At 58.8% G+C, this 69,059-nt stretch overlaps 2 protein-coding genes across 2 annotated transcripts; both read right to left on the bottom strand.

Moving 5' to 3' along the window:
- Nucleotides 1-7,769: 7,769 nt before the first annotated feature.
- On the bottom strand, nucleotides 7,770-12,680 carry LOC123350002 (leukocyte immunoglobulin-like receptor subfamily B member 4). The gene is made up of 6 exons (XM_044988335.1): nucleotides 12,650-12,680; nucleotides 12,432-12,467; nucleotides 11,585-11,958; nucleotides 9,773-10,058; nucleotides 8,226-8,354; nucleotides 7,770-7,801 (listed from the first exon to the last, which is right to left on the bottom strand). Exons 1-6 carry the CDS (start codon nucleotides 12,678-12,680, stop codon nucleotides 7,770-7,772), a joined length of 888 nt encoding a protein of 295 aa, XP_044844270.1.
- A 27,775-nt stretch (nucleotides 12,681-40,455) lies between these two features.
- Nucleotides 40,456-52,374, bottom strand: LOC123350001 (leukocyte immunoglobulin-like receptor subfamily B member 3). The gene is made up of 8 exons (XM_044988334.1): nucleotides 52,344-52,374; nucleotides 50,832-51,122; nucleotides 47,353-47,643; nucleotides 45,700-45,765; nucleotides 43,587-43,877; nucleotides 41,382-41,504; nucleotides 40,935-40,962; nucleotides 40,456-40,681 (listed from the first exon to the last, which is right to left on the bottom strand). The coding sequence occupies exons 1-8, from the start codon at nucleotides 52,372-52,374 to the stop codon at nucleotides 40,456-40,458; spliced, it is 1,347 nt and encodes a 448-aa protein (XP_044844269.1).
- Nucleotides 52,375-69,059: the final 16,685 nt, after the last annotated feature.

Raw genomic sequence — 69,059 nt, 5'->3', positions numbered from 1 at the left:
GCTCTCCCCTCCCCCGCACAGACAGTCTGTGCTTCCTACTCCTTCACACCTTCCTCCTGGTGTCTGATAACGCTTGTACTCCTCAGTCCTCCAGTAGCCCAGCCCAGCCCAGCCCAGCCCAGCCTCTCAACTCCTTGCACCTCTTGCTCCCAGCTCCTCACAAGCCCCCTCCCCAAACTGAAGTGAGCTCCTTTTTAAACCCAGGTGCCCTGATTAGCCTGCCTTGATTGGCTGCAGGTGATCTAATCAGCCTGTCGGCCTGAATTGGTTCTAGCAGGTTCCTGATTACTCTAGTGCAGCCCCTGCTCTGGTCACTCGGGGAACAGAAAATGACTCATCCAGTGACCAGTATATTTGCTCTCTAGCAGACTCCTGTACCCCACCAGTCTGGGTCTGTCACAATGGGCAACAATTTACATTCATGGAGCCCCAGGAGCTGGAGTTGGAACGTCCCAGGCACTAGGCCAGAACCCATCGCTCTACGGTCCCGTCGCGGCTTCTCTGTTCCTAGGCTGGTTTGTTGTATCTTGAGCCATCCCCTTGTGCCGTCTCTGTTTGCTGCTCTGAGCTCCAGCTCAGATACCTGCAGCGATTTCTCCAGGCGATGGGTCGGCTTCTCAATGCAACAACTGTCCCTCCGCTGCTTTTTCTAGAGTCCCTTTGATCTCAGACAATTATTCTCTTCCTGTCACTGCACCTGAAGGTGCTGGGCGGACGTTGTGTCCGTACTATTTGCTTCACTTTCGCTGCAGCTCACGTCCTCCTCATTTCTTCAGCCCGTTTCTCTTTGCTCGCAGCCCATTTCTGTCACGTTTCATTCGTACTTCGCTTCCCTTGTGGTTTTCTAACAATGACTTAGGTACTTAGAGACTCTTTTTCCTTCATGTTTCACTGCCCGGTTCTTCCTTTAACTTTCCCCCTCCTGCCTCTGTCTTTCCTCTCTCTGCCTCCCCCTGTTCCTGCCATCTCTGCCCCTTCCCAACGGGACTTTCTCCCTGCCAGCTCTGTGCCTGGCCCCTTCGATGACACAGCTCGGCCACCGGGTCCCTTTCCACTGGCTCCCGCTCGCTGGGTCCCTGCGTTTCTGGTGCCGGTTGGTACCTCGCTGGCTGCTGGTGTCTCTCCCCGGCGCTGGGCAGCCTCCCTCCAAACTCTACCAGCCATTTCCGCCAGCAGCGCTGGGGGTGGGGGGAGGAGCTGCTGGCTGCTGTCCCCCGCTGGTTTCTTTCTCTCCCCACCACAAAAAATCCCGCCCCAGGCTCGAGCTCCCCGTCTGGGAATCCTGGGGGTTCTCCCCACAGTTGCGAGCAGTCACCTTGTGCAGCTCCCACTGCCCTTTAACCCAACAGCCTCCAGCCCAGGTGGGCATCACGCAGCCAGCCCTGGAACGCTGCGTATGGGGCCACTGATCCGGGCCCCTCACCTGCTACCGCCAGCTCCACAGGGTCGCTGGGATGCGACCAGACGGGCAGGTCGGATTTGGTGCTATATCAGCTGCTGTAGCTCCCTGCGTCTCCCCAGCTCAGTGGGAAACTCAGCCACGTCCCCGGCAGGCTCCACGTCCTGCAGCACATTCGGGTTCCCATCTTTGTACAGAAACTTACGTTGTGGTGCCGACCCCGACACTGGACGGTCACAGCTGCCCCCAGGGCGACCCCCCACTAGGCCACACGGCCACCAGGCAGGGTCAGCCTGGCTCAGGGCCTTAGAGGATTGGCCGGCTAGTGGCTCCAGCAAAGGACTGAGATCAGGGGGTCGGGAGGAGAGTGGGGTCTTGTGGGTTAGAACGAAGGGGGCTGAGAGCCAGGACTAGGGGAGGGGGGTCTGGTAGGTTACAGCAGGGGATGCTGGAAGGCAGAACTCCTGGGTTCTCTCCCTGGCTCCGGGAGGAGAGTGGGGCCTAGTGATTAGAGCTGGGGGTGGGGGTTGAGATCGGAGGTGCTGGGTGCTGCACAGACATGCAGTGAAAAACAGCCCCCGCCATAAAGCCCTGACTATAACTAGACTGTGCAGGCACCTCACTGCATCCACAGGGAACCTGTAGGCTGGGTTCTGATCTCAGCCCCCCGGGGTCAATCCGGAGTCACCCCTGACTGCACTGGGAGCGGGGCCGGGTTCTGATCTCAGCCCCCCAGGGTCAATCTGGAGTCACCCCTGACTGCACTGGGAGCGGGGCCGGGTTCTGATCTCAGCCCCCCGGGGTCAATCTGGAGTCACCCCTGACTGCACTGAGAGCAGGGCCAGGTTCTGATCTCAGCCCCCCGGGGTCAATCCGGAGTCATCCCTGACTTTACTGGGGGCAGAGCTGGGTTCTGATCTCAGCCCCCCTGGGTCAATTCAGAGTCACCCCTGACTGCACTGGGGGCAGGGCTGGGTTCTGATCTCAGCCTGCTGGGGTCAATCCAAGGAGGTTGAACTGAGTTTTGGGGTGAAGGTTCAGGGCTCAGCTCCTCTTTTCCTGTCCCCTGCCCCCTCTCCAACCCCCATCTTTAACACTAAATTTTCCCCTGCCCCACAGATACTCACGTCCCAACACCCCGCTCCACCCGGCCAGCCAGCAGCCTGGAAAGGAGATGGGTTGTTAGGGACCAGATCCCAGAGCAACTGGATCCTATACCCTGGTCTCTGATCCGCCGCATCCCCCCTCCCCCGTCATGAGCATATGCTCTGGTCTCAGATCCCCCCCATGGGCACACGCCCTGGTCGCAGATCCCCCATTATGGGCACATGCCCTGGCTGTCTCTGATACTCACCGAGGAGGAGGACGGTCAGAGCAGATGCCATGACGGGGAGTGGGGGGCCCCTCAGTGCTGCCACCAACACCCCAGTGCTGAGCTCCACCCAGTCTGAGGCCCGAGTGCGAGCGGAATGAGGCACTGCACCGGGGGCTGCAGCCCCAGGAAGCCCGTGATGCGCTCGGCCTCTTTCTTCTACATCAGATGGTTTCTCTGCAATCTCCAGCCAAAATCTACCATGGTCAGTGCAAAGCCAGCTCCCTGCAATGACCTGCAAACCACATCCCCTCTTGCAGCTGCCTGGTCTCCTCCACCCCCATCACCTCCCAGCCCCACATGTGAGCTGCCCAGTCTGGGGACCAGCTGGGAACGAGGCAATCTCAGGAGGTGTCAAGAGGTGCCCAGTCTGCCCTGACCTTTTCCAACAGGCCCATGTAGCCTCCCTGGAGCCGCAGCTCAGAGCAGAGGAGGGTTCCCCCCGCACACACACACAGAGTGCCCCCCCACAGAGCGACCCTCTCCCATGGAGCGAGGCAGAGATTCCCCGCCCTGGAGCATGAGGGTGGTTACCAGATTTGCCCGTTACTTTGGGGTTCACTCATTTATTAGGGTTACTTTTCTGGGGGGGGGGTGGTCTGCACATTTATCAATGTGCTGCTTGTGTCACTTGTGTTCTCACACGGAGACCCACTTCTCCCTCCCAGTGGAGCCACCCTGCAGGGCCTTGGTTCCCCTGGGCTGGGTTCTTCCAGCCCCAGAATCAGATGAACACACCCACCCACACAAACACGCACACACACACACACGCATGCATGAGTGCACACACACGCACACACACACACACAGAGTCTGAGCGGACCAGGTTAAGCAGCACTCCCAAGCTGACCCCCTTATATGCCCCTGGACTCAGCAGGCTCGGTCGAGCAGCATTTTCAAGCGGTCACCCTCCTATGCCATGGGCACGGCCCCAGAACAGAGCACGCCTGAGCAGACTGGGTGGAGCAGCGCTTCCAAGCTGCAACCCTCATATGTCCAGGTTCAGCACGTCCCTATCCCCACTTTCCCGTCCCAGTTGCTCTGGCAGGAACCCACGTGATGAGCAAACCCCCCAGGATTTTGGGATGCTGCCGGGCTCTTTAGCTTAGGTACGAGGAGCGTCGCTGCAGGGTGACTGGAGAAGCCAAAAACCACCCAAGACGGGGAGAGAGAGAATGAGAGAAGCAACCAGCTTAACCATGAAAGTTATTTATTGCCAGGTAATAACCACGGGGGAGCCAAACAAACAGAACAGTTATAATATTACATCGAACCTAAATGTGATTCTAAAAGGTTTAGGAAATTAGAACTGGTCACACCCGTCAGGGTCAGAAGGTGACACCTAGCGCGAGCGAGAGCTGGGTTCTCACCACTCCGGGAAGCTTGAATCCATCGGGGGTCCCAGGTGGTGGTGGGAGCTGAGGGTGCGGAGGGCTGGAGACGGGCAGAGCCCCCAGCACGATCGGTCAGGAGCAGATGACGTCCCGATGGAACTGATGCAGATTGTGGATCCGGGCATCAGAGCACTGACTTGAGCGTGGGAAGGGGCTTTTGCAGGGCAAGATCAATGGCTCGAGGGAGACACTAGTGTTTGTGGGTAACTTGGTGGCTCAAGGGAGATTCCCACAGATGTTTTGTTCAGGCTAGACAGCAGGAGCTGGTCATTCCTGGGCCTGGCTATGGGCGTGTTCCTTGGGGGGAGCTCACAGTGCAATTAGGGAGCTTCACCATTTTGGATCCCAATCAAGGATTCGTTACTAGAATTGGGCTGATCACCGCTGAGCTGGGGGTGTGCAGGCCTGGGCTCATTGACACCTGGAGCAGAGATCCCCCAGCATGCACTGCTTCCCGGCTTCGCTTTTCCCAGAGTGCCCTGCGGTTCTTGCTCTGGAAGCTCTGGTCTCCAGGCTGTGCTGCTGGAGATGCCTCCTTGTCCCATCTCCCATGCACGAGGCCAGGGGAGTTTCCTGAATCCTGTCTCCCTTGTCCCAGGGGTTTCGGTGGGTCGCCCACGGCCTTTCCATTGCTTCTGGTAAGTCTGTCGGGTGATTGGCTTTGGGGCAAGCAGAGGCTGGGGGAGGCGAATGTCTTTCGTGAGTCAGACAGGCTGAATACTGCGCCCTGGTTCCCCGAGAACACAGAGCTGATAGGGAAGAGGGTGGAGGGGCCTGGCCAATCTCCTTCTCAGGTAGCGTCGCTGCAGATGCCATTCTTAGCGCAGTGGTGTGAGACAGAGACGGGACAGAGGGGTGGGGAAGTTGTGGTTTCCAGCCCCCGTAATCGGATGGGGGAGGGATAAATTTAGATCCTAAGTTGCAAAAGAAGCAGCCAAATAATGCATGAAAAGGGGAAGTGTGTCCAGAGTTGCCGCTCGCTTGCTAATTCTGCTACTGCCTAGGAAACTCAGCGTAAACCTGATTCCCCGGCAGCGACCCTGTAATATACCCCGTGTCACGGAGTCTCCGGGCGATGCTCTGGACCTGCTCTCCACCAAGCCAGGCAGGACTTTGGGGAGTCTCCTCTCCCTCGGAGCAGACTGTCTCCAGGGTAAGAAGCTCACACGGCTTCACCTCCTGGGTCTCTCCTTGGAGCATTCAGAATCCTCTGCCCCTCCGTGCGCTTCCCACAGCAAGTCTGCCCTGGCGGGGTCCTGGGGAAGCCACAGGGTCCTGCACCCCCACTTCACAGTCAGACGTGACTCTCAGCCAGCCAGTAACACAGAGGTTTATTCGATGACAGGAACAGGGTCTAAAACAGAGCTTGTAGGTACAGCGAACGGGACCCCTCGGCCGGGTCCATTCTGGGGGGCAGTGAGCCAGACCCCCACGTCTGCCCTTCACTCCTCGTCCCCAGCCAGCTCCTGGCTGAAACCCCCTCCAGCCCCTCCTCTCTGCTCAGCTCCTTTCCCAGGCCAGGAGGTCACCTGATCTCTTTGTCTCCAACACCTTCAGTTGGCACCTTTGCAGGGGAGGGCCCAGGCCATCAGTTGCCAGGAGACAGTGTCAGGCATTTAGGTGCACTGGCCCTTTGCTCTGCAGCAATCCCACACCCTGATCCCACCACCTAGATACTTAAGAACTGCATATGGGACACTGAGGCACCAACACAGTATTCAGAGCAAACATTAAGAACATTCCCAGTTCGTCACACCCTGTCTCTGGGAGGGGACTGGGGTCTAGTGGTTAGAGCAGGAGGCCCCCCCCACCCCCCCACCCCTCCCCGAGCGATCCCATCTCCCCCGGGTGTGACACACACTTCTGGCGCAGAGACAGGGGGGCTGTGGGGTGCCTGGGGAGCTGGCTTTTGGTTGAGTTTATCACAAATTTGGAGACTAACAGGATGAAAAATAACATAAAACTGCCTTGATGCATCCCCTCCCCCCATGCTGAGCCCTCCCAGCCCCCCCATACATGGGTCTGGGTGGGGCAGGGGGACAGCAGCTTGATGGGATGGGGCTACAGTGGGGGAGGGCAGCGTCCTCCCTAAATCTTCCCTAGAAGCAGAGTTCTCTGGGGCTGGCGCTGCAGGTGGGTGAGTCTGTCACCCCCTGGGAGCCAGCGCCCCATGGCGGCGGGGGGCTCTCACTGCGGGACCCCTGGCTCACGTTGATCACAGCGTACACACTGGGCTGGGTGGGCTCGTGAGCAGGGGCTGGGACCCCCCACTTGGCATGCAGCACCTGGCGGTCCAGCTCAACGTAGGTGAGTCCATCGGTGCCGGGTTCGGGCTCCTGTGGCTGGGAGGGGAGAAAGTCAGTGGTGTGTGTGTGTGTGTGTGTGTGTGTGTGTGTGTGCACCTGCCCCACATACAGAGCGGGGCCCATCACCTCCAGCAGGAGGCACGGTACACATACGCACACCCTCCAATCCCAGCTGGCGATTCCATAAGCCCACCCCCCTCCCAATAGCCCGACCTCCACCCCAAACCACTTAGTGTGCCAGGAAAGGCCGGGGGGGGGGGGCTGTGAGGGGCCTTCCGGGATCCGTGCAGGTCAAGGTTGGGGTCAGGCCCCATGGGGGAACAGGGGACACTTACCAAGGTCTGCGGATCTTTCTGTTTGTGGATGGAGGAGTCTGTGGAACAGAGACACCCACTGAGCTGCACCTCCGGCCGGCCCAGAGCAGAACCCCACACCCAGCTCCGACAGCCACCCCCCCTTGCCCCACAGCATGGGCAGGGTCATTAGCCACATCTTAGAGAGAGGAAAACTGAGGCACAGAGACAGCGGCAGAGTCTAGGGGGTTATGGCAGGGCGGGAGGGGGGCTGGGAGTCAGAACATCTGGGTTCAATCCCCGGCTCTGGAAGGGGAGTGGGGTCTAGTGGTTAGAGCAGGGGGGCTGGGAGCCAGCAGTGGATGGGGATTCACTAGCTGGGAAGGTCCGATGGAGAAGTGAACGGGGAGACACACAAAGCCCCAGGCCTGGGTGGGAGCATGGGGGGGCCCACAGAGGGAGACACTGAACTAGAGGGGGAGAGGAGGGTGACCCCAGGGAGTTGGTGGGGCGGGAGGCAAGAAGATCCGCTGACACTGGCTACCTAGTCCCGTCCAGCAGCAGCTGTAAATCAGGCCCCGCCCCATGTGGGAGAAGCCCCCACAAGCCCCGCCCCTCCTCAAGGTACGTGCCCCACTCTGGTACCCCTTGGGTGTGTTACTCACAGACGGGGTCTTCCTGATCTGGGGTCTTCGACACCCACAAAGGGCTGGAAATAAAAGAGAGAAAATCCTGTTGTAAATGTCATATCCCCCCACCTGCAGGAAGATTCCCCAACACACCCAGAGAGCCCCGCATTCTGCCTCATACTGAACCCTGTTCCCTAATCCCCCCTTATCCCAACCACACTCCCCTCCCAGACCAGGGAGAAAAGCCAGGAGTCCTGGCTCCCAGCCCCTCCCCCCAGCTCTAACCACTAGACACCACTCCCCTTCCAAGGTGGGACAGAGCCCAGGAGGCCTGTGACCCAGGCAGGTCGAGCGGGAGGGGGGAGGAGCCAGGTTCCTACCTGCTCAGTCTCCGTGCGCCTCGTTTTCCTGCAGAGGGACACAAACCAGAATCCCTCATGAGCCAATCGGGATCCCCTGGTCCCAGTGCCCGGCCACTCACCCCACACAGGGCAGCAGGGATGGGGGGGGGGGTCTGAGGGAGGGGCAGATTAACTCGGGGGGCTTTTCCTATCCCCAGTCCTCCCTCGTTAGTGACTCATTATAACGAATCTGATCCACAGGCCAGTGGCTCTCCTGGCACCCAGGGACACCTCACTCAGTGCTGAGATGCGGCCACTTCTGGGGTGGGCGTGGGGCAGCTGTGTGTACAGGGATTACACATGCACAGCGCCCTCTGCTGAGCCCCCCTGCTCCTTGGATTTCCCGGAACAGTCCCGCATCCCAGCTGTGACCCCATCCGGCCCTGCCTCACAGCAGGTTTAACCCTTCCCTTGCTGGGCGGGGCACTCACTGGCTCGGGTTTTTCTGAAGCAGATGAAGGCCACGAGGAGGAGAAGCAGGAGGAGGCCGGCGGCTGCCGCGCTCGCCCCGGTGATGATGGGGCTGGTCAGACCCGGAGGTGACAGGAATTCTGAGCCACCTGGGAAACAGCAGCAGCCGTGAGTGCCGGGGGCGGCTGGTCTGTTCCCTCCCTACCCCTCCCACCCCCGGCAGCGCCCAAGGGGCTGGGACACCTCAGGGTGCAGGCAGCAGAAAATTGTATGGGGAGGATGTTGGGGCCCTGGAGAATCAAGTGGGGTGAGAGCCAGCAAGATTTGGGGGTTTTAGATGCTAGGGGGTGCTGGGCTGAAGGGGGCTCAGTAGGGGGCGCTCTCCCCTGGCAGTTAGGCCTGGCCCCAATGCCCCAGCGTGGCACTAGGGGGTGCTGTCTGAGTCATCATTTCCAGTCCCGCCCCCCGCCGCCCCTCATGGTGCCATGGCACCAGCCAGGCCTGGCCACAGCAGCTCAGACCAACGGGCCCATCTAGCCCGGCATCCTGCCTTCTCCTGGCGGCTTTGCAGGGAGCTCCAGTCTCCCTGTCCGTGGCTGCCCCCAGAGGAAGCCTCCGGCTGCCCCGTTAGCGGTGGCTTCGTGTCTAAGCAGGAGGCTTCGCTCCCCTCACAAATCCATCCGAGGGGGGAGGGAGGAGTCACTGCCCCTGAGAACAGTCTCTGTCCCTCCCCCTGGGTAACCACTGGAGAGAAGCTGCCCCATAATCTGTGACTCAGTAGATTCCCCCTAGTACCTGGCCCCAGGCTGCCCGGGAGGGTGGGAGCCGGTGCCGCTCCAGGCTGGGTCGGGTTGGTTCCCCCTGCGGGAATAGAACTAACGTCTGTAGGGGCAGGGGAGGAGCTGACGCAGCGACTCAGCCATTCCCATCCCCCATGACTGGGGGTAGGGGAGGGGGATTTTCGTGGCTGGGGGCCAGTGCTGGCTGGGCAGCCCCTGGGCCCCGACTCCTCTGTGCATCCCCAGAGCTGCAGCAGCCAGGGGGATCATCTCCCTGGGAAAGTCCCCTGCTCTGCAGCTCCCCCTGGGGGCAGGGCCATGTTCCCCCTCACTTCTTACATCCAGGTGCAGAATGAATTTTGTTATGTGCACAGAGAGGTGATGTGTGGCAGGGGTGGGGCTGAGGGATTCAGGGTGCAGGAGAGGTCTCAGGGCCGGGGCAGAAGGTTCGGGGTTCGGGAGGGAGGTTCGGGATCCGGCTGGGGATGGGGGCTCTGGGGTGGGGCTGGGGATGAGGGGTTTGGGGTGCAGGCTGCCCCAGGGCTGCGGCGGGGAGAGAGGACTCCCCCCAGCCCTCCCTCGGCACCAAATCTCAGGCAGCTACTGCTCCCCGCTAGCTAGGGACCCCAGCAGTGACTCTGTCCCAGCTTCCCGGCCAGGCGTCCTCTCTGCTGGGCCCAGGGCTCAGGGCAGAGCCTGGCTCTGAGCGTCCCATCGGTGTGGAGGCACCCCGAGGATTCCAGCTGGGGGTGGGGCAAGGAGCGGGGACGCCGAACTGGGCCCCTCACCTGCTACCACCAGCTGCACAGGGTCGCTGGGCTGCGAGGAGACGAAGGGCTCTGACCGGGGCCGGTAGCTGCAGCTGTAGCTCCCTCCGTGCTGCCGGCCCACGCTGGGGATGCGGAACTCGGCCCCGGCCCCAGCAGGGTCCATGTGTCGCTGCGAGTTCAGGTCTCCAGCCTTGTGCAGGAAGAACCTCACGTCCCGGTGCTGCCCCTGACACCGGATGGTGGCATCTGCCCCTGAGGCGTTGACCGAAGTGAGGATCAGGGAGATGGAGGGTCTGGGTAAGCTGGGATCTGTGCACAGGAGACAGGCTGTGAGAGCCAGACCCGGGCACCCACCCAGACCCGGCCTCCCCGGCCGGCCCCAGCCATGGGCAGATCCAGGGGCCCCCGGGCAGAGATTCTCTCCCAGATCCCAGAGTTCCCCCCACCCAGAATCCCGGCCCTGCAAGCTGGGCCCCCACCCCACAGACACTGAGCCGCGGCTCCCTAGTGTTGGGATCCTCATATGCCGTGCGTGGCCCCTGCCTCGTTCACTGCGTCCGGCCTACCCTGGACACAGAGCGACTGAGCTGTGCTCTGGGGCAGTGCACGGCCGGAGAGCAGCAGCTGAGCTGAGGCCGAGCAAGGCAGGGACAATGCTGGGGGCGGGGGGCAGCACCGGGAGGTGTCGGCAGGTGTAGCGCAGTCTCCGGTGGCTGCCGGCGCTTGCCCACAATTGGTGGGTTTAGGCTGCAGTCTGGGGTGCTCCTGGCTTCCCCGCGGGCGCTGAGCTCTCACGTAGCAGCGCCCATGAGCAGCGCTTTCCCCCAGCTGTGCTGGGCTAGGAGACGCCGTCCCATCCTGGCGGCAATGACCTGCCCTCGGGTCCCGCCACTGGCACCTCTTGGCCGGCCCGCGCTGATAGAGCTGGGCAGGAAGCCATCAGCCCTTCGCAGACTCCACCTGGCGCAGATGCTGCAGCGCGGCTCCTCCCCAGCACAGGCTGCTGCGAGGGCACCACGCCCAGCCCCCGCTCCCTGCATCGGCTTCCCACAGACGGAGTCAAGTCCAAGGTCTCTGCCCTGATCTCTGAGGTGCCCGAGGGCTGAGCCCAGCGTATTCCCGGCTCCGGCTGCAGGGGGCTGCGAGTGCCAGGTGTGTGGGGCCGGGCTGGGCGCTTGAGGACAAGCCGCCCAGGGCGCCGGGTGCACAGGCGAGCAGCTAGTCCTGCCCGCCCACGGCTCCATTGCTGTTTTCAGCTCCATCAGAGCTAACCCGGGTGCCGCCCGCCAGCCCCCAGCTGCAGGGCAGACACCCGACAACAGCCCACAGCTCTGGGGTGACCCCGGGGTGCCGGCTCCCTGCCTCCGGCCCGGCCACAATCAGGGTCCCGCTCGTCTGGGCAGGAAACAGAACTTCCTCCAGGGCCGGGCCCAGGCTGCAGAACGAGCTCCCCCAGCAGCCAAGGGCCCCCCAAACCTCCTCACCTCCTGCTCCAAGGCCAGGCGCCCTCCCCCGGCCGGCCTGCTCCGTTATCGACCCGGGGCAGCGCGGCCATTGACCCCTCAAACCGCCCCAGACCAGCCCCTCCGCTGTGGGCACAGACCTCCCGCAGGGAGAGGACGAGAGAGAACGACCCGCCCGGGACAGACGGGGCCACGGCGCTTAATGCTCGACTGGCAGGCGCCCGACACCGTGGTGACCAGGGCAGCGTCAGACCATGTGCAGGGTAGAAGGCTGCTCCCCCCTGGGTGGGACCCCCCCAGTGACTCCGTCCCCCTCCCCGGCCGGGCGTCCCCTCTGCTGGGCCCAGGGCTCAGGGCAGAGCCGGGCTCTGAGTGGCCCATCGGTGCGAGCCCCCGGGGATCTAGCTGGGGGTGGGGCTGGGAGCCGAGGTGCCGGGCTGGGCCCCTCACCTGCTACAATGATCTGCACAGGGTCGCTGGGCTCCGAGTAGGCAGGTGGGTCTGTTCTGTTGCTATAACGACAGGTGTAGCTGCCCCCGTGTTCCCGTCTGGCGCTGGTGATGGGAAATTCAGCCTCAGAGTCGGCAGGGTCTGTGTAAGTCAGATAGTTCCCAGCTCCAGCCTTGTAGAGTTGGATCCTCATGTCCAGGAGCTGATGCCGACACCAGATGGTGACGTTTCCCCCCAAGGGGATCACCCCACTGGGGCGGACGGAGATGGAGGGTTTGGGGTAGGACCCCTCTGGATTCACAAACAAACAGGCAGTAAGTGGGGGTGACACAAACCGCGTCCGTCTGACTCAATCCTGCTGTGGGGTGGCTGCTGCCTTCACTCTGTATTTCCCGGGGCGGGGGGGGGGGAGGGTTTTGAGTGCAGGCGAATTCACCCTGTGTGGTGCCCATCCCTGTAATGAGTGGGGCGAGGTCTCAGTCCCCATCTCTGGGTGTGGGAGGGAGCAGGGGTCTGACAGGATCATCCCTTGGGGGATCTTCGCCCCTCACTTCCAACTAGGGTGACGAGACAGCAAGTGTGAAAAATCGGGACAAGGGGTGGGGGGTAATAGAAGCCTATATAAGAAAAAGACACAAAAATCAGGACTCCAAAATCCCCAAAATTGTATAAAATCGGGACATCTGGTCACCCTACCTCCGACCCACGTCCCTCGTCCTTAATGCAGAAATTCCCCCAGCTGCCCCATTCCCACCGATACTCACCTCCGAACACCCCGCTCCGCCCGGCCAGCCAGAAACCTGGAAAAGAGTCGGGTCATTAGGGACCAGATCCCAGAGCAACTGGATCCTACACCCTGGTCTCAGATCCCCCATATGAGCAGATGCCCTGTTCACATCCCCCCTCCTCCCCTCCATGGACACACACCCTGGTCTCAGATTCCCTCTTACGGGCACACGCCCTGGCTGTCTCCGATACTCACCGAGGAGGAGGACGGTGAGAGCAGACGCCATGACGGGGCAGTGGGGGGACCCTCAGCGCTGCCACCAATACCCCAGTGCTGAGCTCCACCGAGCCTGAGGCCCGAGTGCGAGTGAAATGAGGAACTGCGCCGGGGGCTGCAGCCCCAGGAAGCCCGTGATGCGCTCGGCCCCTTTCTTCCCATCAGATGGTTTCTCTGCAACCTCCAGCCCAAATCTACCGTGGTCAGAACATAGCCAGCTCTCTGCAACGCCCAGCAACCCACATCTCCTCCTGCAGCTGCCCAGCCCTGGCTCCCACCATCACCTCCCAGCCCCACATGGGAGCTGCCCAGTCCAGGGACCAGCTGGGAAAGGGGGAATCTCAGGAGGCGTCAAGAGGTGCCCAGGCTGCCCTGACCTTTTCCAAAAGGCCCGTGTGGCCTCCCTGGAGCAGCAGCTCAGAGCAGAGGAGGGATCCCCCCCTACACAGACACTGTACCCCCCATGGAGTGACCCTCTCCCATGGAGCGGGGCAGAGGTTCCTTCCTGACCCATCTGGGCCCAGCACCCACCCTGGAGCATGAAGATGGAGGGACCTGCCCAACCTCCTCCTCAGGTAGCATCTCTGCAGATGCTATTCTAAGTGCAATGGTGTGAGACAGAGACGGGACAGAGGAGTGGGGGGGTTGCGGTTTCCAGCCCCTGTATTCGGACGGGGGAGGGATAAATTTAGATCCTAAGTTGCTAAAGCAGCAGCCGAAAAATGCAAGAAAAGGGGAAGTGTGTCCAGAGCCGGCGTTCGCTTGCTCATTCTGCTACTGACAGTGAAACTCTGTGTAAACCCAATTCCCCTGCAGATACCCGATAATATAATCCGGCTCTGGGACAGGAGGGGGGTCTAGTGGCTAGAGCAGGAGGGCTCCCCGCCCCTCCTCTGAGTGATCCTATCTCCCCCAGGTGTGACACACACTTCTGGCGCAGGGGCAGGGGGGCTGTGAGGTACCGGGGGAGCTAGTTTGTGACTTTGTGTTTATTACAAATCTGGAGGTGAACAGGATGCAAAATAACATAAAAGCTGCCTCTATGTGTCCCCTCCCTCTCCCCGTGCTGAGCCCTCCTGCCCCTCACATGTGGGTCTGGGCAGGGCAGGGGGACAGCAGCTCGATGGGATGGGGCTGGCATGGGGGGAGGGCAGCGTTCCCCTAAATCTTCCCTAGAAGCAGAGTTCTCTGGGGCTGGCGCTGCAGAGGGGTGAGTCTTTTGCCCCATGGCTGCGGGAGGCTCTCACTGCGGGCTCCCCTGGCTCAAGTTGATCGTGGCGTACAGGCTGGGAGTGGGCGGGCTCGGGGGGTAGGGGCTGGGCCCCCTCGCTTGGCCTAAAGCACCCGGCCATCCAGCTCGGCATAGGTGAGTCCGTCGGCACCGGGCTCCTGGGGCTGGGAGGGGAGAGAGTCACGGTGTGTGTGTGTGTGTGTGTGTGGTGCATACACCAAACACCACCAACCCCCCCCACACAGAGTAGGGCCCATCCCCTCCAGCAGGGGGCGCGGGGACACACACCCCCTGCAATCCCAGCTGGCAATCCCATAAGCCCACCCCCCTCCCAATAGCCCGACCCCCCCCACCCCAAACCACTGAGTGTGCCAGGAAAGGCTGGGGGGGGGCAGGCTGTGAGGGGGCTGCCAGGGTCCATGCAGGTCAGGGTTAGGGGTCAGGCCCCATGGGGGAACAGGGGACACTTACCAGGGTCTGCGGCTCTTTCTCTTCATCAATGGAGGTGTCTGCAGAGCAGAGACACCCGCTGAGCTGCACCCACAGCCGGCGCAGAGCAGAACCCCACACCCAGCTCCAAGTGGAATAAGCAAGTTCTAGGGGGATACGTAGTACCAGGGGGCGCTAGGCTGCAGGGCGGGGGGCTCAGTAGGGGGCGCTCTCCCCTGGCAGCCGGGCCTGGCCCCACTAGCCCAGCGCAGCACTAGGGGGCGCTGTCTGATCCAGCCTGGCCATTTCCAGTCCCCCCTACAGTGCCAGGGCACCAGTCAGGCCTGGCCGCACCATCTCCAGCCAACGGGCCCATCTAGCCCGGTATCCCGCCTCCCATGCTGGCTGCCCCTGGCTGCTTCGCGGGGGGGCCCAGGCCCAGTCCCCCACCTCCCCTGTGGCCACTGATGGGCCCAGCTGCCCCCAGAGGAAGCCTCCGACTGCCCCATTAGCGGCAGGTTCGTGTTTGAGCAGGAGGCTTCGCTCCCCTCCCAAATCCATCGGTGGGGTGGGGGTGGGGGACAGTCACTGCCCCTGAGAACAGCTTCTGTCCCTCCCCCTGGGCAAACACCAGGGGAGACTGTCCCATAATCTGTGACTCAAGAGATTCCCCCCTGGCCCCAGTACCTGGCCCCAGGCTGCCCGGGCGGGTGGGAGCCGGGGCCACTGCAGGCTGGGTCAGGTCGGTTCCCCCTGCAGGAAGAGAATTAGTCTCTGTCAGTGGTGGGGGGAGGGGCTGAAACAGTGACTCAGGGTCCCCCCTCCCCCTTGTGACTCAGCATCAGTCGTCAGGGTCTTTCCCAGGTGTGTGTGGGGGGGCGGTTATGGAGCTGGGATGGTGATGGCTGGGCAGCCCCTGGGCTTCGACTCCTCTGTGCTTCCCCTGCGGGAGCAGCCCCCTGGTCTGCAGCTCCCCCTGGCAGCAGGGTTCCCCCCTGATCGGTGACATCCTGCCCCAGGGTGGTCACCCCGCTGGGGCTCAGGGAGATGGTGGGTTTGGGGTTCATCTCTGCACTCAGAAGGAAACAGATTTGAAACACTGACCCCGGCCCAGTCCCTGGGGTCTCACCGCTTCCCACACCGGGATCCCACAGTTTGCCCTGAGTTCCTGTATCCCAGTCCCCTGGAACTGGGCTACCCAGATCAACCCACCCAGGAGGGGTACGGCTGCTCCCCTGACTGCCCCAGCCTGGGACTGCTCCTCACCTACCTCTCCCCCGCCCCGGGGAGTTGCGATCTCTCCCCACCCAATGCTCTAAGGGTGAGGTCTCACCACTGCTGGTCCAAACAGAACCACGACCCAAAGCAGAGATCTACCTGACCCGTAAGTACCAATCAGCTGATGTGCCCGACCCAGCGCTGGGGATGATGCCAACTCAGGATCCCCTCGACCCCGACTCCTTTGTGCATCCCCAGAGTGGGAACAGCTGGAGAAGCTTCCCCCTGGGAAAAGCCCCCTGCTCTGCAGCTCCCTCTGGGGGCTGGGATCCCCCCTCCCTCAGCCCTGAAACTCCAGTGCTTGCTGCTCTCCCCTGTCTGGAGAAAACCACCCCCAGTGGGCCCCAGGGCATCATCACAGAGGGTCTGGCTGTGTGGGGGGCTGCGAACAGGTCTGCTGAGCCAGGCCCCTCATCTGCTACCACCAGCTCCATGGGGTCCCTGGAATGCAACCAGATGGGCAGGTCTGATTTGGTGCTACATTGGCAGCTGTAGCGCCCTGTATTCCTGGAGATTTCATCACATGACATAATCTTTAATTAAAGATTAATCTATAATTCCTGAAAACGCCAGGCCAGCCGCAGAATTCAGCTGTCCCGCATAATTTTGTTTTTTCCCCGCAGAAAATACATTGTGCCCCAGAAGTGCTGCAGTTCCGCCTTTTGCCCACCAGGGGCCGCTGTGGCGCCAGACCCGCCAGCAGCATGAAGACAACCCGCTGTTCTGGCGCCACAGCGGCCCCTGGTGGGCAAAAGGCGGAACTGCAGCACTTCTGGGGCACAATGTATTTTCGGGGGGAGGGGGGGATTCTCTGCCTGCCCCGTGCTGCAGAATCCCCCGGGAGCAGAAGTTCATCACAGCACCTGCCCGCAGAGCCCGGTTAGGGCAGATTGGGGCACCCAGGGGTGCTGGGAGGGTCACAGCCTGGGGCTCAGGAGCTAGTGGGGTGACAGTGTTGAGTCTGGGGATGGGGGCTGCAGGGACACATGGGGACAGCGGAGGAGGATGTAGGGACACATGGGGATGGGGATTGCGGGGACAGGGGCTGATGTGCCTGACTGAATGGCAGAGGCTTGAGGTGACCCAGGGTCTGCATGGGGGAGGCTTCCCAGCTCCCTAACAATCCCCCCCGCCAAAAAAAAGCCTTCTCCCACCCACACCAACAATCTCTAGTTTTACTCCCAGGTTCCTTCCCTCTTCCTCAGCTCCTCCGTTACCCCTGAATCTCCCAAGTGTTTTTACTGCTTCTCAGAGGTGCAGGAAATGCAGGTCTGTCCTGTGATTTTAATGAACTACTCAAAGTTCCGTGTTAATACGCCAGGTAAGGAATCTATTTTTTTTTTAATTACAAGCATTTTTTTTTTGCTCTGTATTGTTACAGACACACTCGCTGACAGATATTTTGAAATAAATTATCAAAAGAATTGAAACTGGCACAATTATATTGTGTTATTTTGACAAATAAAATATGCAGAATTTTCAAATATTGTGTGCAGGATTTTTAATGTTTTGGCACAAAATTCCCCCAGGAGTAGGAATTGACAGGAAACCTGTGGGCTGGGTTCTGATCTCAGCTCCCTGGGGTCAGTCCGGAGTCACCCCTGAGCGCTGTGGGTCAGGTCTGGGCTCTGATCTCAGTTCCCCTGCGGGGTCAATCTAGAGTCGCTCTTGACTGCAATGGGTTCAGCACCGAGCTCTGGTCTCAGTCCGCCATGGTCAATACTAGGAGATTGAACTGAGTTTTGAGGGGAAAGTTCTGGGCCAGATCCCAGAGCAACTCAATCCTACACCCTGGTGTTATACACACGCTCTGGTCTCATATCCTCCCCACGCCCCATGGACACACACCCTGGTCTCAGATTCCCCCTCCCCCCATAGGCACATGGCTGGATCTCAGATCCCCCCCATGGGCACATATCCTGGCTGTCTCCAATACTAACTGAGAAGGAGTGAGAACAGACAACATGATGGGGCAGTGAGGGGCCCCTCAGCGCGGCCACCAATGCCCCAGAGCCCAGCTGCACAGAGCCTCAAATAAGGACCTTGCGACCCCCAGTTTGAGAACCTCTGCGCTAGCAACTGTCCTGGGGAGGGCGGGCAGAGGAGCCAGCGTCGCCCCAGCTGCTGTTAAAATCTGGTCCCATTTCCTCCCTGGCTGGGGGTTCAGCTGGGGGAGGGGTGATGGCGTCGGGGTCCCTCTCTCCAGCCGCTCGGCTCAGGACGTCTCTGCAGAGCAGGGTCCAGACGGCCCAGCGGGCCCCGGAAACAGGGAGGTGGCAGCCGCGACAGTGAAGCGAGTCTCTTTCTTTAAGGCCCCCATAGGGTGATGGGCGGCACAGCCCATCACTGCAATATTTTATGCACAAATGAGGCCTCGTTTCCAACACCTCAACTGGTTCTCGGATTTCTGTTCCCGTGTCCCAGGCAGGCCCCAGCCCGGCCCGTGGGGTCTGTCCGGCGGCCGCTCGGGCTGGACTAATCCCGTCTTTCTGTCTCGCCAACTTTCGCCCTATGACGATGCGGTTCTGGCGGGACCCAGCTGAGAGTGCCAATTCAGGGCAAATCGCTCAAACAGGGCAGTCACAGCCCAAGGCTGGGGTTTTTCCACCTCTAAGGCAAACCAAACCAGCCAGACACAGAGGACTTCGGTTTCACCCCACTGGCTAACCACAAGTCACACAAGCAATTTCCTTAGACACTCCAGTCTTCCAGTATCACCACCAGTGCCACTCGTCCTGGGGATGAATGGTTATGAAAACCAACACCCCAATAAAAGAAAACGGTTCCCTCGATCCCAAAGAATCAAGCCCAGACCCAGGTCAATATACACATCAGATCTTACCCACAAATCACGCTGTTGCCAGTCCTCTAGAATCTAAAATCTAAAGGTTTATTCATAAAGGGAAAAGGGTATAGATGAGAGCTAGAATTGGTTAAATGGAATCAATTACATAAAGTAATAGCAAAGTTCTTAGTTCAGGCTTGTAGCAGTGATGGCATAAACTGCAGCTTCAAATTAAGTCTCTGGAACACTCCCGCTGGGATGGGTCATTCAGTCCTTTGTTCAGAGCTTCAGTTTGTAGCAAAGTCCCTCCAGAGGTAAGAAGCCGGACTGAAGACCAGATGGAGATGAGGCATCAGCCTTTTATAGGCTTTACAGCAAAATGGAGTCTAGAGTCACATGGGCCAGTCCCTGCACTTTGCTGAGTTACAAGCGTATCTGCCTTCTCTCCATGGGTCAATTGTGTAGCTGATGGTCCTTAATGGGCCATCAAGCAGGCTAGGCAGAGCTAACAGCAACTTGTCTGGGGTGTCTCCCAGAAGCACAGCACAAGTCTGAAATACAGACAGTACAGAGCCAATACTCATAACTTCAACTACAAAATGATACACACACACAGACAGCATAATCACAACCAGCAACCCATAACCTGGTCTTAGACACCTTATATGACCCCCTTTACATAAGATTTGGTGCCACTACAGGACCTTGGTTGCAACCATGATCTAGATGGTCCCAGATTATATCAATAATGTCACACCCCCAACGTTCATTCGTCCAGGTTCTTGTGACGCTGCCTGAAGCCTCCCCCATGCAGACCCTGGCTGACCTCAAGCTTCTCCCATTCAGTCAGGTACATCAGCCCCTGTCCCCGCAATCCCCGTCCCCATGTATCCCTGCAGCCCCCATCCCCAGACTCAATGCTGTCACCCCACTAGCTCCTGAGCCCCAGTCTGTGACCCCCCAGCAGCCCTGGGTGCCCCACTCTGCCCTAACCGGGCTCTGCGGGCAGGTGCTGTGATGAACTTCTGCTCCTGGGGGATTCTGCAGCACGGGGCTCATGGCTCAGCATGCCGGCTCCCAGCCCCACGCCCAGCCAGACCCTCGGGGAGGCTCTGTGAGGATGCAGTGCTCAGAGCCAGGCTCTGCCCTATAGCCCTGGGGCCCACTTGCGGGGTTTCCCCAGACAGGGGAGAGCAGCAGGCACTGGAGTTTCAGGGCTGAGGGAGGGGGGAACCCTGCTGCCAGGGGGAGCTGCAGAGCAGGGGGCCTTCCAGGGGGCTGCTCCCCCAGAGGACGCACAGAGGAGTCGAGGCCGAGGGGCTGCCCAGCCATCACCATCCCAGCTCCATAACCGCCCCCCACACACACACCTGGGGAAGACCCTGACGTTTGATGCTGAGTCACAAGGGGGACCCTGAGTCGCTGTTTCAGCCCCTCCCCTGCCACTGATGGACACTGGTTCTATTCCCGCAGAGGGAATCGACTGGACCAGCGACGGTTCCCACACACCCAGGCAGCCCGAGGATAGGTACTGCGGCCCGGGGGGAATCTGTTGAGTCAGAGATGATGGGGCAGCTTCCCCCGGTTTGCCCGGCGGGGGGAACGGAGGCTGTTCAGGGTCAGTGTCCCCCTTGCACCACTCAGACCCAGATGTGAGGGGCAGGAGGGTTCAGCATAGGGGGAGGGGACACATCGAGGCAGCTTTTCTGTTATTTTGCATCCTGTTCACCTCCCGATTTGTAATCAACACAGAACCACTAACCAGCTCCCCAAGCACCTCACAGCCCCCCTGTCTCTGCGCCAGAAGCGTGTGTCACACCTGGGGGAGATAGGATCACTCAGGGGAGGGGCGGGGAGCCCTCCTGCTCTAGCCACTAGACCCCGCTCCTGTCCCAGAGCTGGATTATATTATCGGGTAACTGCTGGGGAATTGCTCGTGCTCCAAAACGTCTGTTAGTCTATAAGATGCCACAGGACTCTCTGCTGGGTTTACACAGAATTTCACTGTCAGTAGCAGAATGAGCAAGCGAACGCCAATTCTGGTCACACTTCCCCTTTTCTCGCATTATTCGGCTGCTGCTTTAGCAGCTTAGGATCTAAATTTTTCCTCCCCCGTCCGATTACGGGGGCTAGAAACCACAACTCCCAACCCTCTGTCCCGTCTCTGTCTCACGCCATTGCACTAAGAATAGCATCTGCAGAGATGCTACCTGAGAAGGAGGTTGGGCAGGTCCCTCCATCTTCATGCTCCGGGGTGGGTGCTGGGCCCAGATGGGTCAGGAAGGAATGTCTGCTCTCCTCCATGGGAGAGGGTCACTCGGTGGGGGGCACTGTGTGTGTGTGGGGAGCCATCCTGTGCTCTGAGCTACTGCTCCAGGGAGGCAAGACGGGCCTTTTGGAAAAGGTCAGGGCAGCCTGGACACCTCTTGATGCCTCCTGAGATTCCCCCTTTCCAAGCTGGTCCCTGGACTGGGCAGGTCCCATGTGGGGCTGGGAGGTGATGGCGGCGGCTGGGCAGCTGCAGGAGGGGAAGTGGTTTGCTGGGCGTTGGAGGGATCTGGCTTGGCTCTGACCGTGGTAAATTTGGGCTGGAGATTGCAGAGAAACCATCTGATGGGGAAGAAAGGGGCCGAGCACATCACGGGCTTCCTGGGGCTGCAGCCCCCGACGCAGTTCCCCATTCCACTTGCAGTCGGGCCTCAGGCTCGGTGGAGCTCAGCACTGGGGTGTTGGTGGCAGCGCTGAGGGTCCCCCCACTGCCCCGTCATGGCGTCTGCGCTCACCGTCCTCCTCCTCGGTGAGTATCGGAGACAGCCAGGGCGTGTGCCCGTAAGAGGGAATCTGAGACCAGGGTGTGTGTCCATGGGAGGTGTGGGGGGGATGTGAACAGGGCATGTGCCCATATGGGGGGATCTGAGACCAGGGTGTAGGATCCAGTTGCTCTGGGATCTGGTCCCTAATGACCCGACTCCTTTCCAGGTTTCTGGCTGGCTGGGCGGAGCGGGGTGTTCGGAGGTGAGTATCGGTGGGAATGGAGCAGCTGGGGGAATTTCTGCATTAAGGATGAGGGACGTGGGTTCGGAGATAGGGTGACCAGATGTCCCGATTTTATAGAATTTTTGGGTTTATTGGGTCCTGATTTTTGAGTCTTTTTCTTATATAGGCTCCTATTACCCCCACCCCCTGTCCCGATTTTTCACACTTGCTGTCTGGTCACCCTAGTCGGAGGTGAGGGGCGAAGATCCCCCAAGGTATGAGCCTGTCAGACCCCTGCTCCCTCCCACACCCAGAGATGGGGACTGAGACCTCGCCCCACTCATTACAGGGATGGGCACCACACAAGGTGAATTTGCCTGCACTCAAAGCTCTGCCCCCACCCCCGGGAAATACAGAGTGACGGTACCAGCCCCCCCTCAGCACTCCCAAATTGTGCCCAGGGAGCTGGCCGTAGCCCTGGGGAATGGGTCAATCAGAGCAGGGCTGTAAGAAGTGGACACCTAGGGAGTGGGTTTTTTGGGCACCAGAGCAGAGGCAGAATTTCAGCCCCAGGTGTGGGCAGGAAAATGTTACAACAACCTGAGTAATTTGCAAATGTCTTTTTCGGAGGCTTTGCTCAAAAGACTCAGATTTGTCCCACGAACCCCGCCCCACTCTCCTGTGCATACAACACATTGCCAGGCAATTGGAGAAAAACATGGATTTTGGAACATTTTAAAGCATAATCCATGTCTTGCCCAAATAGAGAAGATCTGCTGCTCGGCTACAATGTTAGAAAAACAGAAGAGGGTGATTCTGGTCTCAGTCCCCAGGGTCAATCCGGAGTCACTCAGGAAGTGCAAATGGGGCAGGGACAGGTTCTGATCTCAGCTCCTTGAGGTCAATCGGAATCACTCCTGACTGCAATAAGGACCTGAATTGACCGTAGATAACTAAAGGCACAGGCGCCGACTCTGTGGGTGCTGCGGGGCTGGAGCACCCACGGAGAAAAATTAGTAGGTGCTCCACACCCACCATCAGCCAAGCTCCCCCGACCCCCTTCCCATACTCCTCCTCCTCCGAGTGTGGCGTCCCCGGTCCTCCACCTCCCAGGGCTTTCCTCCCGCCGCCTAACAGCTGTTTGGCGGCTCTCAGGACTTTCTGGGAGGGAGGGGGAGGAGGCGGTACAGAGGTGGGGTAAGGGCGGGAACTTGGGGGAAGGGGGTGGAATTCGGAGGGTGAGGGTGGGGCAGGAGTGGGTAGGATCCAGGCCAGAGGTGGTTGGGGGAGAGTTGAGCACCACAGGGCAGACAAGAAGTCGGCATCTATGACTAAAGGAATCAGAGACTGGAAATCTCCTTTCCCCCCTGCTGTGTCTCACCCCGGCTGTGAGCCGCGGGGCCGGGCTGCACCCCAGGGACGGGCAGGGGGTGAAACGCTGGAGTGACAGATGGGCAGAGGATTGAGTCAGACGGACGCAGTTTGTGTCACCCCCACTTACTGCCTGTTTGTTTGTGACTCCAGAGGGGTCCTACCCCAAACCCTCCATCTCCGTCAGCCCCGGTGGGGTGATCCCCGTGGGGGGAAACGTCACCATCCGATGTCGGAATCAGCGCCTGGGCATGAGGTTCCTCCTCTACAAGGCTGGAGCTGGGAACTATCTGACTTACACAGACCCTGCCGGCTCTGAGGCTGAATTTCCCATCACCAGCGCCAGACGGGACCACGGGGGCAGCTACACCTGTCGTTATAGCAACAGATCAGTACGAGCTGCCTACTCGGAGCCCAGTGACCCTGTGCAGATCATTGTAGCAGGTGAGGGGCCCAGCCCGGCGCCTCCGCTCCCAGCCCCACCCCCAGCTAGATCCCCGGGGGCTCGCACCGATGGGCCACTCAGAGCCCGGCTCTGCCCTGAGCCCTGGGCCCAGCAGAGGGGACGCCCGGCCGGGGAGGGGGGATGATGGAGTCACTGGGGGGTCCCAGCCAGGGCAGAGCAGCCTTCTACCCTGCACATGGTCTGACGCTGCCCTGGTCACCGCGGTGTCGGGCGCCTGCCAGTCGAGAATTAAGCGCCGTGGCCCCGTCTGTCCCGGGCGGGTCGTTCTCTCTCGGCCTCTCCCCGGGGGAGGTCTGTGCCCACCGCGGAGGGGCTGGTCTGGGGCGGTTTGGGGGGTCAATGGCCGCGCTGCCCCCGGTCGATAACGGAGCAGGCCGGCCGGGGGAGGGCGCCTGGCCTTGGAGCCGGAGGTGGGGAGGTTTGGGGGCCCCTTGGCTGCTGGAGGAGCTCGTTCTGCAGCCTGGGCCCGGCCCCAGGGGAAGTTCTGTCCCCGGCCCAGATGAGCAGGACCCTGGGAGCGGTGGCTGGGCGTGGTGCCCTTGCGGCAGCCTGTACTGGGGAGGAGCCGCGCTGCAGCGTCTGCGCCAGGTGGAGTCTGCGAAGGGCTGATGGCTTCCTGCCCAGCTCTATCAGCGCGGGCCGGCCAAGAGGTGCCGGTGGCGGGACCCGAGGGCAGGTCACTGCCGCCAGGATGGGACGGCGTCTCCTAGCCCAGCGCAGCTGGGGGAAAGCGCTGCTCATGGGCGCTGCTACGTGAGAGCTCGGTGCCCGCGGGGAAGCCAGGAGCACCCCAGACTGCAGCCTAAACCCACCAATTGTGGCCAAGCGCCGGCAGCCACCGGAGACTGTGCTACACCTGCCGACGCCTCCCGGTGCTGCCCCCCGCCCCCAGCATCACCCCTGCCTTGCTCAGCCTCAGCTCAGCTGCTGCTCTCCGGCCGTGCACTGCCCCAGAGCACAGCTCAGTCGCTCTGTGTCCAGGGCAGGCCGGACGCAGTGAACGAGGCAGGGGCCACACAGGTGGCATATGAGGATCCCAAGCACTAGGGAGCCGCGGCTCAGTGTCTGTGGGGTGGAGGCCCAGCTTGCAGGGCCGGGATTCTGGGTGGGGGGAACTCTGGAATCTGGGAGAGAATCTCTGCCCAGGGCCCCTGGATCTGCCCAGGGCTGGGGTAGGGCAGGGAGGCCGGGGCTGGGTGGGTGCCCAGGTCTGGCTCTCACAGCCTGTCTCCTCTCCGCAGATCCCAGCTTACCCAGACCCTCCATCTCCCTGAGCCTCACTTCGGTCAACGCCTCAGGGGCGGATGCCACCATCCGGTGTCAGGGGCAGCGCCGGGACGTGAGGTTCTTCCTGCACAAGGCTGGAGACCTGAACCCGCAGCGACACATGGACCCTGCTGGGGCCGGGGCCAAGTTCCACATCCCCAGCGTGGGCCGGCAGCACGGAGGGAGCTACAGCTGCAGCTACCGGCCGCGGTCAGAGCCCTTCGTCTCCTCGCTGCCCAGCGACACCGTGCAGCTGGTGGTAGCAGGTGAGGGGCCTGGCTCCACGTCCCCGCTCCCAGCCCCACACCCAGACGTACCCTCAGGGGGTCTCTGCACCAATGGGATGCCAGTCTCTGCCCTGAGCTCTGGGCCCAGCAGAGGGGATGCGCAGCCACTGGAGCAGCAGCCACTGGAGATTCGAGGTGGAGGTAGGGGGGGATCCCTGCCTGTAAGTTCCCTCTAAGCTGCCGCGGCCAGGGAGAGTCACCTCTCCCAGGGTCCCAGGCTGCTGCAGCAAGACAGGCCTAGAGGGAGTCCTCTCTCCCCACCACAGCCCTGGGGCATCCTGCACCCCAAACCCCTCATCCCCAGCCCCACCCCACAGCCCCCACCCCCAGCCAGAGCCCTCACCCCCCTGCACCCTAACCCTCTGCCGCAGCCCTGAGCCCCCTCCCACACACCGAACCCCTCAGCCCCACCCTCACCACACATCACCTCTCTATGCACATAACAAAATTCATTCCACACCTGGATGTAAAAAATTAGAGGGAACACGGCCCTGCCCCCAGGGAGCAGCAGCTCACGGAGATTCAGGGCCAAGGGAGCGGGGATCCCTGCCCCAGGGGAGCTGCAGAGCAGGGGCCTGTCCCAGGGGGATGCTTCCCTGGCCGCTCCAGCTCTGGGGACCCACAGAGGAGTCGGGGCCCAGGGGCTGCCCAGCCGGCCCCGCCCCCAGCCTGCGACTGCCTTCCAGGGCCGGCTGCGTGATGCCCACCTGGGCTGGGGGCTGTCGGGTTACAGAGCAGTGGGAGCTGCACACATTGGCTGCTCAGAAGCAGCCTGGAAACAACAGCTGTGGGGAGACCCCCAAGGATTCCCGGGCAGGGGAAGTGGGGGGAGCTTGAGCCTGAGGCGGGATTTTTTTCTGGGAGGAGAAAGAAACCAGCAGGGGACAGCAGGCAGCAGCTCCTCCCTCCTTCCCCAGCGCTGCTGGTGGAAACGGCTGGCAGAGTTTGGAGGGAGGCTGCCCAGTGCTGGGAGAGAGACACCAGCAGCCAGCGAGGTACCAACCGGCACCAGAAATGCAGGGACCCAGCGAGCAGGAGCCAGTGGAAAGGGACCCGGTGGCCGAGCTGTGTCATCGAAGGGGCCAGGCACAGAGCTGGCAGGGGGAAAGTCCCATTGGGAAGGGGCAGAGATGGCAGGAACAGGGGGAGGCAGAGAGAGGAAAGACAGAGGCAGGAGGGGGAAAGTTAAAGGACGAACCGGGCAGGGAAACAGGAAGGAAAAAGAGTCTCTAAGTACCTAAGTCATTGTTAGAAAACCCCAAGCGAAGCGAAGCACGAATGAAACGTGACAGAAATGAGCTGTGAGCAAAGAGAAACGGGCTGTAGAAATGAGGAGGACGTGAGCTGCAGCGAAAGTGAAGCAAATAGTACGGACACAACGTCCGCCCGGCACCTTGAGGTGCAGCGACAGAAATAGACAAATTGTCCGAGAGCAAAGGGACTCTAGAAAAAGCAGCGGAGGGACAGTTGTGGCATTGAGAAGCCGACCCATCGCCTGGAGAAATCGCTGCAGGTGTCTGAGCTGGAGCTCAGAGCAGCAAACAGAGACGGCGCAAGGGGAGGGCTCAAGATACAACAAACCAGCCTAGGAACAGAGAAGCCGCGACGGGTCCGTAGCGCGGTGGGTTCTGGCCTAGTGCCTGGGACGCTCCAACTCCAGCTCCTGGGGCTCCATGAATGTAAATTGTTGCCCATGAAGTGGGTTTAATTCAGCCAATGGCAGTTACTGTTCAAGCAGCTCAGCAATAGTTCCCAGTGTGACCCTACCCAGCAGTTCCTGCTACACCAGCAAACTCTGATTCACTTGTGATTGTAAACCTTCTGCCAGGCTGAATTGATAGCAGCAAGGGCCGGGTTCAATACATAGGGGTCCCTTCCCTACAACGTAATGCAAAACCAGCTCGAGCCCCCACCCAGCGACCTGCAAAAATCTTACACACACATCCCTGGGCGCCTCAAAGAGGCAATATTTCCCCTCTCGCAAGCACAGAGTCTCCGTGTAGCAGAAAATGTTTAATAACATGAGATAAACAACATAGCATTAAATTGGGAAAACACCTCACCTAGGCCGTGTCCTTTTCCCTGGACTGTTGAGTCCAGCAACCCCCAAATCACCCCAAGACTCCAAAGTCCAATACCTCAAATGTCCCAAGAGTCCAGCAACCCAAAAATCACCCATAGTCCCAAGAGTTCTGCAACCCAAAAGTCTCTGTCCCGGGTCAGTGCAGCCCCAGAGTTCAAGAGTCTATCTGCAGGGGTTTCCACCCCCCCCTCCCCCAGTCTGGGTAGAAAGGGGAACCTTACGTGGTCCAGGGCCGACTGCCCTGCTTCTCCGTGGGATTCTGCTTCCACCTTCCCCACGAACTGCTCAGCTCCGCTCCGCTCTGCCAGCTGCTCTGCTCCACCAGCCATCCCGTGATCCGCTCCAGCCGTCCCCCGACACTGCTCGGCTCCGCTTGCTCCATGGGCTACTCCAACCGTCCCACAAACTGCTCCGCTCTGCCAGCTGCTCTGCTCCACCAGCCAACCTGTGATCTGCTCCAGCCGTCCCTGCAAACTGCTTGGCTCCGCTCGCTGCTCCAACTGTCCCACCAACTGCTCTGTCAGCTGCTCAGCTCCACCAGTCATCCCATGATCCACTCCAGCTGTCCCCACAAACTGCTCCACTCCCTCACTAGCTAGCACAGCTCTTTAGTAATTACAGCTCTTAGTGAGTTGAGCTCAGTAACCTATAACATAGATTCTTAAGGGAATCAAAAATCAGCTCTAATAGTCAACAGTGAAGAGAAGAGGAAATGCAATTGATGCTTCTGGCTCACACAAGGAGCCCACTCCCTTGTCTAGTGAGTGCCGCTCAATTGAGGGTGAGACTCCCTGTCACAAAGCAGTTTCACAGTTCCTCATCCACACAATCAGGGTGACAACACTCCACTCCTCCCGCCCCAACCACAAAGAAACTGGGGATCCCACAGCTGCCAAAGCAACCATCCCAGGCTGCCGTGGGCTATACCAAGTGGGGTGGGTGTGCCTATGCAAACACAATCAGCTTCTGAAATTCTTTTCCACACTCGCCATAATTCACCACCAGATGTCAGGGTAGAGCTCATCCTGACTCTGCTTCCATGATCATTCCCCACTGAACTGATTTCTCCTTCCCCAGCCGATGGAGATAAAACGCAATTGGCCTCTAGGTCCCCTCGGCCTCTCCTTGCCCTGCCCAGCCACCCTTCCATGGGCTCCTGGCAGATGGATTCGCACCGTTGACCTGCTGCCCTGCTGAGGGATGGGGGGCCCCGTGTCTCTTGTGTCACTAGCCCAGCTCTCTCGGTCTTGGATTCGGGGGAAAAGCATCCAGGAGCCTCTCCCTGCAGGCCCCTGTATCGTCCTCGTCACTGGGGCCAGGCTGTGGGGATGGGGTGCAGTGACCCTGCCGGGGTCTCTCTCATGGCCTGTCTCCTCCTGCCTGCAGAGCCCAGCTACCCCAAACCCAACATCTCCCTGCGCCCCAGCAGGCAGGTCACCCTGGGGGGAGCCGTGACCATCCGGTGTGAGTGTCGGTGTCGGGGAGCGAGGGTCCTTCTGAGTAAAGCTGGAGACCCGGACGCATGGCGCTCGATGGACGCCGCGGGGGACGTGGCTGAGTTTCCCATCCGCAACGTTAGCCGGGGAGACGCAGGGAGCTACAGCTGCCAATATAGCACCAAGTGGGACCCACCCATCTGGTCGCAGCCCAGTGACCCCGTGGAGCTGGTGGTATCAGGTGAGGGGCCTGGCTCGGCGTCCCCACTCCCAGCCCCACACCAAGCCAGACCATCAGGGAGGCTCCACGCTGAGGGGACACTCAGAGCCAGGCTCTGTCCTGAGCCATGGGCCCAGCAGAGGGGACGCCCGGCTGGGGAGAGGGGACAGAGTCACTGGGGGGTTCCCCAACCAGTGGGTAGCAGCAGCCGCTGGAGTTTGAGGGCTGATGGCTGGGTTCTCGGTTCCCTCCCTCCCGCATCCCAACCGACGCTCGTTTTAATCCAACAGAGGGAACCGACCCAGCTGGGCCCCAGCAGCCGGATCCTGCCCCGATGGAGCCAGAGGGAGAAGGTGAGCGGGAGAAATGGAACAATTCATCCCCCAGGAACAGGGCTCCCGGCTCAGACGCCCACGGGGCCATTCGGGCCGTTTGGAGGGGGATGGTCCCTGCAGACAGAACTGATGGGTTCAATTCTTCTAGATAGAGGGTGATGGACAGACCCATGGGATGGATGGTCACGGTTCGGTGGGGCCGGCTGGCCACTGAAATAGGAACAGCCGTGCCCAGACCTGCTCCGCAGTGAGTCCAGGTGTGAATGGCACCAGGCTAAGGCAGGGACCGTCTCTGTGTGTCCATACAGCTCCGAGCACACAGGGGAGCTGGCCCAGGACAGAGGCTCCTGGTAATTAATACTAGTCACTAATGATTTTGGTTCCGGTTTCCGTGGAGCCAGGCAGGGGCTGTATCTGTGCTCAGGGTCTCGCTGGGCCAATCCTCCATTGTTCTGGGATCCTGGGGACGCTGAACCAACCCAAATCCCTTGGTCCCGTCCTCTCCCCAGGGACGCCGGCTCAGTCCAGGGTAGAGCTGTCATTGCCGGCTGGAGGGAGGAGAGATTCCCTGCGTAACTAACCACAGATACCAGAGCGCCAGCTTTCTCACGCCGCTGCCCCAACCCCTGACAGACTCTGGTTCTATTCCCACAGGGGGAACCAACCCGACTCAGCCGGGAAAAGCGCCGGCTCCCACCCGCCCAGGCACCGTGGGGCCAGGTACTGGGGCTGGGGGGAGAATCACCATCGAACCAGCTCTGGAAACAGGTTTGTGCAGCCCAAAGAGACGCCCCCGGGGGGAGCCACAAAAGGCTGGTTGGGTAGGACGGGGGCAGATCCCCACAGCGAATGCCACATCTGAACCCCCCCTAGACTCATTTCATATGAGGGGGTGTCACTGGGCAGATGCCAGATTGGCTTGGTGGGGGCAGGGGCTGGGAGAGCTTCCCCCTCAACGCACAGCCCCACCCCAGGAGCCCCACAAACCAGGGTGCTGTGCTGCCCACTGGCACCACAAAGCCACCCGTGTGGGGCACAGCTCGGTGCATATCCCCCTGGGAGAACAGGGCTGGGGACGGAGAGCTGGGGATAATGTTCCTGTGTATCCTGTCTGTCTGCCTGAGTCTGCAGACAGCCCAGGGGAACGGCTCAGAAGCAGGGCTCCCCCCATCCAGGGGTGCTGCCCAGTGGGGTGTCAACCCTGGAACCTACCAACCCACATAGACACTGAGTTAACTCTGTAACCTGCCAATTCCATGTGACAATGTTAACTCTAGATCCTAATAATGGCCGTTGCTACAGCACCTGGGGCCTGAAAACTATTCTCTGTCCCAGGATCTCGCCACCCCAGGAATTTCTCCCCACTGACCACCACCTTCCACGCCCACTGGGGGTCCGAGGGGCCTGAGCCCAGGAGATACGCGCAGACATATATGCTGGGGCTGGGAGTGGGAGCCAGTCTGCCCCCCACCCCCACCATCTGGCTAAACAGCTCTATGGCCTCGGGACCCAGAAAGGGGGCTAGAGGCCGGAGCCTTTCCACAGGGTCAGCCTGGCTCCAATTGCCAGCCTTGCCAAAGGCCGCGAGACAGGCACCTGTATCTCTCCCGTCCTTAACCTGGGGCAGCAATTTAGTGTCAAGGTTCCCTGCGGAATTGGCACCCCAGGGTCCATCCCCACTCACCCCTGGACGGGTCCCTCTGCCTCTCAGCTCCGTCATCACCAGTTCACCCTCTGCTGTTCTGGCTCCTGCCTTCCCTGTCTCTCCTGGTCCCCTGACTCCTTCAATCTCCGCTCCAATTCTCTCCGTCTCAGATCTGCCCACGGGGAGCTGGGTGGAGACCCCCTGCTGGCCAGGGATATGAGTCTTGGGGATGCCCGGCTGCTCTCAGCCTCCCTCACAGCCTCACCTGGGCCAGGAATTGGTGAGGGCCCAGGGGATACCTGGCTTGTCCCAGCCTCTCTCGCAGCCACAGCTGGGTCAGGAACCAGCTCCCTAGAGCGATCGTCCTCTTCCAGCTGAGCAATCAGCTGTGCCTCGGTGAGCTTTCCAATGTGCGGCCGTTTCTGCACAGGTCTGCAATGTCCTTCTTCAGGAGATGGTTACAGGCCATCTCCACACTGTTCCCAGTGGTCACGGACTCACAAGCCTGTGCTCTCAGCTCCCCACGGTCCCTGGGAGGAACCACTTCAGTGCGACAGCCCTTCTCAGGGGCCACAAACTCTCTTGGGGGTTAAGCCGTAGGCTCCTCTGCCTCCAGGAACAGAACATCTCTGAGCCTTCAGCACACCTGGACCCCTGGAGCTGCCACTCCCAGAGGGAATAATGCCACCCTGGTCTCTAGACGGGAGTGACTCTCAGCCAGCGTAAAATAGGAGGGTTTATTGAGCGTCTGAACCCAACACAGGAAACTCTCAGGGCCTCAGGCCTGGCCTCCCTCAGCCCAGCACATCCCAGTCTCCCCTACATCCAGGTGGGCTCTGCCTGCCCCCCCTCTCCAGCCCAGAGCCCCCCTGCTTCCCAGCTGGGCATCTGAGATCACCTCCCTCAGGCCCCACCTCTGTCCATTGTCTTCTGGCCAGGGAAACAGGGTTGCTTGGGCCTCCTCTGCTCCAAACCGTCCTTTGCACCCCTCTGGCTGGAACCGGCTGGTCAGGTCAGCGGGGTCCTCTCCTCTTCTCCATCCTTTGTTCCACACTGGCTAGAACCGGCTGAGTGCCAAGCTGGGGCGGGGGGGGGGGCTTTTTGTCTCCAGGTCGCCAGATGATGGGGTTCCCCAGCTCCAGGCCATTGTTTGCGGGTCCCAGCTGCCAGGTGACCATGCCAGGGTCTGTGTCTCATGGCCTGTGTCCTCCTACCTGCAGAGCCCAGCTACCCCAAACCCAACATCTCTGCCCACAGTCCCACACCCAGCCAGACTCTCAGAAAGTCTTTGCCCCGATGGGACACTCAGAGTCTGGCTCTACCCTGAGCCCTGGGCCCAGCAGAGGGGACGCCAAAATGGGGAGAAGGGGACGGAGTCACTGGGGGGTTCCCCAGCCAGAGGGCAGCAGCAGCCGCTGGAGTTTCAGGGCCACTGGCTGGGTGCCCGGTTCCCTCTCTCCCACATCCCAGCGTATGCTTGTTTTCATCCCACAGAGGGAACCGACCCTGCTGGGACCGAGCAAACGGATCCCTCCACGACGGAGTCAGAGGGAGAAGGTGAGCGGGAGAAATGGAACAATTCACCCCCCGGGGAACAGGGCTCCCGGCTCAGACGCCCACAGGGCCATTCGGGCTGTTTGGATGGGGACGGTCCCTGCAGACAGAACTGATGGGTTCAATTCTTCTATAGAGGGTGATGGGCAGATCCATGGGGACTGACGGCCACAGGTCAGTGGGAATGTGGGTCCTTGGGGATGTAGGGCAGTGGACAGATGGGAGCACGTCTGGTGAGGGATAGAAAGATGGACTAACATCTTGTCGACATGAAAACTGGACCCGAAATGACAAATCCCGTGTGGTTCCCAATCTCAGAGCGAGTCTGGGCTGTCGGTATTAGCGCCTCCTGGTTTGATACAGCCCCGATTGGCAGACAAGCTCCCCTGTAGCTCTACAGAAATAGGAACAGCTGCGCCCAGACCTGCTCCTGGTGAATGGCACCTGGCTGGGGCAGGGACCATCTCTGTGTCGTGTGTTCGTACAGCTCCGAGCACACAGGGGAGCTGGCCCAGGACAGGGGCTCCTGGTAATTACTAATAGTCAGTAATGATTTTGGTTCCAGTTTCCGTAGAGCCAGGCAGGGGCTGTATCTGCGCTCAGGGTCTCGCTGGGCCGATCCTCCCCGTTCTGGGATCCCGGGGGTGCTGAGCCGGCCCAAATCCCTGGGTCTCATCCTCTCCCCAGGGACGCCGGCTCAGCCCAGGGAAGAGCCACCATTGCCAGTTGGTGAGAGAAGAGGTTCCCTGTATAACTAACCACACACACCAGGGCTCCAGTTTTCTCAGCCCCACGCCCTCCCCTGACAGACGCTGGTTCTATTCCCGCAGGAGGATCTGACCCGACTCAGCCGGGAACGACACCAGCTCCCACCCACCCAGGCAACGCAAGGCCAGGTACCGAATCTGGGGGCAGGAAATCACCATCAATCCCCCCAGAAACAGGTATGTGCAGCCCAAAGAGCCGCCCATGGGGGTAGTCATGAAGGGCTGCGTGGGTGGGATGGGGGCAGATCCGCACAGCAAATGCCCCATCTGAACCCCCCCCCACTTCATTTCATATGTGGGGGGGGGTGTCACAGGGTAGACGCCAGATTGGCCTGGGAGAGCCACAAACTGGGGTGCTGTGCTGCCCACTGGCACCACAAAGCCACCCATGTGGGGCACAAGTTCGTGCATATCCCCCTGGGAGAATGGGGCTGGGAACAGAGAGCCGGGGATAATGGTCCCATGTATCCCATCTCTGCCTCCTGTGTCTGCAGAGGGCCTGGGGGAACGGCTCCGAAGCAGGGCTCCCCCTTCACATTGGTGCTGTCCAGCACGGCGTTAACCCTGGAACCTACCAACCCAGATAGACATGGTGTTAACATTTGAACCCACTGATTCAGAGTGATGCCTTGTTGCGCCTGGAACCTAATGAGGGCAGTCGGAATGGTAGCGCCGTTACATCTTCCGCTGCTGATCACTTCAACGGGGCATGGTTCTCCCAACGATCTCAAAGCCCCTCCCTGGCCAGAAGCCCCCTCCCACTGCCATCCCCCCACCCACGATTCCTACACAGAAATGAGCTGAAGCAGCTTGGAAAATCCCAGGACAGGGGCAGGACCTGGGGAGCGGGGGGGGGGGGGGGGGGGGGGGGGGGGGGGGGCGGGCACCGGGGAACTGGCTGCAGGGTCTAGGCCCAGCTGGCTTCACAGGGTACATGAGGCCTGAGGTACATCCCCGACCCCAGTATAGTTCTGTGCCATTGTGAGTGAACCACACTGACCACTACTACCCAGTATCCCCTCTGCTCCTGCCCCCGACCCCAGCCCCAGAGAATGTTCTGCTGTGGGTCCCTGGGTCCTCGACGGGGAGGGGCTGGGGCAGCAGGTAACGAATCAGCCACTCACGGGGCTCACGGCCTGGTGCTGCTTCCCAGGGAGATCCGAATCGCCGGCACCTCTGGTTCAGACCAGCACCATCATCGCCGGTGTGAGCGCGGCGGCCGCCGGCCTCCTCCTCCTCCTCCTCGTGGCCTTCGTCTGCTACAGACGAACCCAAGGAGGTGAGTGCCCCGCCCAGCGAGGGAAGGGTTAAACCCGCTGCTAAGCTGGGCTGGGAAGGGGTCACGGCTTGGATGGGAGACGGGGAAGGAAACCCAGGGGGTGGGGCAGGGGCCCAGCAGGGGGCGTCTCCCCTGGCAGTCAGGGCTGGCCCCAAAGCCCCTGGGCAGCACTAGGGGGCGCTGGGCTGCAGAGGGTGGGGCGGGTGGCTCCATAGGGGGCGCTGTGGTACAGGGACATGGGCAGGGCTGGTACACGGGATCCGGGTCGACTCATGGACGATTCTGCTTCGTGTCTCTGCAGGGAAAGGACCAGCCCCGAGACAGAGCAGGTGAGACCCCAGCTCCGCTCCCCACCCCCGATCTACCTGCCCCAGGACACAGGACTCCTGGGTTCTCTCCCCGGCTCGGGGAGGGGAGTGGGGTCTAGTGGGTTGGAGTGAGGGTGCCAGGGTCCCACTCGCTGGCCCAGCTGGCCCGGTCTCTGCCCAGGGCCCTCAGTGGGGAGCGAGGCCATAACATGGGGAGGGCCCCGCATGTCTCTGTGATGAGCCGGGGGCACTGGGGGGCCGGGCACCCGGCATTTCACAGCCACGGTCACCCCTCCCGCCTGCCCCCTGCCCCTTTGCAGCCAGCTCCTGCCTGGGGCTCTCCATCGAGTCCAAACCCCCCAGTTACAGCCTCCCCCTCAGACACCCGCATTGTTCCCCGTCCATCCCGGGCCGCACTAGGCAGGGTGCATTGGGCCCTAGCGCTTTCACAACAAGCGGCTGGGTCGTTACATCCCCCAGACCACCAGGGCTCATTGCCCAGCCCAGAGCCGGGCCCCCTCCTCTCAGACAATTGCAGCCCCCCACAGCACCCCTAGACAGAGCCCCTGGCCCCTGTTTGTGGGGATGCTGCATCTGGCCCGGGTGCTGGAATAACGGCACTTACTCTGTCTGTCCCTCTCCTCTCTTTGCAGCGGAATCTGGCCCCCTCCTCCCTCTGCAGCGGGGTTCCCCACCCACTTTTCTCTCCCTCTCTTTCGCCCTAGACTTCCCCCACCCTGTATTTCTAGTGTATAAACCCCCAGAGCTTCCTGCTCCCCTGCCCCCCAAATCTCCCCACCCCAGGGGGCGGCTGGGAGACCGGAGCCTCCAAATGTCCCCTCGTGGGGGGTTCAGCCGACGACGGTGAGTGAGAAGTTCAGGCAGCATCACGAGAACCTGGACGAACGAACGTTGGGGGGAAAGTTGGTGAGGCAGAAAGACGGGATTAGTCCAACCCGAGCGGCCACCGGACAGACCTCACGGGCCGGGCTGGGGCCCGCCTGGGACACTGGAGATGGGGGGGAGCAGAAATCTGTGACCCAAAATTGGGGTGTCGGAAACGAGGCCTCATTGGTGCATAAAATATTGCAGGGATGGGCTGTGCTGCCCACCACCCTATGGGGACCTTAAAGAAATAGATTTGCTTCACCACTGTGGTTACCACCACCACCCCCCCACCCCCGTCTCCTGGGCCCCCCAGACCTTGCTCCGTGGAGACGTCCTGAGCAGAGCGGCCGGAGAGAGGGACCCCGACGCCATCACCCCTCCCCCGGCTGAACCCCCAACCCAGAAGGAAACGGGGTCAGACTGTAACAGCAGCCACGGTGACGCCACCTCCAGCCCAGCTCTGCCGGCTCCTCTGCCCCCCAGGACAGTCGCTAGCGTCTCTGGGGCCAGTGGAGAGACACCCAAACCCGGGGGATTTTCCAGCTAGAGTCTCACTCCAGCGAACAGGACTGGGGCTGGAACAAACCCCTCGTTTCACACAGCGCCTGCCACGGCTCCCCTGGTTCCTGCTCTGCTGGGTCTGTAACAGCCGGTCCCAGGGGTCAATGGGGGGTTTGCCGTGGGGCTGAGCAGGCTGCAGGCTCTGGACCCTGCCCCCGTCCCGTGTTTCATAGATTCGTAGATTTTAGGACTGCAAGGGACCTCGAGAGGCAGGGGCGGCTCTAGAAATCAGGCTGCCCCAAGCAGCGCGGTGCGCTGCGCCGCCCTTCCCCGGTCCTGCGGCGGGTCCCCTCTTCCCGCGGCTCCGGTTGAGCTCCCACAGGCATGACTGCGGCAGGTCCACCGGAGCCCGGGACGAGCGGACCTGCCGCAGGCATGACTGCGGCGGGTGCCGTGGTCCCGCGGCTCCGGTTGACCTGCCGCAGGCATGCCTGCGGGAGCTCAACCGGAGCCGCGGGAAGAGGGGACCCGCCGCAGTCATGCCTGCGGCAAGTCCGCTCGTCCCGGGCTCCGGTGGACCTGCCGCAGTCATGCCTGCGGCAAGTCCGCTCGTCCCGGGCTCCGTTGGACCTGCCGCAGTCATGCCTGCGGGTGGTCCAGCCGAGCCGCGGGACGAGCGCCCCCTCCGCAGTCATGCCTGCGGCAGGTCCACTCGTCCCGGGGCTCCGGTGGACCTCCCGCAGGCATGACTGCAGCAGGTCCGCCAGCCCAGCCTCCCGCCCTCCCCGGCGGCAGGGGACGCCCCCTACATTTTGCCGCCCTAGACACCAGCTTGTTTTGCTGGTGCCTAGAGCCGCCCCTGTCGAGAGGTCATCGAGTCCAGTCCCCTGCCCTCATGACAGGACCAAATATTGTCTAGACCATCCCTGAGAGACATTTCTCTAACCTGCTCTTAAATATCTCCAGAGATGGAGATTCCACAACCTCCCTGGGCAATTTATTCCAGTGTTTAACCACCCTGACAGGTAGGAACTTTTTCCTAATGTCCAACCTAAACCTCCCTTGCTGCAGTTTAAGCCCATTGCTTCTTGTTCTATCCTTAGAGGCTGAGGTGAACAAGTTTTCTCCCGCCTTCTGATGACACCCTTTTAGATACCTGAAAACTGCCATCATGTCCCCTCTCGGTCTTCTCTTTTCCAAATTAAACAAACCCAATTCTTTCAGCCTTCCTTCGTAGGTCATGTTCTCAACACCTTTGATCATTCTTGTTGCTCTTCTCTGGACCCTCTCCAATTTCTCCACATCTTTCTTGAAATGCGGTGCCCAGAACTGGACACAATACTCCAGCTGAGGCCTGACCAGCGCAGAGTAGAGCGGAAGAATGACTTCTCGTGTCTTGCTCACAACACACCTGTTAATGCAGCCCAGAAAATCACGTTTGCTTTTTTTGCAACAGCATCACACTGTTGACGCATATTTAGCTTGTGGTCCACTATAACCCCTAGGTCCCTTTCTGCCGTACTCCTCCCTAGACAGTCTCTTCCCATTCTGTATGTGTGAAACTGATTGTTCCTTCCTACGTGGAGCACTTTGCATTTGTCTTTGTTAAACTTCATCCTGTTTACCTCAGGCCATTTCTCCGATTTGTCCACATCATTTTGTTCAGTGTGGGGCAGGGGCTGGGACGTGTTTGCACCTTGTCCATGAACACAGCAGGGCACAGAGTGATTTAACCGCCGGCACTTCTGGGCCCCCCCATGGCGGGTGTTTGGGGAGAGCCAGATGTGGGGAGCCAGGAGTGTGGGGGAAGTAGGTCAGGGGTGTCAAGAGGGGCATTGAGAGCAGAGGGGCCGGGATGGGGGACAGGAGTTTGAGGGCAGACAGGCTCCCTCAAGAAGGTCAGAGCCAGGAGGCAGGATTGTTGGTGGGTCAGAGGAGGGAGGGGGGAGCCAGTGCTCCTGAGTGCCCCCTGGGCTGCCACTTCTACCCCCAGCAGCCTCCCCTCTCAGTGCCCCCCTAACCCGCCTCAGCTCCAGCCCCCTCAGCCCCAGGGTCCCCCTTTTTCTTTTCTGTCTCCAAGTCCTCAATCTCCCCCCAACCCCACAGGTCTTACCCCATAATGACTCCCCACCCCACAGCCACCCCTACCCCTCTCCTTGCCCCTCTAGGCAGTCCAGGGGGGCAGGATTATTTCCCCACCCCCCAGGCTGAGGCGACGGCCATTTTAACAAGGGGGTAGCATGGCCGCCCTGCGAGCGCTGCAGGGGGCAAGGGGGCGGCCATATTAACTGAGGGTAGGTGGGGGTCCCTCCTTCCCTTGTAGAGCAGTAGGAGATGGCGGCCATGGAAAGTGGTGGGGCACTGAAGGGGGACAGGCTGGGGAGTGTCCGGGGGGGGCAGAATGGGGGAGGGGCCGGGGGTTGATGGGACACAGGCTGGGGGGAGTCAGAACGGGGATGGGCCCAAGGGTGGTGAGGGAACAGAGCCTGGGGGGGCTGAAAAGGGGAGGGGCTGGGGGGATGGTGGGATATGGGCTCGGGGGGCAGAACCGGGGAGGGGACCGGGGGGGGTTGATGGGACAGAGGCTGAGGGGGCAGAATGGAGGAGGGACCGGGGAGCGAGGTCGTGTTGCCGACAGCCTCGTATCACTAGGGACACCCCGTATTTACACAGGAAGGTGCCTGTCCCGTTCTCCTGGATCTCAGCGCCGGCTGCGGCCTGGCCGGTGTCTGCACAGCCCGGTGGGTCGTGGGGGAGAACGGGCCGTTTGTTGTGTCACCGGCTCCAGCCGAGGGCACGTTGGTCCCCGTGAAGGAAACCCCGGCACGGGAGCTGCGCATGGGCGGTGCCCACCAGCGGGAGCCCTGCCCACCTGGGCCTGCAAACAGAAGGGGCTCGGTGCTTAGCGGTTACATGAGGAGTCCTGGCTTCCAACCCCCTGCTCTAACCACTACACCTCACTCCCCTGCCAGAGCCCGGAACAGAATGAAACCTTCCTGGTCCCCAGCTTCCTGCTGCCGCTAGCTAGTGATGTATAAACAAAGCCTGTGTCACGTCCCTCTCTAGGGGCCTGGCCACATAACCACTGACAGTGTCTCCTCCAGCTCGGGGGCAGGGTCTCTGCGGGGTCATTAGAGAGTCCCTGGGTCTCTCCCAGCTGGCGACCCTGTGACCCTACACCCCATATTCTTCAAAGAAATATTGTTATAATAGGATTACAGCATAACTAAGATGGTGTTTTATGCAACATGGTTCTAGTGAGGGATCAGCGGAAAGGTGACGATTTACTGACTAGGATTATCCTGTTTGTACGCATGGATCATTTTGTACCCAAAGTTAGGAATATTGACTATACATCTGTACTAAAAAGTGTTTGCCCCTGGGGAAGGCCCACCAGACAGGATGCAACCAGCCTGCCTGGCTAGCTGGGGACCAGTCAATGGACCACTAGGGGGAACAATAGGTCTTTGAAGATGCTGATCTCCGGCCTTCCTGAGAAGTTTCCTGGGATGCTCCAAACAACCTGTGACTCATGGCTGCGTTGACCCTGCAGGGTCATGTGATTAATTCACCAGGTACCGGACTCCAGGCTGGAATACCAGTATTTTTCCACTGAGGTTGGGGGGGGGGGGGACCACACTGGGAAACAAAGGATTCCCGCCATATGTTAAACCTATTTAAGGCTGGGAAGTGAGATAATCAGGGTTCATTCTTCACTGAATCCCCGCCCAGGATGACGGCTGAGAACATCAAGGGGGGGGGGGGGGGAACCGAGAAGGACTGAGCCCAGGCTGGGAAAGGTGCCTGGCCTGTGACAGGAATATCTGGAGTTTTAAGCTGCAAGCAAGAGCAGTTTGCCTTCAAGAAACTCTGCAACCTGCTTAAAACAACATTTAGGGTGAGAAATTCCTGCTTGTAACTGGTTTCTTTAGTGTCTAAGCTTCTGTTGCGGTTTGGTTTTATTTGCTGGGTGAGCTGCTTTGATCTCTAGGCTGCCCCTTATCATCACTTCAAGTCTGTCTTTTGTAGCTAATATATTTGTTTTTGTTTTCTCTAAAACTAATTTGTGGAATTCAGAACTGGGTGGGCAAAAAGCTGTGCAGATCTTCCTCCCCGTGGCGAGTGGGATCCTGGCGCCCTCCAGGGGCTGCTCCAAGGGGAGCCCGGGGAGCCCAGCCCAGGGGCAGCTCCTCTAGCTGGTGCCGCAGGGGCTGCTGCTCGGGGGCCGGGGGTTCGATACTGAGGTGCAGCTGTTGGGCTGGGAGCGGTTGGGGGGAGGTTTCTCTGAAGTAGGGGGAGGTTGTGCTGGTGTCTCAGGAGCTGTCACCCCACCCCAGAGCGATCCCATTTCCCCAAGGTGTTACACACACTCCCAGCGTGGGGACAGCGGGGCTGTGGGGCGTCCGGGAGGGTGGAGCTGGTTTGTGGTTCTGTGTTTATTACAAATCTGGAGATTAACAGGATGCCAAATAACACACGCAGCTGCCTCGGCGTATCCCCTGCCCCTCCCAGCGCTGAACCCCTCTTATGCCCCCCACGTGGGGCTGGGTGGGGCAGCACCAGCTGTAGGGGGGTTATGGGATGGCCATAAGCCGAGCCCGTTCTCTGGGGGGCAATTGCTCTGTTACCCCCTGGTGGCCGACGCTCCCTGCCCCATCGCTGCGATGACTCCCCCTGGCTTCACGTTACGGAGACGGGTGGAGGGCAACCTGCACCCTGGGGGCTTTGCCCATCGGGCCCCCGGCTCACGTTGATGGTGGCGTAAACGACAGGCTCGGGGGCAGGGGCCGAGCCCCCCGGCTTGGCCTGCAGGGCCTGGCGGCCCAGCTCAGTGTAGGTGAGTTCCTCAGCGCCGGGGTTGGGCTCCTGGGGCTGGGACGCTAGAGCCTGCGCAGCCGCCCACTGCCTGCGGGGCGAAAGAGAGAGATTGTAACAGAACCCAGGAGTCCTGGCTCCCAGCCCCACCCCCTCACTCCAACCCACTAGACCCCACTCCCCTCCCTGAGCCGGGGAGAGAACCCAGGAGTCCTGGCTCCCAGCCCCACCCCCTCACTCCAACCCACTAGACCCCACTCCCCTCTCTGAGCCGGGGAGAGAACCCAGGAGTCCTGTGTGCTGGGGCAGGTAGATGGGGGTGGGGAGCGGAGCTGGGGTCTCACCTGCTCTGTCTCAGGGCTGGTCCTTTCCCTGCAGAGACATGAAGCAGAATCATGCATGAGTCGACCCGGATCCCGTGTACCAGCCCTGCCCCTCAGCCCTATAGGGCAGCTGGGACGGGGGGCCCAATACAGAGTTCCCACCCCCTGTTCTGCCTGGGGGAACCCCACCCCCTCCAGCTGCTGAGCCTGGATACCCTAGAGACAGACTGAGCCCAGCTCCCTGCAGTCCAGCGCCCCCTATGAAGCCCCCCACCACCTGCAGCACAGCGCCCCCTAGTGCTGCCCAGGGGCTTTGGGGCCAGCTCTCCGTGCCAGGGGAGACGCCCCCTGCTGGGCCCCTGCCCCACCCCCTGGGTTTCCTTCCCCATCTCCAATCCAAGCCGTGACCCCTTCCCAGCCCGGCTTAGCAGCGGGTTAAACCCTTCCCTCGCTGGGCGGGGCACTCACTTCCTCCGGTTCTTCTGTAGCAGACAAAGACCACGAGAAGGAGGAAGAGGCCAGCGGCCGCCACACTCATCCCGGTGATGATGGTGTGGGTCAAATCCAGAGGTGCCGGCAGTTCTGATCCCCCTGGGAAGCAGCACCAGGCCGTGAGCGGCTGATTCGTTACCTGCTGCCCCAGCCCCTCCCCCTCGAGGACCCAAGGACCCACAGCAGAACATTCTCTGGGGCTGGGGTGGGGGGCAGGAGCAGAGGGGATTCTGGGTAGTAGTGGTCAGTGTGGTTCACTCACAGTGGCACAGAACTATACTGAGGTCGGGGGGGGGGATGTACCTCAGGCCCCATGTACCCAGTGAAGCCAGCCACCTCCCGCCCCCCAGGTCCTGCCCCTGTCCTGGGATTTTCCAAGCAGCTCCAGCTCATTTCTGCATAGGAATCATCTGTGGAGGGGGATGACAGTGGGGGAGGGGCTTTGAGAGGAGCTGTTGAAGTGATCAGCAGCGGAAGACGTAAGGGCGCTGCCATCGCAATTGCCCTCATTAGGTTCCAGGCTCAACAAGGCGTCACTCTGAATCAGTGGGTTCAAGTGTTAACACCACGTCTATCTGGGTTGGTAGGTTCCAGGGTTAACGCCCTGCTGGACGGCACCAATGCAAAGAGGGAGCCCTGCTTCGGAGCTGTTCCCCCAGGCCCTCTGCAGACACAGGCAGAGACGGGATACATGGGACCGTTATCCCCAGCTCTCTGTTCCCAGACCCATTCTCCCAGGGGGATACGCACCGAGCTGTGCCCCACAGGAGTGACTTTATGGTGCCGCTGGGCAGCACAGCAGCCCAGTCTGTGGGGCCCTTGGGGTGGGGCTGTTTGTTCGGGGGAAGTTCTCCCAGGCCCTGCTGCCACAAAGCCAATCAGGCATCTGCCCAGTGACACCCCCCAGCATATGAAATGAGTCGGGTGTGGAGGGGGCTCAGATGGTGCATTTGCTGTGGGGATCGGCATCATTCCTGGATGAGTCAGGTCGGTTCCCCCTGAATAGAATCAGCGTCTGTCAGGGGCAGCAGAGGGGGTGAGAAAGCTGGAGCCCAGGTGTCTGTGGTTAGTTATACAGGGAGCTCTCCTCCCATCAACAGGCAATGGCGGCTCTTCCCCGGGCTGAGCCGGCGTCCCTGGGGAGAGGACGGGACCAAGGGATTTGGGCCGGTTCAGCGGCCCCGGGATCCCAGAATGGGGAGGATCGGCCCAGTGAGACCCTGAGCACAGATACAGCCCCTGCCTGGCTCTACAGAAACTGGAACCAAAATCATCACTGACTAGTATTAAATTGCCAGGAGCCCCTGTCCTGGGCCAGCTCCCCCGTGTGCTTGGAGCTGTACGGACACACGACACAGAGACGGTCCCTGCCCCAGCCAGGTGCCATTCACACCTGGAGTCACTGCGGAGCAGGTCTGGGTGCGGCGGTTCCTATTTGGGAGGAGGAACGTCCCTGTGTCTGTAGAGCTACAGGGGAGCTTGTCTGCCAACCGGGGCTGTATCAAACCAGAGGCGCTAATACCGACAGCCCAGACTCGCTCTGAGATCACCAGTGGGGGTTGGGAACCACATGGGATTTGTCATTTCGGATCCAGTTTTCATGTAGACAAGGTCTTAGTCCATCTTTCTATCCCTCACCAGACGTGCTCCCATCTGTCCACTGCCCTACGTTCCCAAGGACCCACATTCCCACTGACCTGTGGCCGTCAGTCCCCATAGATCTGTCCATCACTCTCTATATAGAAGAATTGACCCCATCAGTTCTGTCTGCAGGGACCATCCCCCTCCAAACGGCCGAATGGCCCCATGGGCGTCTGAGCGGGGAGCCCTGTTCCGTGGGGGGTGAATTGTTCAATTTTCTCGCTCACCTTCTCCCTCAGACTCTGTTGTGGGGGGATCTGTTTGCTGGGTCCCAGCTGGGTCGGTTCCCTCTGTGGGATAAAAACGAGCATCAGCTGGGATGGGGGAGGGAGGGAACTGAGCACCCAGCCATCAGCCCAGAAACTCCTGGCTGGGGAACCCCCCAGGGATTCCGTCCCCGCTCCCCATCTGGGAGTCCCCTCTGCTGGGCCCAGGGCTCAGGGCAGAGCCTATTTCTGAGTGTCCCATCAGGACCAAGACCCCCTGAGGGTTTGTCTGGGTGTGGGGCTGGGAGCAGGGATGCCGAGCCAGCCCCCTCACCTGCTACCACCAGCTCCACGGGGTCGCTGGGCTCCAACCAGACGGGCGGGTCCCACTTGGTGCTATATCGGCAGCTGTAGCTCCCTGCATCTCCTCGGCTCACGTTGCGGATGGGAAACTCAGCCACATCCTCCACGGGGTCCATCGAGCGCAGTGCGTCCGGGTCTCCAGCTTTACTCAGAAAGATCCTCGCTCCCTGACACCGACACTCACACCGGATGGTCACGGCTCCCCCCAAGGCGACCCGCTCGCTGGGGTGCAGGGAGATGTTGGGTTTGGGGTTCCTGGGCTCTGCAGGTAGCAGGACACAGGCCGTGAGACAGACACCCTGGCATGGTCACCTGGCAGCTGGGACCCGCAAACAACGGCCTGGAGCTGGGGAACCTCCTCAGCTTGGCACTCAGCCGGTTCTAGCCAGTGTGGAACAAAGGATGGAGAAGAGGAGAGGACCCCGCTGACCTGACCAGCCGGTTCCAGCCAGAGGGGTGCAAAGGACGGTTTAGAGCAGAGGAGGCCCAAGCAACCCTGTTTCCCTGGCCAGAAGAGAATGGACAGAGGTTGGGCCTGGGGGAGGTGATATAAGATGCCCAGCTGGAAGAAGGGGGCTCTGGGCTGTCAGGGGAGAGCAGGCAGAGGCCACCTGGAGGCATGAGAGACTGGGATGTGCTGGGCTGAGGGAGGCCAGGCCTGAGGCCCTGAGAGTTTCCTGTGCTGGGTTCAGATGCTCAATAAACCCTCCTGTTTTACGCTGGCTGAGAGTTGCTCCCGTCTAGAGACCGGGGTGGCATTTTTCCCTCTGGGAGTGGCAGCCCCAGGGGTCCAGGTGTGCTGAAGGCACAGAGATGTTCTGTTCCTGGAGGCAGAGGAGCCTACGGCTTAACCCCCGAGAGAGATTGTGGCCCCCGAGAAGGGCTGTCGCACTGAAGTGGTTCCTCCCAGGGACCGCGGGGAGCTGAGAACACAGGCCTGTGAGTCCGTGACCATTTGGGAACAGCGTGGAGATGGCCTGTAACCATCTCCTGAAGAAGGACATTGCAGAGCTGTGCAGAGAGACGGCTGCGCACTGGAAAGCTCACCGAGGCCCAGCTGATTGCTCAGCTGGAAGAGGACGATTGCTCTAAGGAGCTGGCTTCCTGACCCACCTGGGGCTGGTAGGCAGAGGCATCCAGCCGGGGTGAGTGGGGATGGACCTCACGGTGCCAATTCCAAAGGGAACCGCGACACTAAATTGCTGCCCCAGGTTAAGGACGGGGGAGATACAGGTGCCTGTCTCGCGGCCTTTGGGAAGGCTGGTAATTGGAGCCAGGCTGACCCTGCGGAAAGGCTCCGGCGTCCAGCCCCCTTTCTGGGTGCCAAGGCCATAGAGCTGTTTAGCCAGATGGGCGGGGTGGCAGACTGGCTCCCACTCCCGGCCCCAGCGTATATGTCTGCGTGTATCTCCTGGGCTCAGGCCCCTCGGACCCCCAGTGGGCGTGGAAGGTGATGGTCAGTGGGGAGAAATTCCTGGGGTGGCGAGATCCTGGGACAGAGAATAGTTGTCAGGCCCCAGGTGCTGTAGCAACGGCCATTATTAGGGTACAGAGTTAACTGTGTCTCATGGAATTGGCAGGTTACAGAGTTAACAGTGTCTATCTGGGTTGGTAGGTTCCAGGGTTGACACCCAGCTGGGCAGCACCCCTGGGTGGGGGGAGCCCTGCTTCTGAGCCGTTCCCCCGGGCTGTCTGCAGACTCAGGCAGAGACACAGGATACATGGGATCATTTCCCTGGCTCTCCGTCCCCAGCCCTGTTCTCCCAGGGGGATACGCACCGAGCTGAGCCCCTCACGGGTGGCTTTGTGGTGCCAGTGGGCAGCACAGCACCCTGGTTTGTGGGGCTCCCGGGGTGGGAAGCTCTCCCAGGCCCAGCCCCAACCAAGCCAATCTGGCATCTGCCCAGTGACACCCCCTCATATGAAATGAGTCCGGGAGGGTTCAGATGGGGCATTCGCTGTGGGGATCTGCCCCCGTCCTACCCAACCAGCCCTTCGTGGCTCCCCTTGAGGGCATCTCCTTGAGCTGCACAAATTTCTTTCCAGAGCTGGTTCAATGGTGATTCTCCCCCCAGCCCCAGTACCTGGCCCCACGGTGCCTGGGCGGGTGGGAGCCGGCGCTTTTCCCGGCTGAGTCGGGTCAGTTCCCCCTGTGGGAATAGAACCAGAGTCTGTCAGGGGTTGGGGCAGCGGCGTGAGAAAGCTGGCGCTCTGGTATCTGATGTTAGTTTGTGATGTTCTTAATGTTTTCTCTGAATACTGTGTTGGTGCCTCAGTGTCCCCTAGGCAGTTCTTAAGTATCTAGCAGAGCAAAGGCCAGTGCATCTAAATGCCTGACCCTCTGTCTCCTAGCAACTGATGGCCTGGGCCCCTTCTCTGCAAAGGTGCCAACTGAAGGTGTTGGAGACAAAGAGATCAGGTGACCTCCTGGCCCAGGGAAGGAGGAGAGGCTGGAGGGGGTTTCAGTCTGGAGCTGGCTGGGGACGAGGAGTGAAATGCAGACGTGGGGCTCTGGCTCACTGCCCCCCAGAATGGACCCGGCCTAGAGGTCCGGTTCTCTGTACCTACAAGCTCTGTTTTAGACCCTGTTCCTGTCATCGAATAAACCTCTGTGTTACTGGCTGGCTGAGAGTCACGTCTGACTGCGAAGTGGGGGTGCAGAGGACCCTGTGGCTTCCCCAGGACCCCGCTGGGGCGGACTCGCTGTGGGAAGCGCACGGAGGGGCAGAGGATGCTGAATGCTCCAAGGTCAGACCCAGGAGGTGAAGCCGTGTGAGCTTCTTGCCCTCGAGACAGTCTGCTCCAAGGGAGAGGAGGCTCCCCAGAGTCCTGCCTGGCTTGGTGGGGAGCAGTTCCAGAGCATCGCCCGGGGACTCCGTGACATAGTTACGCAGGGAATTTCTCCTCCCCACAACTGGCAACCCCGGCTCTACCCCGGGCTGAGCCAGCGTCCCTGGGGAGAGGACGGGACCAAGGGATTCAGGTCGGTTCAGTGCACCCATGATCCCAGAACAGGGGAGGATCGGCCCAGCGAGACCCTGAGCGCAGATACAGCCCCTGCCTGGCTCCACGGAAACTGGAACCAAAATCATTACTGACTAGTATTAATTACCAGGAGCCCCTGTCATGGGCCAGCTCCCCCGTGTGCTCAGAGCTGTATGGACACAGGACACAGAGACGGTCCCTGCCCCAGCCAGGTGCCATTCACACCTGGAGTCACTGCGGAGCAGGTCTGTTCCTATTTCAGTGGCCAGCTGGCCCCACCGACCTGTGACCATCCATCCCATGGATCTATCCATCACCCTCTATATAGAAGAATTGAACCCATCAGTTCTGTCTGCAGGGACCATACCCCTCAAAATGGACCAAATGGCCCCGTGGGCATCTGAGCCGGGAGCCCTGTTCCCTGGGGGATGAATTGTTCCATTTCTCCCGCTCACCTTCTCCCTTCGGCTCCGTCGTGGGGAGATCCGGCTGCTGGGGCCCAGCTGGGTCGGTTCCCTCTGTGGGATTAAAACAAGTGTCTGCTGGGATGGGGGTGGGTGGGAACCGAGGACCCAGCCATCAGCCCTCAAACTCCAGCGGCTGCTGCTACCCCCTGGCTGGGGAACCCCCCAGTGACTCTGTCCCCACTCCCCATCTGGGTTCAGGGTAGAGCCTAGTTCTGAGTGTCCCATTGGAGCCAAGACCAGCTGAGGGTTCAGCTGTGGGTGAGATTGGGAGCAGGGAATCCTCACCTGCTACCACCAGCTCCACGGGGTCGCTGGGCTCTGACCAGACGGGCGGGTCCCACTTGGTGCTATATTGGCAGCTGTAGCTCCCTGCGTCTCTCCGATTCACGTTGCGGATGGGAAACTCAGCCATGTCCCCTGCAGGCTCCATCGAGCGCCGTGCGTCCAGGTCTCCATCTTTACTCAGAAGGAACCTCGCTCCCCGACACCGACACTCACACCGGATGGTCACGGCTCCCCCCAGGGCGACCTGCTCACTGGGGTGCAGGGAGATGTTGGGTTTGGGGTAGCTGGGCTCTGCAGGCAGGAGGAGACAGGCCGTGAAACACAGACCCTGGGAAGGTCACTCTGCCCCGTCCCCACAGAATGGCCTCAGTGACAAGGCTGATACAGGGGCCTGCAGGGAGAGTCTCCTGGATGCTTTTCCCCTGAATGCAAGACCGAGGGAGCTGGGCTAGTGACACAAGAGACACAGGGCCCCCCACCCACCAACAGGGCAATAGCACAGATCCATCTGCCAGGAGCCCATGGAGGGGTGGCTGCGGCAGGGCAAGGAGAGGCCGAGGGGACCTAGAGGCCAATTGTGTTTTCTCTCCTTCGGCTGGGGAGGGAGAAATCAGTTCATTGGGGAATGATCACAAGTGGATCAGAGTTCGCTGGTGTAGCCGGAACTGCTGGGGAGGGTCACACTGGGACTATTGCTGAGCTGCCTGAACAGTAACTGCCATTGGCTGAATTAAACTCACTTCATGGGCAACAATTTACATTCATGGAGCCCCAGGAGCTGGAGTTGGAACGTCCCAGGCACTAGGCCAGAACCCACCGTGCTGCGGTCCCATCGCGGCTTCTCTGTCCCTAGGCTGGTTTGTTGTATCTTGAGCCCTCCCCTTGCGCTGTCTCTGTTTGCTGCTCTGAGCTCCAGCTCAGATACCTGCAGCGATTTCTCCAGGCGATGGGTCGGCTTCTCAATGCCACAACTGTCCCTCCGCTGCTTTTTCTAGAGTCCCTTTGATCTCTGGCAATTTGTCTATTTCTGTTGCTGCACCTGAAGGTGCCGGGCGGACGTTGTGTCTGTACTATTTGCTTCACTTTCGTTGCAGCTCACGTCCTCCTCATTTCTACAGCCCATTTCTCTTTGCTCACAGCTCATTTCTGTCACGTTTCATTCGTGCTTCGCTTCGCTTGTGGTTTTCTAACAATGACTTAGGTACTTAGAGACTCTTTTTCCTTCCTGTTTCACTGCCTGGTTCTTCCTTTAACTTTCCCCCTCCTGCCTCTGTCTTTCCTCTCTCTGCCTCCCCCTGTTCCTGCCATCTCTGCCCCTTCTCAACGGGACTGTCCCCCTGCCAGCTCTGTGCCTGGCCCCTTCGATGACACAGCTCGGCCACCGGGTCCCCTTCCACTGGCTCCCCTCGCTGGGTCCCTGCGTTTCTGGTGCCGGTTGGTACCTCGCTGGCTGCTGGTGTCTCTCCCCGCGCTGGGCAGCCTCCCTCCAAACTCTGCCAGCCGTTTCCACCAGGAGTGCTGGGGTGGGGTAGGAGCTGCTGGCTGCTGTCCCCTGCTGGTTTCTTTCTCTCCCCACCATAAAAAAAATCCCACCCCAGGCTCGAGCTCCCCCCACTTCAGCTGTCCAGGAATCCTTGGGGGTCTCCCCACAGAAGCAGTTTTGAGGCTGCTCCTCAGCAGCCAACGTGTGCAGCTCCCACTGCTCTGTAACCCGACAGCCCCCAGCCCAGGTGGGCATCACACAGCCAGCCCTGGAAGGCAGTCACAGGCTGGGGGCGGGGCCGGCTGGGCAGCCTCCTGAGAGCAGGAGGAGCTGGGGGAGCACCCCCTAGGAAAAGCCCCTGCTTTGCAGCTCCCCCTGGGGGCAGGGATTCCCCCTCCCTCGGCCTCGCATCTCCACGAGCTGCTGCTCCCTGGGGGCAGGGCCGTGTTCCCTCTAATTTTTACATCCATATGCGGAATGAATTTTGTTATGTGCACAGAGAGGTGATGTGTGGTGAGGGTGGGGCTGAGGTGTGTGGGAGGGGGCTCAGGGCTGCGGCAGAGGGTTGGAGTGCGGGGGTGGTGAGGGCTCCGGCTGGGTGTTGGGGCTCTGGGATGGGGCTGGGGATGAGGGATTTCAGGTGCAGGAGACCCCAGGACAGCGGCAGGGAAAGAGGACTCCCCTCAGCCCTTTCTCACTGCAGCAGCCTGGGATCCCGGGAGAGCTGCCTCTCCCTGGCCGCAGCAGCTTAGCGGGAACTTAGGGGCAGGGATCCCCCCTCCCTCCGCCCTGAATTTCCAATGGCTGCTGCTCCCCCCGCTGGGGAACCCCCCAGTGACTCAGTCCCCGTGCCCTGGCCAGGCGTCCCCTCTGCAGGGCTCAGGGCAGAGCCTGCTCTGAGCATCCCATCTGTGCAGAGACCCCCTGAGGGTTCGTCTGGGTGTGGGGCTGGGAGCCGGGATGCTGAGCTGGGCTCCTCACCTGCTACCACCAGCTGCACGGGGTCGCTGGGCTGCGAGGAGACGAAGGGCTCTGACCGGGGTCGGTAGCTGCAGCTGTAGCTCCCTCCGTGCTGCCGGCCCACGCTGGGGATGCGGAACTCGGCCCCGGCCGCAGCAGGGTCCATGTGTCGCTGCAGGTTCAGGTCTCCAGCCTTGTGCAGGAAGAACCTCACGTCCAGGTGCTGCCCCTGACACCGGATGGTGGCGTCTGCCCCTGAGGCAGTGACTGAAGTGAGGCTCAGAGAGATGGAGGGTCTGGGTAAGCTGGGATCTGCACAGAGGAGACAGGCTGTGAGAGCCAGACCCGGGCACCCACCCAGCCCCAGCCTCCCCAGCCAGCCTCAGCCCTGGACAGATCCAGGGGCCCCCAGGCAGAGATTCCCTCCCAGATCACCGGACAACAGCCCACAGCTCTGGGGTGACCCCGGGGTGTCGGCTCCCTGCCTCCGGCATGGCCACAATCAGGGTCACGCTCGTCTGGGCAGGGAACAGAACTTCCCCCGGGGCCAGGCCCAGGCTGCAGAACGAGCTCCCCCAGCAGCCAAGGGCCCCCCAAACCTCCCCACCTCCGGCTCCAAGGCCAGGCACCCTCCCCCGGCCGGCCTGCTCCGTTATCGACCCGGGGCAGCGCGGCCATTGACCCCCCAAACCGCCCCAGACCAGCCCCTCCGCGGTGGGCACAGACCTCCCCCGGGGAGAGGCCGAGAGAGAACGACCCGCCCGGGACAGACGGGGCCACGGCGCTTAATGCTCGACTGGCAGGCGCCCGACACCGCGGTGACCAGGGCAGCGTCAGACCATGTGCAGGGTAGAAGGCTGCTCCCCCCTGGCTGGGACCCCCCAGTGACTCCGTCCCCCCTCCCCGGCCGGGCGTCCCCTCTGCTGGGCCCAGGGCTCAGGGCAGAGCCTGGCTCTGAGTGGCCCATCGGTGCGAGCCCCCGGGGATCTAGTTGGGTGTGGGGCTGGGAGCCGAGGTGCCGGGCTGGGCCCCTCACCTGCTACAATGATCTGCACAGGGTCACTGGGCTCCGAGTAGGCAGCTCGTACTGATCTGTTGCTATAACGACAGGTGTAGCTGCCCCCGTGTTCCCGTCTGGCGCTGGTGATGGGAAATTCAGCCTCAGAGCCGGCAGGGTCTGTGTAAGTCAGATAGTTCCCAGCTCCATCCTTGTAGAGGAGGATCCTCATTCCCAGGCGCTGATGCCAGCACCGGATGGTGATGTTTCCCCTCATGGGGATCACCCCACCGGGGCTGACGGAGATGGAGGGTTTGGTGTAGGACCCCTCTGGATTCACAAACAAACAGGCAGTAAGTGGGGGTGACACAAACCGCGTCCGTCTGACTCAATCCTCTGCCCATCTGTCGCTCCAGCGTTTCACCCCCTGCCCGTCCCTGGGGTGCAGCTCAGCTCCGTGGCTCACAGCCGGGGGGAGACACAGTAGGGGGGAAAGGAGATTTCCAGTCTCAGTTTCCTTTAGTTATCCAGAGTGAATTCAGCTCTCCCCCTCTGTGGGTCAAGAGTGACTGCAGATTGACCCTTGTGGGGGCTGAGATCAGAATCACCCTCCTTCCGTTTTTCTAACATTGCAGCAGAGCTGCAGCTCTGCTGGAGTTGGGCTGAACATGGATTATTTTTTAAAATATTCTAAAAAACCACATTTACTCCAATTGTCCGGCAATGTGCTGTATGCACAGGAGTGTGGAGTAGGGTTTGTGGGACAAATCTGAGTCCTTTGAGCAAAGGCTCCGAAACACACATTTGCAAAATCCCCCGGTTGTTCTAACATTTTTCTGCCCACCCCTGGGGCTCAGACTTCAGTTCTGCTCCGCCCCAAACCGCTCTCAGCCGCTGGGGATTTAGCTCCGCTCTGCATGGTGCCCGGGGCCCCTTTGGGGACGGGATATTCCCAAAGCTGTTCAGGGGACGTTCCGAACGCCGGGCCGGGCTGAGCCTGACCCACGAGCAAAGCAGTGACACACGTGTGCAGCAAGCCGAGGGTGAGACACAACGGGGCCTTGCTCCAGTCCCTCTGCGTGTCCACGTCTTACAGCCCTGCTCTGCCTGACCCGTTCCCCGGGCTCCTGCCAGCTCCCCGGGCACAGTGCGGGGGCACTGCGGGGGGGCTGGTGCCTTCACTCTGTATTTCCTGCTTTGAGTGCAGGTGAATTCACCCTGTGTGGTGCCCATCCCTGTAATGAGTGGGGCGAGGCCTCAGTCCCCACCTCCGTGTGTGTAAGGGAGCAGCGGTCTGAGAGGATCATCTGCTTGGGGGATCTGTGCCCCTCATCCCCCACCCACGTCCCTTGTCCTTAAGGTGGAAATTCCTCCACCTGCCCCATTCCCCACAGATACTCACGTCCGGACACCCCACTCTGCCCGGCCAGCCAGCAGCCTGGAAAGGAGATGGGTCATTAGGGGCCAGATCCCAGAGCAACTGGATCCTATACCCTAGTCTCTGATCCCCACAGCCCATAGACACACTCCCTGACTGTCTCCGATACTCACCGAGGAGGAGGACGGTGAGAGCAGACGCCATGATGAGGCAGTGGGGGGACCCTCAGCGCTGCCACCAACACCCCAGTGCTGAGCTCCACCGAGCCTGAGGCCCGAGTGCGAGGGGAATGAGGAACTGCACCGGGGGCTGCAGCCCCAGGAAGCCCGTGATGCGCTCGGCCCCTTTCTTCCCACCAGATGGTTTCTCTGCAATCTCCAGCCCAAATCTACCACGGTCAGAACAAAGCCAGATCCCTGCAACACCCAGCAAACCACATCCCCTCCTGCAGCTGCCCAGCCCCCATCCCCACCATCACTACCTAGCCCCACATTGGAGCTTCCCAGTCTGGGGACCAGCTGGGAATGGGGGAAATCTCAGGACATGTCAAGAGGTGCCCAGGCTGCCCTGATCTTTTCTAACAGGTCTGTGTAGCCTCCCTGGAGCCGCAGCTCAGAGCAGAGGAGTGATCCCCCCCCCCCCACACACACACACCCATGGAGCGACCCTCTGCTATGGAGCGGGGCAGAGATTCCTTCCTGACCCGGCTGGGCCCATCACCCCCCTTGGAGCATGAAGGTGGAGTGACCTGGCCAACCTCCTTCCCAGATAGTGTCGCTGCAGAATCTATTCTTAGCACAGTGGTGTGAGACAGAGACGAGACAGTAGAGTTGGAGGGGTTGTGGTTTCCGGCCCCCGTAATCGGACGGGGGAGAGATAAATTTAGATCCTGAGGTGCTAAAGCAGCAACCAAAAATGTGTGAAAAGGGGAAGTGTGTCCAGAGCCGGCACTCGCTTGCTGTTTCTGTTACTGCCTGGGAAACTCAGCGTAATATAATATGGCTCTGGGAAGGGAGTGGGGTCTAGTGGTTAGAGCTGGAGGCCCCCACCCCCACCCCTCCTCCAGCGCTCCCATCTCCCCCGGGTGTGACACACACTCCTGGCACCGGGAGGGGGGGCTGTAGCTGCCTGGGGAGGGGGCTGGTTTATAGATCTGTGTTTATTACAAATCTAGAGGTTAACAGGATGCAAAATCACATAAAAGATGCCTCAGTGCATCCCCTCCCCCCTCCTTGTGACTCAGCATCGATCATCGGGGTCCTTCCCGGGTGTGTGTGGGGGATTTATGTGGATGGGACGATGCCAGCTGGGCCTTGACTCCTCTGTATGTCCCCTGATGGGGAAAGCCGGGGGGGACCACGTTCCGGTAAAGGCCCCGTGCTCTGCAGTTCCCCCTGGGGCTGGGGTCCCTCAGCCTCGAACCTCCAGCAGCTGCTGCTCCTCCCTGGCTGGGGACCCAATGCCCCGGCTGGGCTCCCACTCCGCTGGGCCCAGGGCTCAGGGCAGAGCCTGTCTCTGAGCGTCCCATCAGCGCAGAGTCCCCTCGAGGGTCCAGCTGAGCGTGGGGCTCTGGACACCGAGCTGGGCCCCTCATCTGCTACTGTCGCAGCATGTAAGGGTTAAGTAACCGCTGGCGCGGTGTTAGGGAGTAAAGTCACAGGCAGGCACCATTTCGTTCGCCCTCCACTTCCGCTTGCTGGGGACAGATGAGCTCGCAGCTGGATACGGAATGTGGGGGTCTAAAAGATACGTTTTGAGAAGAGCAGCGTTATCTCCCCCTCCCTTCCTTTCCCACCCCTGTGAAGGGCTGATTAAGGGAACTTGTGGCTAAGAAATGTCCTTTCAAGGTAAAAACGTCTGTATAATACACGTAATGCTGTAAATCGGGGCGGGTATTGTTGCAGCGCAGGCGTGCGTGGACAGAGCTCGACCATCAATATGATTGAAAGCAAAGTCATTTTATTTCTCTCCAGCATACATCTTTATACACTTAAAGCAAGCAATCAAGCAATTGCTAATTGGTTAATAAAATACACACAGGCAGCAGCTGTAACTTCATTGGGTAACATCATCCTAGACAGCTTTTTAATTTATTATCCTATTACTGCCTACCAGCAGATAAGAACTAGCCTCATCCTAGAAACTTGCATATCAGTTTCCCACACTCTCATGCACAACAATCCCACACTTCCCCCCTTTTCTCATAATAAAAAAGGGAAGGCACAGCAAAACATTCCCAGCTCATAGCAGCACATTACTACAATCTATTACACAGCAAAACTAAAAGCAAATCTAAACACCAGCTGCCTAACTAAACCGTAACAATATCTTCCGCAATGCCCTACTTTTACCTAAACATCCCTCCTCCAGGTAACGCAAGTGGCCCAAGGGGCCAGGAGGGTTCTGCCAATGTGCAAACACCCACAAAGCAGGTTTTCAATAAGGGCTTCCACTGCAGCAACATGGGGCAGCAAGCAGAAGGCCATTGCATTTATGGCACTCTGCGCCAAAATCAGCCAAGGCCGGACCCACTTCGCTGGAATCCATCTGGGACCTTGAAAACAATCTCAGCTAGGCCACCTGGCATTTGCCTCGCTCTGGCATAACAACTTTATCTCATCCCTCTGTTCTTGTAACCACGCTGCTGTAATTTTCCACCAAGGCAGCATAGGGAAATTCTCCCCTCTATTCCAAAAACACATAAAAAATTAACAATAACCAATTAAGCAAAACAAAACTAAAAGCCAAATAATACTTCCTCAATCTATAAGGCTTATCCATAACCATGCAATTCATAAATAATTACATGGTACATTAAATGCTATACAGCTAACACCAATTTTCTTTAATATCTAAAAAACAAAAACAAAACTACCCCTACTGGGCAATTAATCATTACTTAAAATATACCAAAACCCTATATAGCTAGCAGGCAAAACAAAAAAATTACTTCATCAGGTAAATCATTTACATTAATACAATTGCTTCCTAGCTTACTCCTAAAATTCAAAGCTAATCACAGCTTAACATTCCTTACTATTAGCTTCTAATTTTAAACACTAAAAAAAAAACATCAACACTTATATGCCCTTAGCCTAATACAATTACAATTACATAGCACAATATACAATCTTCAACTAATGCAACAAAATATTCATGGCCAAACAATTGCAAACTAATTTCTTGCCTAAATTTATTTACAAACATTTCAAAACACCAAAAACTTTTCTCTTTAGCATCTTTACAAAATTCAACTGCTATTCCCTCCAGCAACCACAGAGTTAACTTTGTACTCTGCCTAACATTACTCGCTAGTAGTTAATTATCTGTTCTATCAACTACACCCTCAAGGTTATCAACCAGTATTCCAAGCTTGTTGTCTGTTGCCCGCCGCCTGGGCCCGATCCTTTTTTCCTCTTCAAGTTCTCTATCTATTGCGTGCCTGCCTGGGCCCGATCCATATTTCCTCTTGCTAAACCATACTAGCCCCTACCTTTCTGGTATCTTCTGTGAACAACTATCTGTACTTTCCCACCGTGGGGGCTACATCAAATATCAAACAATCATACAACTGCCAATAATCAGTACATAATACAAAATTAACAAAAAATCTAAACAGACTAACAAAACACTTTACATAAAAATTCTTAGGGTCACATAAATTCAAAGCCATTCTCCCAAATTACCTAAATTTATGCCTAAACAATCCACAATTCCCCCCTTTGAGAATACTCAACAAACCCGTTGGCTGAGTTTTCTCAAACTTGAAAAACAACAAACAATCAAACTCTAAAAAGCTGGGGTAAATAATTTCACATTCATCCTCCCCATGAACCCGGCAGGGTTCAATATGTAAAAGCCCTCACCCCCCAACTCAACCGGTTTACATGCTGGGGAGGGGCACTGCAAATATTTACACTTTTACTTAAACAGTGTCTAAATATATTTTTACAACTCCAGATCAAATGGCACTCCTAATATATTTGTAAGGGCAGTGGGCTATCCTGGTGCTCAAAATCACTCCGAATGGCCATCAGCTGGCCATTCAAAAATTCAAACATACTAGCTCCCACGGCAATGCTTTCTCAGCCTCAATAAAATAAGGACATATTATTTACAATCCAATTAGGGAGGGCAATATATGCTAAAAATTTTATCCAAAACACAGGGCACAGCCTGTAAAATAAATCCCAAAATCCAAGTAATATCACATTTCTCAGCAGGAGTCCCAAATTTCTTCCTGCCAGTTTACAATTCTTTATCTCTTCACCAGGATCAGTTCTCAATGTCTTTTTAGTCAGAAATTTCTGGACTTTGGCAATATCAATACTGTAAGTATTTTTTCTCCTTTTTCACCACCGTCGTGGTTCAGCTTCTACGGGGGAAATAATCAGAACGTGGGGGCTGCAGCGGACAAGGAAAAAATTAGCCAGCACGTTACCTTGTCCTTTTTTGCTGCTGTTTGAAAGCACAATGGAGCTAAAAAAAAATTAAGCCAATCATCAGTAGGAAACTTCTCCTGATGTAAAGGGGTCTTTTGCAGTAAGAATCATGGGTCCAGGCAGTCAGTCTCCTGGTTGCAAAAATGGCAGGGCTGCTAGGATCTTTGGGCAGCTCTCCATACCTGTGTCAGAACATCCAGCTGTTGCTGCTCATACCGGAGAAGCATAACGATTTTCCCGGCACTGTCCCAGGCTCAGACCAGCCAGCGTAGGATGCCTTCTCCGGGCTTCTGTAGGTCCGAACGACCTCTGGGGCCACGGCACAAGCCTCTGCCTGCGCCATGCACTCCAACGTCTTCCCGTCCAGGGCTCGCTTCCAGCGGAGCACCTCCTCGTCCTGTGCCCGAAGGCCGGTCAGGAGGAGCCTCCACAACTCCCCCTCTCTTCTTAATAAGTGAATCAGTGCAGCAGGGAAGATCTTTTCCCTTTGTCGGTTCATAATGTGCAAATAAAACTTCTATGTTATCTTTTCTTCAGCTGATACAGCGGTACTCATATCTGAGCTTGGGTGCGCCTCTCTTTTCGGACGCTCGCCCCTGAGCTCAGGCGCGCGTCTCTGTTGGACGCCCGAGGGCTTCTCCGGCACTCTCCCCTGCGGCTCCCAGCCGCTCACCGCGTCTCTGTTGGACGCCCGGGGGCTTCTCCGGCACTCTCCCCTGCGGCTCCCAGCCGCTCACCGCGTCTCTGTTGGACGCCCGGGGGCTTCTCCGGCACTCTCCCCTGCGGCTCCCAGCCGCCCGCCTCTGGGCTCAGGCTCCTGGCCGTTCCCCTCTGGGCTCAGGCTCCTGACACTATCATCACTCGATATGAGTCACGTCGGATAAGCACTCCCCGCCTCTGGGCTCAGGCTCCTGGCCGTTCGCCTCTGGGCTCAGGGCTTCTCCGCCTGGGTCAGGCCACCGACACTTTCATTCGATACGAATCACGTCGGGGTCACCATTTGTTGCAGCGCAGGCGTGCGTGGACAGAGCTCGACCATCAATATGATTGAAAGCAAAGTCATTTTATTTCTCTCCAGCATACATCTTTATACACTTAAAGCAAGCAATCAAGCAATTGCTAATTGGTTAATAAAATACACACAGGCAGCAGCTGTAACTTCATTGGGTAACATCATCCTAGACAGCTTTTTAATTTATTATCCTATTACTGCCTACCAGCAGATAAGAACTAGCCTCATCCTAGAAACTTGCATATCAGTTTCCCACACTCTCATGCACAACAATCCCACAGGGTATAATCATAGTATGGGCGTTCATGTTACTTAATAGGGGTTTTTGGGGTGCTGTACTTAGATAAAAAGAGTGGCTGTAACTAATCCAGTGCTTCCTCGACAATTGGGTCGAGGGGAACAAGTATCGCAAGAAAGAAGCTCGTACTGAAATCCACCTCTGGATCAACCCGCTCCTTTTCCTAACAGCTACCGCCAGCTCCTCGGGCTCCGACCAGGCGAAGGGATCTGTTGCGTTCACCGTCCTGCTGAGCCAGGACCTCACGCCTTCCCCAGCACACACGCAGGCAGGGACACACCCAGCTGCAGAAAGACAGACACTGAAACCAGCTCGGTGTGGGAAGCCTTCAGCTCAGGAGCTGCCCAGCACTCAAGTGCAAACCCCCTCTGGAGCGTAAACGCCAAACTGTACTGTCTTGTGCTGCACAGAGAACTGTGCAGCGTAAGCACATAAAATCCGCTCCCTCCCACCACGGGGAGAAGATCTGCACAGCCTTTTGCACCCCAGTTATGAATTCCACAAACTGGTTTTAGAGAAAACAAAAACAAATGTATTGGCTACAAAAGACAGACTTTAAGTGATGATAAGGGACAGCCAACAGATCAAAGCAGATCACCCAGCAAATGAAACCAAAATGCAGGCTCCAGACCCCAGGGGGCTCCCGTGGTGCCCGGAGAGTTGGGGAGTAGCTGTGGGGGCAGTCTGTGTAGCAGCTGGAAGTCTATCAGACCCGACTCTCCAGTCAGCACAGGGGGACCCCAGTCAGGTTCCTCCCTGGAGGAGCTGCGGAGACTGGAGCTGGAGCTGAAAGCAGTTAAGTCCTTGGGGCAGCCGGTGTAGGAAACAATCACTTGAGGCCAGAGAGCAGACAGCTAACCAAAACCTCCATTTTATTTACAGAAACAGAGAGCTCACTCAGCCGGTTGAAACCGGCTGAGCTATCCCTTAATAGTCTAACTCAGTTGCCATAGTAACAAAACCCATGACAACCAAATACACAACATATTCCTCCCCCCCTAATAAGAAAATCCCCTAAATAAAACACATACTAAACTAGAGAAGGAGGGTAGACTGCCTCCATTCCCGGCTAAACCCTGGGGATTATTTTGCCCCATAACCGTGGGTTCGCCCTAACTAAAGATCCAGCCGATGAGGAGGCCTTCTGTCTCTAGGTGGATTACGGCGAACTTCTGGTGTTGTTGCATCCGAAAGTACTAGGGGCTCAGGGTCCGCAGCACGAATAGGTGAGGAGGTGGTATCAGCTCGTGCTGGGCAAAGGGGTATCTCAGCTGCCGGCAGTAATGGAGGAGAACAGTCAGGAACAGGTGACTCATGATTCGGTGTCTCACCAGGAGGGGTGAAGTCAGACCCCTCAACTGCAGATGGGTCCTGAAGACTGGCATGACCTGGCAACAGCTGATCTACATGTCGCCGCCAGGTAAGATTCTCTGCAGTCCGGACTGTATAGGAAACAGGTCCTGTTTGAGTGATGACTGTGGCCGGGACCCATTTAGCTCTGGAAGTATAATTCCGAGCCAAAACTGGCTGTCCTGGGCTAAAGGTTCGGTCTTTTGCTCTGGGTGCCCGTCTGATGACTTGATATTGCTGCTGATGTTGCACAGTTTGTCTGGGTTCAGAAGGTTTCAGCAGATCAAAGCAAGTGCGCAGCTGTCGTCCCATCATTAGAAAGGCTGGGGAAGCCTGGGTCATAGCATGAGGTGTGTTTCTATAGGAAAGTAAGAAGGTATCCAGACGCTTTTGAATGGAGTGTTGTCCCTTTGCTGATTTCAAAGCGTTTTTCATTGTCTGCACAAATCTTTCAGCTAATCCGTTGGTGGACGGATGATATGGTGCTGACGTGATGTGGTGTATCCCATTTGCCTTCATAAAATTTTGAAACTCCTGAGAGACGAACTACGGTCCGTTGTCGCTCACAAGTTGTTCTGGCAGACCAAAACGACTAAAGAGTCCTTGTAGTTTTTGGATAGTACTCTCTGCAGTAGTGGACTGCATTATAGAGACTTCTGGCCATTTAGAATGGGCATCTACTGCCACCAAGAACATGCTTCCTTCAAGGGGGCCAGCAAAGTCAACGTGAATACGTTGCCACGGGTTTTCAGGCCAGTGCCATGGGTGTAGGGGTGCCCACTGGGGTGCATTTCTTACACTCTGACATGACATACAAGCTTTTGCCTTCTCTTCAATAGCACTATCCAATCTAGGCCACCAAAAATAGCTTCGTGCAATTTCCTTCATGCGCACTATTCCACAGTGACCGGAATGTAGCTGTTCTAACATCTGTGATCTCAGGGGTGGTGGAATAATGACACGTCTCCCCCACAACAAACAACCAGATTGGACCGATAACTCCATCCGCCTGGACATGTAGGGAACAAGGTCGGGTGAGACCGGAGAGGTTTGTCGAGATTTTCCATGCATCACCAGGTCCATAACTTGGGATAATACTGGGTCAACGCGGGTTGCCTTCTTTATCTGAGTAGCAGTGATGGGTGTATTCTCTACCTGTTCAAAGTAGAAGATTTCCTTTTGGGCACTATCTTGATGTTTGACCGGTAAAGGCAACCTTGAGAAGCCATCTGCATTGCCGTGCAGAGTGGATTTCCGATATTTGATTTCATATGTGTGTGCAGAAAGTATCAATGCCCAACGTTGCATACGACTAGCAGCTAATGGGGGAATGCCTGTGTAGGGTCCAAAAATTGATGTCAGAGGTCGATGGTCTGTAAGAACAGTAACTTTCGCCCAAACAGGTACTGATGAAACTTCCTAATTCCAAAAACAATTCTTAATGCCTCACGTTCGATTTGGGTGTAGTTAGTTTCTGCTTTGCTTAGAGTGCGTGAAGCAAAAGCAATAGGTCTTTCTTCTCCCGAAGGCATAATGTGTGACACGACCGCTCCCACTCCATAAGGGGAAGCATCGCAGGCCAATTGCAGGGGTAAGGATGGATCAAAGTGCGTTAGAACTTCAGAATTTAACAATGCATCCTTAGCTTTGTTAAATGCAACATCACAGGCTTCAGTCCACTTCCAGGCCTTGTTCTGCCCAAGGAGCTCATGAAGTGGTTTTAGCAGTGTGGCTAACTGTGAGATGAACTTTCCATAATAGTTCAGTAGTCCTAGAAATGAGCGCAGCTGGCTTACATTTCGAGGTGGGGGAGCCTCCACAATAGCTTTAACTTTTGCAGGGGCCTTATGAAGACCTGCAGAATCGATGATGTGTCCCAAATATTCAACAGAGGGCTTGAAGAATTCACACTTGTCTTTGCGAACTCGTAGGCCATACTCTTCCAGTCTTTGTAGGGTAGCCTCTAAATTCCTTAAGTGATCCTCTTCATTTCTTCCAGTGACCAGGATATCATCCAGATAGCACTGAACTCCTGACAAGCCACACAAGATCTGGTCCATAGCCCTCTGGAACAGGGCGGGAGCCGATGTGATTCCGAAGGGTAGGCGACAGTATCGATAAAGCCCCTTATGAGTCACAATAGTCAACAGCTCTTGGGACTTTTCATCGACGTGCATCTGTAAATATGCTTGACTCAGATCAATCTTACTGAACTTTTGTCCCCCAGCCAGGCCTGCGAAGAGGTCATCGATGCGGGGAAGCGGGTATTGCTCTGCACACAACACTGGGTTGACAGTGACTTTAAAATCACCGCAAATCCGGAGAGAGCCATCTTTCTTCACTATTGGAATGATAGGAGTGGCCCATGAGCTATGGGTAACTGGTATTAGGACTCCATTGGTGACCAGGCGCTCCAGGTCTGCTTCAACTTTTGGCCTGATGGCATATGGCACAGTTCGGGCTTTCAGATATTTTGGTGGACTGCCAGGTTTAATGTTCAATGTCACAGTGATTCCCTTCATACTTCCCAAATCATCTCCAAAAACAGCAGCATGTTTCCTTAGTATAGGGGTTAGACTGGTTTCTTCTTTAGTCATCCGGTGCACTTCTGCCCAGTTCAGCTGAATCTTCCCAAGCCAAGACCTACCCATTAAGGCTGGGTAGTTACCTCTCACCACAAACAGTGGCAATTTAGCTGCCTTTCCATTGAGCTCCACCTTAACATCAATAGTGCCCAACATGGGCACAGCTTCTCCCGTATACGTCTTCAGAACAGTTTTTGTTGCCTTAAGCGGAAGATGCTGTAGCTTTTCCTTATACACAGTCTCAGGAACCAGCGAGACAGCTGCACCGGTGTCTAGTTCCATGCGTATAGGTTTGCCCTCCAATAAGGGGGTTACCCAGTATTCATGTGAGCCCGCTGCCAAAGACAAAACATGCAGTGGCACTTCCTCTTGTGAGGAGGTGTCACCTTGATCATCCTGGGTCTGCTCTAGGGTATGCAAGGTTCCTCTTTTTGTTGGCCAGACCACAGGCCTCTTTTTCTTTTGTTTACAGGCATACTCAATGTGTCCCTTTTTGCCACAGTGTCGACACACCAGGTCCTTACACCAGCATTCTGATGCCTGGTGACCCAGCTTACCACAGCGGTAACATTCTTGACTCTGCACCGTTTTGTGGGTCAGTTCTTGTGACACTTTTTGCACCCTAGGGGATGCACCAATGTATTGTGCCTCCCTTGTAGCCAGTTCCATGGAGACAGCAATATCAACAGCCTTCTGTAATGTAAGCTGAGCCTCTGTCAGTAGGCGCTTCCGTATAGCTTCACTGCAGAGGCCACACACTAACCTGTCACGCAGGGCATCATTTAACATCTCTTTAAATTCACAGTGTTCTGCTAGCTTTTTTAAAATGGCTACAAATTGTACAACTGTTTCATCTTCCTTTTGGTCTCTTTTGTGGAACCTATATCTTTCAGCAATTACCAGTGGTTTTGGGGAGAAATGAGACCCCAGGATTTCCACAATGTCACTGTAAGATTTAGTCTCAGGCTTAACAGGGTGCAGTAAGCTGCGTAGCAGAGAGTAGGTTTTAGCCCCTACAACAGTTAAGAATATTGGCACCTTCTTCGCTTCTGTAATGTCATTTGCAATACCAAAAAGCTCAAAACGCTCAGTATACACATGCCACTGCTCTGTATTCTCATCAAAAGGCTCCAGGGGCCTGGTCAGAGTAGCCATGATTTTTAGTTTCACTTTCACAGTCAGTGCAAACAAGCAGCTTTTTTTCTTTGTTTGGTCTTTACCTTGACTTCTACTTCCTTCTGTTACTGGAGCAGCACCAGGATCCCACCCTCGTCGCCAGTGTTAAGTTCTTGGGGCAGCCGGTGTAGGAAACAATCACTTGAGGCCAGAGAGCAGACAGCTAACCAAAACCTCCATTTTATTTACAGAAACAGAGAGCTCACTCAGCCGGTTGAAACCGGCTGAGCTATCCCTTAATAGTCTAACTCAGTTGCCATAGTAACAAAACCCATGACAACCAAATACACAACAAAAGCGAAGGAGCTGGAGCTGGAGGAGCAGAGGCTGGAGGACCGTGCAGAACAGCAGAAGCACACGTTGGAGTTGGAAGAGCAGCGGGCCAAGAGGGCCCTGCGACGCCAATTTTGTGGGGAATCTAGGCACCAAACTGCTGCCCCAGTTTAAGGAGGGGTGGGGGCAGTGGTGAGCTGGAGCAGGTTCCCACAGGTTCTCAAGAACCGGTTGCTAAAATTAGACCTCCGTGGAGAACCAGTTGTTAAAGGGCCAGGGGGTGGGCAAAGAACTCCAGTCCACGGGCCGGACCATCCTGTTGCTCCCAGGATTCCCAGCTGGGGAGGCTGAGGCTCCCCTGGCCCTTCCCCCACTTCCCCCCAGCTGCAATGTGGCCAGCCGCCGGCACCAGATGGGCAGCTCAGCTGACCTCTGGAGTCGTCCTGCTGCCACTTTTTGAATGGCCCATCAAGGGGTGTGGGGGGGGGGGCTGCTGCAAGCTCCAGGGCTGGCCAGAGGGGGCAAGTGGGGCAATTGGTCCAGGCCCTGCAGGGGCCCCCGGTCCCACGAGGATGTCTCTCCCGGTCCCCGCCCTTTAAATCAGAACTTTTTATAGGGAACCGGTTGTTAAGATTTTGGCAGTTCATCACTGGGTGGGGGGATATTGATGCCTACCTCACAGCCTTTGAGAAGGCCTCTGATCTGAACCAGATTGACCCCACAGACAGGCTTCGCTGTCTGACCCCCCTGCTGGGTCCCAAGGCCGTAGAGACTGTGACAAAGTGGGAATGTTCTTGATGTGTGATGTTGTCACGGAGTCCCCGGGCGATGCTCTGGACCTGCTCCCCACAAAGCCAGTCAGGACTTTGGGGAGCCTCCTCTCCCTTGGAGCAGACTTGTTCAGGGCAAGAAGCTCACACGGCTTCACCTCCTGGGTCTCTCCTTGGAGCATTCAGCATCCTCTGCCCCTCCGTGCGCTTCCCACAGCGAGTCTGCCCAGACAGGGTCCTGGGGAAGCCACCAGGTCCTGCACCCCCACTTCGCAGTCAGACGTGACTCTCTGCCAGCCAGTAAAACAGAGGTTTATTTAGATGACAGGAACACAGTCCAAAACAGGTCTTGCCGGTACAGACAACATTACCCCCTTTAGTTAGGTCCATCTGGGGCCCCAGGGAGGCCACAGCCCCGTTGGGAGGCCCGAGCCCTGTCGGGCGCCCCTCTCCATTTCCCAGCCAGCTTCCAAGCTGAGAACTCCCCCCAGCCTCTCCCCCAGCCTTTGTTCAGCTTCCCGGGCAGAGGTGTCACCTGGCCTCTAACCCCTTCCTGGGTTCTCATGTTACATGCTCAGGTATCTTCCCCCAAGGCCAGTCTCCCATCCCCCAATGCAGCCTGTCCTCCCAGGCCAACACCCCCCACTCAGCATTCACAGGCCACATTAAGAATAGTCCCAGTTCATCACATCTCTCCCCACTTCAAGACCGAACTGAGCGGGGTCACTTCAGCCAGTGACCTGGGGAAATTCAAACCTACCCACGTTCCCATGGACGCCCCAGCATCCCCCCCCCCCTTCCTGGGGGAGAATTACACCAGGCCCTTCCAGTTTCACGCCCCCTTTAGGTCAGGGGTGCTCGATGGCACCCGTAGTCTGCAGGTGGGAAGGTTTATGCGGCCCATGCCCTTCCCCCCCCCAATACCTCTGGGGTTCAAGCTTGGCTGGGGTCTTCTCCCGGCGTTCCAGTCTGGGGGGCTGTGATTCGGGCTCTCTTGGTTCAGAGCCCCCCTTTTGACCTTGGCCACCCTCTGGAAAGGCTCCTCTATGATGGGCAAGGGTCCTACAGCCATTTTCCTCTTGTCCCGGGCCTTCCTCACCCTCTGGCAGGGGTCACAGGAGCGGCAGTACTGCCAGACATGAGTAAAGACCCCAGGCCAGTAAAAGTTCTGTAGCAGGCTCTGCTGGGTGTGCCAGGTTCCCTGGTGCCCTGAGAGGGGGATGTCATGGGCCCGGCCCAGCAGCTGGTGGCGATACTTCCGGGGTACCACCAGCTGCCTCCTGATCCCCCCGACTCCATTTTCCCTGGAGGAGCCCATTCTCGGTACAGGAACCCTTTCTCCCACAGGAACCTTTTCCGGCCACCACCCCACCCCAATGGTCTGTTCCCCACCGAGGTCAGCCAGGTCCCTTATCTTCCGCAAGGAGGGATCTTTCTGCACCTCGGCCTGGAACTCAGCAGCTGGGACAGGGATGGGGACCTGCTCTCTCTCACCGGCTGGGTCTGAGGGCGCAGCCCCTCTGAGTTGTGTCCCTGGTCGCTCCCTCCCCACCAGGGTAGGGTCTTGCGCCTCGGGCAAGGTACCCTCCCCATTGTCAGGGCGCAGTGCCCGGCTCTGGCTACAGGTCACGACTAGGTCACCCTGGGAGTTGCTTGGCCAGTCCTCCAGGTCCCCCCCGCCATTAACAGCTCAGTGGGCAAATGGTGGTGCACCCCCACTTCCTTGGGGCCCTCCTTAGCCCCTACACTTCAGGTGTACTCTTGCCACGGGCACCTTGAATGGGGTCCCACCCACCCCCGTCAGGGGCAGGTAGGTGTTGGGCATCACCTGATCTGGAGCTACCTCGGGCCGGGCCAGCGTCACCTCAGCGCCTGTGTCCCAGTATCCATTGACCTTCCTCCCATCCACCTCCAGGGGAACAAGGCATTCGCTCTGCAGGGACAGCCCTGCGCCCACCCTGTAAATGGAGAACCTGGTATCCAGAGCATCCAGCCTTCCAGGGAAGCTGGCCTGGGGCCCTTCACCCTCCTGAGCAGTTGGGAAGCTGTCAGCCCCCCTTGCCTGGGCCTTCTTCCCCTCGTCCGACTGGGTATCTACCAAGTTGACCCTCTGTGGGTTGGGTCTGCTCAGTCTGTCCCTGAGCCTGGGCCACTGCGTCCGTATGTGGCCTCTCTGGCCACAGTAATAGCAGCCCATGTCCCGCGGGTCCCCTCAAGCAGGTCGGATGGACCTGACACTGGATGTTCCCCTTGGGAGGGGGTTCTCCATATTCCTCCTTTGGGAGGTCCCAGGGTCACTCTCTTTCCGCATCATGGTGGGCCTGTTCCTTTGGGACCACTCCCTGTTATCCCCTGCCCAACTGTCCACAAACTCGTCGCCCAGCTGGCCTGCGTGCTGCGGGTTCTCTGGCTTCTGGTCCATCAACCATTGCCTCAGGTCAGATGGGCACTGCTCATACAGGTGCTCCAGTACGAATAGGTCAAGAAGGTCCTCTTTAGTTTGGGCCCCGGCTGTCCACTTGCGGGCATATCCCTGCGCCCGGTTGGCCAGTTGTAGGTATGTGACCTCCCGGGTTTTACGTTGACTCCGGAACCTCTTCCGGTACATCTCCGGGGTCAGCCCAAACTTGCGGAGCAGGGCTTTTTCGAACAGTTCGTAGTCCCGTCTCTGCTCCTTTCATTTGGCTGTACACCTCCACGGCTGTGGAGTCCAGTAAGGGGGTGAGAAATTGGAGCCTGTCTGTAGGGTCAACCTGGTGCAGCTCACAGACATTCTCAAAGGCCGTCAGGAAGGTATCCATGTCCTCCCCCTCCTTACGCCGGGCCAGGATGCACTTATCAAAGCTTCGCGCAGTCTTGGGTCCCCCCTCACTCACCGCAGCCGGGGCCCCGCTTCTCCTCAGCCGGGCCAGCTCCAGCTCATGCTGACGCTGTTTCTCCCGTTCCTCCCGCTCCTGCTTCAGTTCTTGCCTCCTTAACTCGAGCTCTTCCCGTCTCAGCTCCCTGTCATATTCCAGCCGCATCCGTTCCAGGGATGGGGAGCTCCGCCGGGACTATCCCCTGCTGGCTGCCGGGGTCAGGGTGCCCTCGGTATTCGCTGGGCTTCCCCCAATCCCTCCCCTAGGTATAGGTGGGCAGGGTGTCGGGATGTCCTCGGCAGCAGTCTGGCCCCTCCCAGCCATGTCAGGCCCTGGGGCCCACGCTGCATCTGCTGGGCGGCGTCCCTCAGGGACAGGGCCTGACATAGTTCCTCCAAGCAATCCTTCTCCTCCAGCTGGGAAATTAGCTGTTCTTTGGTGGACCTCCCAATGCGCAGCCCCCTCTGCCTGCACAGTGCCACCAGGTTACTGGTTTAAACGAGGTGAGGGGAGAGGGAGTTTGTTGGTACAGAGGACCGGAGAGGGAACTTGGGACCCTGGACAATGGCCTGGAGGATGGAGACCCCAGTGACTGGTGATCTGGTGACCTGGAGACCCGGCTCAGGAGTCACAGCTGGTTCTGGCCAGTGGAAGGACAATGGGCTGTGAAGAGAGGACCCCGGTGACCTGACCAGCCGGTTCCAGCCAGAGGGGCCAGAGGACAGAAGAGGGGAGACCAGGCCCAGGCCTTCCTGTTTACGACCCTGTTTACCTGGAGAGAAGACAATGGGCAAACTCCCGGCTCCCCCAAAACACCCGCCATGGGGGGGCCCAGAAGCGCCAGCAGCTAAATCGCTCTGTGCCCTGTTGTGTTCATGGAGACGCAATAAAGGGCCCAAGGTGCGAACACGCCCCAGCCCCTGCCCCACACTGAACAGGGTTAAACACAGGCTGGGGGTGGGGTCCAGAGCCTGCAGCCTGCTCGGCCCCACGGCAAACCCCCCATTGACCCCTGGGACCGGCTGTTACAGACCCAGCAGAGCAGGAACCAGGGGAGCCGTGGCAGGCGCCGTGTGAAACGAGGGGTTTGTTCCAGCCCCAGCCCCATTTGCTGGAGCGAGTCTCTAGCTGGAAAATCCCCTGGGTTTGGGTGTCTCCCCGCTGGCCCCAGAGATGCTAGTGACTGTCCTTGGGGGGCAGAGGATCCAGCGGAGCTGGGCTGGAGCCGGCGTCACCACGGCTCCTGTTAAAGTCCGACCCCGTTTCCTCCCAGGTTGGGGGTTCAGCTGAGGGAGGGGCGATGGTGTCAGGGTCCCTCTCTCCGGCCGCTCTGCTCAGGATGTCTCCACGAAGCAGGGTCTGGATGGCCCAGGAGATGGGGGTGGCAGCCACGAGGGTGAAACGAGTCTCTTTCTTTAAGGCCCCCAAAGGGTGGTGGGCAGCACAGCCCATCCCTGCAATATTTTATCCACCAATGAGGCCTCGTTTCCAACACTCCAATTTTGAGTCACAGATTTCTGCTCCCCCATTTCTCCCGTGTCCCAGGCAGGCCCCAGCCCGGCCCGTGGTTCTGTCCGGTGGCCGCTCGGGTTGGACTAATCCCGTCTTTCTGTCTCCCCAACTTTCCCCCAACGTTCGTTCATCCAGGTTCTGGTGACGCTGCCTGAACTTCTCACTCACCGTCGTTGGCTGAACCCCCCACGAGGGGACATTTGGAGGCTCCGGTATCACAGCCGCCCCCTGGGGTGGGGAGATTTGGGGGACAGGGGAGCAGGAAGCTCTGGGGGTTTGTACAATAGAAATACAGGGCGGGGAGAAAGGGGGAAAGAAAAGAGGCTGCAGAGAGAGGAGGGGGACAGACGCCTGTGGGGGCAGTAAGGGCCGTTATTCCAGTGCCAGGATCAGACGCAGCGTCCCCGCTCCCCACTGACAGCCCCAGGCAGAGACCGGCCCGGCTGGGGCAGCGAGTGGGACCCCGACACCAACCAGGGGCTGCTCCGTGGGGAGCCCAATGTGCCCAGCGCTGGGGCAGCTCCTCTAGCTGGTACCACAGGGGCTGATGCTCGGGGGGGCCAGAAGTTGGGGGGTCAATCCTGGGGTGCAGCAGTCAGGTCGGGAGCAGTCT

Source organism: Mauremys mutica, chromosome 15 (genome assembly GCF_020497125.1).
Source record: "Mauremys mutica isolate MM-2020 ecotype Southern chromosome 15, ASM2049712v1, whole genome shotgun sequence".
Classification (NCBI taxonomy): Eukaryota; Metazoa; Chordata; order Testudines; family Geoemydidae; genus Mauremys; species Mauremys mutica.
This window is presented reverse-complemented; position numbering and strand designations above follow the sequence as displayed.

Coding starts and splice junctions, on each gene's coding strand:
- LOC123350001 (XM_044988334.1), bottom strand. CDS start 52,374: ATGGCGTCTGCTCTCACCGTCCTCCTCCTCG. Junction 51,123..52,343: donor TCTCACCGTCCTCCTCCTCG/GTGAGTATCGGA, acceptor TTGTGAATCCAG/AGGGGTCCTACACCAAACCC. Junction 47,644..50,831: donor TGTGCAGATCATTGTAGCAG/GTGAGGGGCCCA, acceptor TCCTGCCTGCAG/AGCCCAGCTACCCCAAACCC.
- LOC123350002 (XM_044988335.1), bottom strand. CDS start 12,680: ATGGCGTCTGCTCTCACCGTCCTCCTCCTCG. Junction 12,468..12,649: donor TCTCACCGTCCTCCTCCTCG/GTGAGTATCGGA, acceptor ACTCTTTTCCAG/GTTTCTGGCTGGCCGGGCGG. Junction 10,059..11,584: donor GCACCGATGGGCCACTCAGA/GCCCGGCTCTGC, acceptor TGCACAGATCCC/AGCTTACCCAGACCCTCCAT.